The 72,089-nt window shown below is 40.4% G+C and overlaps 4 protein-coding genes across 4 annotated transcripts; 2 read left to right on the forward strand and 2 right to left on the reverse strand.

The window, feature by feature from the left end:
* Positions 1-28,798: 28,798 nt before the first annotated feature.
* Positions 28,799-30,064, forward strand: LOC145047009 (uncharacterized). Its single transcript, XM_078995259.1, has 3 exons — positions 28,799-29,116; positions 29,232-29,468; positions 30,050-30,064. The coding sequence occupies exons 1-3, from the start codon at positions 28,799-28,801 to the stop codon at positions 30,062-30,064; spliced, it is 570 nt and encodes a 189-aa protein (XP_078851385.1).
* Positions 30,065-30,542: 478 nt separating this feature from the next.
* Positions 30,543-31,020, forward strand: LOC145047011 (uncharacterized). Its single transcript, XM_078995260.1, has 2 exons — positions 30,543-30,774; positions 30,839-31,020. Exons 1-2 carry the CDS (start codon positions 30,543-30,545, stop codon positions 31,018-31,020), a joined length of 414 nt encoding a protein of 137 aa, XP_078851386.1.
* A 6,392-nt stretch (positions 31,021-37,412) lies between these two features.
* On the reverse strand, positions 37,413-38,891 carry LOC145048498 (putative transcription factor At5g28040). The gene has a single exon (XM_078997012.1). It carries the CDS (start codon positions 38,809-38,811, stop codon positions 37,612-37,614), a length of 1,200 nt encoding a protein of 399 aa, XP_078853138.1. The 5' UTR covers positions 38,812-38,891; the 3' UTR covers positions 37,413-37,611.
* Positions 38,892-39,247: 356 nt separating this feature from the next.
* On the reverse strand, positions 39,248-41,994 carry TMKL1 (transmembrane kinase-like 1). The gene is made up of 2 exons (XM_078997013.1): positions 40,501-41,994; positions 39,248-40,292 (listed from the first exon to the last, which is right to left on the reverse strand). Exons 1-2 carry the CDS (start codon positions 41,873-41,875, stop codon positions 39,652-39,654), a joined length of 2,016 nt encoding a protein of 671 aa, XP_078853139.1. The 5' UTR covers positions 41,876-41,994; the 3' UTR covers positions 39,248-39,651.
* Positions 41,995-72,089: the final 30,095 nt, after the last annotated feature.

Here is a 72,089-nt window from a genome sequence, read left to right on the forward strand (position 1 = left end):
TGCTCGATTAGTTGACAAGATTGGTTTAGGTCTGATAAAGGGTTAGTTAAAGCTCTAGCAGAGGTAAACATTGGTTGACAGTGGATCGACCCTTTAAATGATAGGTAGGATGGGGAATCCTTTTCAAGCTGTGAGCTGTAAGAAATTAGACGAATCAAAGTGGGGTAGAACCCTTCATGTATTCAGGGTCAGTGGCATGCTAAACTTAGGAAGGGTTGGTAATCTTGAGTAGGAAGGGAAGCAGCTAGATAGTGATACGGTGTTGTAAGTCTGCGGGTGTAGCCGTAGCATTCACTAGCAACTAGATAGTGATAGAGTGTTGTAAGTCTGTGGGTGTAGCCGTAGCATTCACTAGCAGCCAGATAGTGATAGAGTATTGTAAGTTTACGAGTGTAGCCGTAGCATTCACTTGCAGCCAGATAGTGATATAGTGTTGTAAGTCTACGGGTGTAGCCATATCATTCACTAGCAGCTAGATAGTGATAGAGTGGTGTGAGACTGCGGGTGTAGTTGTATCATACAAAGGTTGGTAGATAGCATGAGTGTGTTGTTAGGACGCAAGAGGAACAGTAGTAACCACCAGTAAGGGTGCAGCAGTGAGGATTGGAAATCCACAGATTGGATTTCGGAATTTTCCCAAATGGTTTAGATATGGTTGAGTTAGCGATACAACAGTTGGAACGTCCCTACAGCTACAAGGGCAAGAAAGCAATGGATTGCTTAAGGGTGCTTGATATATAAGGCTACAATAGGTCATGTGGCAATCGCGTTTAGCCGTGGTTGGGAAAATTGTAACACTGTAAATTTCAAAACAAATTTTTCGATTTTCTTATAAAACAAAATTCGATTAATATTCATCAACAACCATATTAATTATCCAATATAAGTCAATACAAAATCCCAAGATCACAATGTAAAAACTCTGAGTGTGTGTGTACGGATCAAGCCGGTGCCTTCCCGCGGTCGTCACTAGTACCTGAAACAATAACATCAAACACTGTAAGCACAAGGCTTAGTGAGTTCCCCAAAATACCACATATACACATATTAGCCACTCGAGGCTATAACTCTGTGGGTCCGTGCACCCAAACTCTGTGAACCCTCAGGTTCTAGCTCTGATAAACATGCACTACATAAATCACATAGAAATAATGTAGTACAACACATAACATACATAGCATACAAATACTCTATCACATAACACTGGTTACCTACTCAAGGCAATATAGTATAGTGAGAAGACTCACCTCGCGTATCTCGGTATCTCACGAATCCTGGAAATCCCTCGTGCTCGATCCTCCGAGCTCTAATCCTCCTATAACATTATATGATTCTAATTAACACTTTATATCTCTAAGGTTGACTATCCATAAGAAGTCAACACAGGTCAACTCTGGTCAACGGTCAACGGTCAACTCTGACCGGACTCGGCGAGTACCATGGCGACTCGGTGAGTCTAGACGTTTTCACCAACCCTATGAAATCCCCTTACCACACGTCGAGTATTTCCCCCCTTTACTCGACGAGTTTCACCTGAATGAATCGCGGGGCCACCCCGACTCAACTCGCCGAGTCTCAAGGACAACTCGGCGAGTCCAAGTTTGACTCCGTCCACTCGTCATCCCTCTCCAACTCACCCTGACTCACTGAGTCTACCCATGACTCGATTGGACCACTCGCTGAGCAGTCCCAAGGCAATCTTCAAGCTACTCGCCGAGTCGGATGAACAGACTCGGTGAGTCCATGCCATGCAACCACTCCAACTTGCTTCTAAGGTCAGATCTGCTTCCATAAACTATAGATCTGGCCTCCCTCGACTGATTCATCACGTAAAGCTCCTATCTTGGTGCCCATAACACACCCCATATCTCATAAATGGAGTTTTTGCCGTAAGGCATGAGGATTCCAATCCAAAGCCTCTATTGATTCCCAAAAAGCTTGGGTAAAGGGACACTCTGGACCTCTAAGGGTCCAGATCTATGGTTCAAACCTCATAAGGGACCAAGAGGACACTAGATCTTGCCATAGAAGGGTTCAACAAACCCTAAATCTAGATAAACAACAACAAGGAAGAAGGTAACTCGGATTTATTACCACAAAAGTGATGCTCTGGACTCCAAACCCACAGAAGTGGCTCCTCTTGCTTTCCCTTGGCTAGCTCTTCTCCTTCCTTGCAACAATGGCACCTCCAAGGTTAATAATGGCCTCCTACTTAGCTCCAAATGCTCACACTCGATTAGGGTTTCACTCAAGGGGCTGGTGAGCACAATTGACGGCCATTAGGCCCTTTAAATAAGTCTCAAACCCGAGAAATTAGGGTTTCATTACACAGCGCTGACTCGCCGAGTCCATATCCTGGACTCGTTGAGTCCAGGCGCGATCCCGCGTCCAGATCCGCGTCCCTACTCGGCGAGTCTGAGCTCCAACTCGACGAGTCCCCCCACAAATCAACAAAAAAATACAATATACAAAATACCTGATAAAATCCGGCTGTTACAACTCTCCCCCACTAGGACTAGACTTTGCCCTCGAAGTCTCGCTCTAAAAACAGCTCCGGATGCTCCTCCTGCATCATACGCTCTGGCTCCCAGGTCATCTCTGATCCCCTCCGGTGTTGCCACTGAACCAACACCAGAGGTACCTCCTTGTTTCTCAAAACCTTGATCTTTCGATCCCGGATGGCCATTGGTCTCTCGGCATAATTCAGGCTTGCATCCACCTGAATATCATCCAATGGAACCACTGCCGATTCATCGGCTATACACTTCCTCAACTGCGACACATGGAAAATGTCGTGAATCTGTCCCAACTCTGCTGGCAACTCTAACCGATAGGCTACCCGGCCTATCCTCACAATCACACGAAATGGACCTATAAATCGGGGCCCCAACTTGCCCCTTTTCCTGAACCGAATCACTCCTTTCCAAGGAGAAACCTTCAAGAGAACGAAGTCACCGACCTGAAATTCAAGCTCGGACCGGCGTCTGTTCGCATAACTCTTTTGTCGGCTCTGGGCGGTCAATAACCTCTGTCTGACCCGTTGTATCTGCTTGGTCGTCTGAATCACGATCTCTGTACTGCCCATCACTCTCTGCCCAACCTCACCCCAACAAATGGGAGTCCGACACCTCCTACCATACAACAGCTCAAAGGGCGGCATACCGATGCTCGAATGATAGCTGTTATTGTAGGAAAACTCTGCCAAGGATAAATACGTATCCCAGCTACCCCTAAAATCCAATACACATGCTCGAAGCATGTCCTCAAGCGTCTGAATCGTCCGCTCACTCTGGCCGTCTGTCTGGGGGTGATATGCGGTACTAAAATGCAGCTTAGTACCCAACTCCTCATGAAATTTCTTCCAGAATCGGGAAGTGAAGCGCACATCACGGTCCGAAACAATCGAGATCGGCACCCCATGCCGAGATACCACTTCTCTCACATAAACCTCTGCCAACTTTTCCACCGAAGAACTCTCACTGATGGCAAGAAAGTGAGCGCTCTTCGTCAACCTATCCACAATCACCCAAATTGCATCAACTCCTCTGGCAGTCCTCGACAATTTGGTGATGAAATCCATAGTGATCTGTTCCCACTTCCACTCGGGAACCTCCAATAGCTGCAACTTGCCATGCGGTCTCTGGTGCTCGGCCTTCACCCTTCGACAGGTCAATCACCTCTCGACAAACCATGCGACGTCCCTCTTCATACAAGGCCACCAATACTCTTTCCTCAAATCCAAATACATTTTTGTAGCCCCGGGATGGATCGAAAATTTCGATCTATGAGCTTCCCCCATCAATGTAGTACGCGTACCGCCCACAAACGGTACCCAAATCCGGCCCTGAAAAGTCATAAGCCCTCGACTATCCGACACAAACTCAGAAACCAAACCAACGGCCCGTTCTCTCTTCTGCATCTCCGGATGCACAGCCTCGGCCTGTGCCCCACGAATGGCGTCCAGAACTGGAGCTATTACGGTCAATCTCAAACATACATTTCGCAGTGGAGTACTCTCCGCCCTGCGACTCAATGCGTCGGCTACCACATTAGCCTTGCCCGGGTGGTACAAGATCTCACAATCATAATCCTTGACCACATCTAACCACCTCCTCTGCGGCATATTTAGGTTAGGATGATCCATCAAGTACTTCAAGCTCTTATGGTCCGTGTATATCATACAACGAACCCCATACAAGTAGTGTCGCCAAATCTTGAGAGCGAACACCACTGCCCCCAACTCTAAATCATGTGTGGGATATCTCGTCTCATGAGGCTTGAATTGCCTCGATGCATATGCTATCACATGTCCTTTCTGTATCATCACCACTCCCAGCCCTAAAATCGATGCATCACAGAATACCACAAAATCTTCCATCCCTTCCAGAAGAGCTAATACCGGAGCTTCGCACAACCTTTGGCGAAGCGTCTCAAAGGAGGTCTGCTGCTCGGGACCCCATAAAAACGTAACACCCTTCCGGGTCAATCTGGTGAGTGGCACTGCAATCTTGGAGAAATCCTTGATAAACCTCCGATAGTACCCTGCCAACCCAAGGAAGCTCCTGATCTCGGAGGGTGACTTTGGCACCCCCCATCTCATCACCGCGTCAACTTTGGCCAGATCGACCAATATCCCTTTCTGATTAACGAGGTTCCCCAGAAATTGGACCTCCCGTAACCAGAAATCGCACTTGGAAAACTTTGCATAAAGTTTCTCCGATCTCAAAACTCCAAGAACTTCCCTCAAATGCTCCTCATGCTGCTCTCTAGATCTCAAATATACCAGAATATCATCGATAAATACAATCACCGACCGATCCAACATCGGCCTACATACCCTGTTCATGAGGTCCATGAACACAGCCGGGGCATTGGTGAGCCCAAAAGGCATCACCACAAACTCATAATGCCCATAACGCGTCCTGAATGCTGTCTTCTGGACATCCTCGTCCCGCACTCTCACCTGATGATAGCCTGACCTCAAATCGATCTTGGAGAACCAAGATGCTCCCTGTAACTGATCGAATAAATCGTCGATCCTCGGCAACGGGTAACGGTTCTTGACCGTCAGCTTATTCAATTCTCGGTAATCAATACACATTCGATGCGAGCCGTCCTTCTTCTTCACAAACAGAATGGGTGCTCCCCACGGCGAGCTACTCGGCCGAATAAACCCCTTCCCCAGCAGCTCCTGAAGTTGCGAGGATAACTCTTGCATCTCTGGTGGTGCAAGACGATAAGGCACCTTAGCGATAGGCGCGGGTCCCGGAACCAAATCGATACTGAACTCCACTTGCCTCACGGGAGGCACACCCGGTAATTCTTCGGGAAAAACATCTGGAAACTCACGCACCACCGAAACTTCATCCACTGAACTCGGTCTCTCGGAGATCACTCGCGTATCCATCACATACGCCACAAAACCCTTACAGCCCTGTTGTAAACACTGCCTCGCCCTAGCGGCCGAACAAAAGGCTGATCCAGAACGTGTACCCTCGCTGTATACCGAAAGAACTCCCCCACTAGGATCTCGTATGGTCACCAGCTGATGCTCGCAGTCGATAACCGCGCCGAATCGGCTCAACCAGTCCATGCCCACTATGACACAGACATCACCCATCGCAATAGGAACCAGATCGATCGGAAACTCAACCCCAAAAATCTCTAACACACATCCCCGGAGGACCTCCGTGGCACAAATCACTCTGTTGGCAGCTATGGAAACCCGCAGAGGCCGACTCAATGCCTCACGACTAACATTGATATGCTGACTAAAGGCCAAAGATACAAAAGACCGACTCGCACCGAGTCAAATAACACTAAAGCAGGCACAGAGTTCACAAGGAAGGTACCTATGCATAACATAATATAAGCATAATATCTCAACACCAAAAATAAATATATAGAAGGAAACGTACCAGCCACAACGTCGGGTGCAGCGCGGTCCTCTTCCGCAGTCAGCTGAAAGGCTCTCCCTCGAGCTCTCGGTGCCTCGGCCTTCACGGGCCGACTCTCTGTAGCTCTGATGGCGGCGGGAGCAGATCCCTGAGATGCTCCGCGCAGTAGCGGACACTCCGCTTTCCGGTGTCCGGTCTGGTTGCAGTGAAAACACACTGCAAACCCCTTAGGGCAGTCCTTTGCCATATGCCCCTCCTTGCCACATTTGTAGCAAGATCCTGCTCGACAGACTCCACTCGAGGCTATAACTCTGTGGGTCCTTGGCCAAAATACCACATATACACATATTAGCCACTCGAGGCTATAACTCTGTGGGTCCGTGCACCCAAACTCTGTGAACCCTCAGGTTCTAGCTCTGATAAACATGCACTACATAAATCACATAGAAATAATGTAGTACAACACATAACATACATAGCATACAAATACTCTATCACATAACACTGGTTACCTACTCAAGGCAATATAGTATAGTGAGAAGACTCACCTCGCGTATCTCGGTATCTCACGAATCCTGGAAATCCCTCGTGCTCGATCCTCCGAGCTCTAATCCTCCTATAACATTATATGATTCTAATTAACACTTTATATCTCTAAGGTTGACTATCCATAAGAAGTCAACACAGGTCAACTCTGGTCAACGGTCAACGGTCAACTCTGACCGGACTCGGCGAGTACCATGGCGACTCGGTGAGTCTAGACGTTTTCACCAACCCTATGAAATCCCCTTACCACACGTCGAGTATTTCCCCCCTTTACTCGACGAGTTTCACCTGAATGAATCGCGGGGCCACCCCGACTCAACTCGCCGAGTCTCAAGGACAACTCGGCGAGTCCAAGTTTGACTCCGTCCACTCGTCATCCCTCTCCAACTCACCCTGACTCACTGAGTCTACCCATGACTCGATTGGACCACTCGCTGAGCAGTCCCAAGGCAATCTTCAAGCTACTCGCCGAGTCGGATGAACAGACTCGGTGAGTCCATGCCATGCAACCACTCCAACTTGCTTCTAAGGTCAGATCTGCTTCCATAAACTATAGATCTGGCCTCCCTCGACTGATTCATCACGTAAAGCTCCTATCTTGGTGCCCATAACACACCCCATATCTCATAAATGGAGTTTTTGCCGTAAGGCATGAGGATTCCAATCCAAAGCCTCTATTGATTCCCAAAAAGCTTGGGTAAAGGGACACTCTGGACCTCTAAGGGTCCAGATCTATGGTTCAAACCTCATAAGGGACCAAGAGGACACTAGATCTTGCCATAGAAGGGTTCAACAAACCCTAAATCTAGATAAACAACAACAAGGAAGAAGGTAACTCGGATTTATTACCACAAAAGTGATGCTCTGGACTCCAAACCCACAGAAGTGGCTCCTCTTGCTTTCCCTTGGCTAGCTCTTCTCCTTCCTTGCAACAATGGCACCTCCAAGGTTAATAATGGCCTCCTACTTAGCTCCAAATGCTCACACTCGATTAGGGTTTCACTCAAGGGGCTGGTGAGCACAATTGACGGCCATTAGGCCCTTTAAATAAGTCTCAAACCCGAGAAATTAGGGTTTCATTACACAGCGCTGACTCGCCGAGTCCATATCCTGGATTCGTCGAGTCCAGGCGCGATCCTGCGTCCAGATCCGCGTCCCTACTCGGCGAGTCTGAGCTCCAACTCGCCGAGTCCCCCCACAAATCAACAAAAAAATACAATATACAAAATACCTGATAAAATCCGGCTGTTACAGTAACACCAGTATTTTGACGTATGGAATTGATTAGTTAGATCAGAAGGCCATTAGGGCAACAGTGACAAGATATCTAGTAGCAGTTAGTTCAGAGAAGGATTCCATTTAGAAGTCATGTGGGGCGGCTACGTAGGGAGTCCTTTGGCTTCGTGATCGAGCTGGAACCCGGTATTTTAGATAATTGGTGATAGAACTGAGACCAGTGAGGTCTCGTTAGATTTTGGAGAGCATCCATGTGGCAGCATACTGCTTCAGGCAGTTCAGTGTTTCAGGCAGTTTAGTATTTTCAGGCAGATCATTGTTTAAGACATTTTTGGGTCTCCAGTGGTAATGGTATTTCGGATTTTCATTGATAGCTTGGGGAGTGTCAAGTCACTCACAACACGATTATCTGAGTTTTGGCCAAGTATAAGTGAATCGCAGGGATAAGTGGATCTGTGAATTCTGTTGTTCTAGTAGGAACCTGGAGTAGTTAGCATGTAAGGAATGGTAAGGAATGATATCGAGGATGAAATCTAATTTAAATGGCTGGAGTAATGGATAGCGTGAAAGGTATGTCCTTCGCAGTGGCAGGGGAAGTGGTTAGTTATGGGGAGTTGCCTTTGGAAAGCCAGAAAACACGCAAGTAAAAAGGGGGTGAGCTCCTAGGATGTTCAGCATAAGTACTCGGGAAGTACCAGATAGATGGTCAGTTGGGTAAGATGTGTTCTCAGGATTGTTGAGGATTAGAGTGCACTCAAGGTTATTAGCTACAAGAACTAGTTTTAGCCGGAATGACCGGGCGAAAGGCCATTGAAGGCGGTTCCCCGAGGGTTGGACAGAGTAGATGAAGTGTGCATCGTGCAGGAAGGTTGTAAGCAGATTGCAGGACGGTTGGCCGTGGCGGATTTCAAGGATGAAGTCTAGTTTAAGTCGGGGAGAGTTGTAACACCCAGAATCAGAAAGACCAAGAAAGGAAAGAAAAGCCCTAAGTCAAAGGAGTCAACTCGTCAAGTCCAAGGAAAAACTCAATGAGTCGGAGCGGGCTCCGCATGGAAGATTAAGTGACTGACTTGACGAGTCGACGAGTGGACTCTGCGAGTCTGGTATGGGTTGGGAAACCCTAATTCCGGGATTTGGTACCCTATTTAAGCATCTCATTCTCTTCCCTAGGGTTCATTTGTGTCCCCTATAGTCCAGAACTCGAAACCTTAGCCACCCAACCTCATTCTTGAGCTAGTTTCTTGCCTTGTGAGTGAATTGAAGCTTGGAGAAGGAAGAAGCACCTTGGTGGTGCAAGAAGGAGATATAGATCCAGAGTTGGAGTAGCATTTCAGACCATTTGGAGGTAAAAAGCTTATGCCTTGAATATTAATCATCTAGATCCCTTTCTAGCATAGATTTTGTCACATTTGGACCATTTCCAAGGGCAATACGAACTTTGATACTTGAGGAAAAAAAGGACTTGAGATCTGAGCATTTCTGAGCTTGGGGAGCTCTAAGGGGGTAGCTTTACCCAACCATAGCCTCATTCCATAACCTAGACCTTCATATTAGCTTGGATTTGGGGTTCTATCTTCATAACACCTTGCATGCACGTAAAGTTAGCAACTTTATATGCAATGCTAGCATTTGGAGTCCAGATCTATAGGTTAGAGGTGTTAGAATGAACTGTAATCAACAGAATAGAGATGTCACAAGGAGGACTCGGCGAATCAGTTCATGGACTCGGCGAGTCGTGTCGTAAACCCAAACCCTTTTGTTTATGAGTTAGACCAGTGAGTGGGGTTAGTGAGGATTCAGTCAGTCTAGACCCATAATGATCATCAAGATCATAGCACTCGACGAGTTCAATGAGGAACTCGGTGAGTCCAAGACAATCTTCTTAGTTATGAAGATGAACTCGATGAGTTGTTCATACAACTCAGCGAGTCAAAGCCTAGGCATTCATGCGATGATGATGAACTTCACGAGTTCAAGGATAAACTCGGCGAGTCGGTTGAAGATGGTCCTGAAGTGTTAGTTGAAGGAGAACTCATCGAGTTATTTCCAGATTCGACGAGCGGAGTCGGGGTTGTTTTGAGATAGAAGAGCATGGACTCGACGAGTTTGTAGAACAACTTGGCGAGTCGGGTCAACTGGAAGGTTGACTTTGACCAGGACTTTGACCAAAGGTGACTTAGTTGACCTCGGGAGGATAGTTTAGGCTAAGTGTTATTATTGGTATTGGTAGCTCAGGGAGCTAGAGGAGCAGCGTTTCAGAGAGTTGTCGGTTAGCAGCCAGATGGTTATTGGCCAAGTTCAGCAGTTCAGGTGAGTTTCCCTTCCAGTAGGAACGGGTCTACGACCACCATGCCAGCCCGTGTAGTTACTAGTAGTTTCCAGACTTCGGTCTGATGCAGTAGTTAGTATGTTTGATGTCTTCATGACTCGGGCAGGATTATGTGTTATGGACTACGGTCAAACGAAATATGCAATATATGTGTTTATGTTATATGTTATGCTTATGTTATGCCATGTTCAGTCAGTTTCGGACTCCGGTCCGATGTAGTTTCCGGACTTTGGTCTGATGCAGAAGGCAAGGACCTGGTTAGTTCCAGACTTCGGTTCGATGCAAAGGGCAAGGTCCTGGTTAGTTCCAGACTTTGGTCTGATGCAGTTTTCGGAATTCGGTCCAAAAGCAGAGGGCAAGCCCCTAGTAGTTCCGAACTTTGGTCTGATGCAGTTTCCGAACTTTGGTCTGATGCAGTGGGCAAGGCCCAGTATGTGCTTATATGTTATTGTATGTATGTGGTAGTTTGGAGGAGCTCACTAAGCTTCGTGCTTACAGTTTCAGTTTTGGTTTCAGGTACTCAGTTTTCAAAAGAGGAGCTCGGGCAGATTGTTGTGCACACACCATCTGTTCAACCTGGGATGTTTATACTCTGATGTAATTTGACAATTGTTATGACATTTTTAGAAACACTCATTATGATTTTTATACGATGTTCGATGACTGTAGTTTTATTATTATATTAAAACAAAAAAAATTTAATGTATTTTTGGGGATGTTTTACACGAAGGGCATGCTAGACTCATACTGAGGGCTCATGAGCATTTCAGATACGAGTTGAGGGCCAAGAATGGAATCAGACTCATACTGAGGGCTTTGTGGTATTCAATCCGAGAACTGATAAGGCCGGGGAGTAAGCCAGACATAAGTTATGGGCCCACGGGGCATGCCAATCTTTTGTTTTGGGCTCAGGGGTAATCCAGTCTGTTAGTTGTGGACTCATTGCATGTTGTTATTATATATGTGCTATTTGTAATGTATCGGTATTTTGGGGGAACTCACTAAGCTTTGGGCTTATTGTTTTGGATTATGTTTCAGGTACCTCATAGGATCGCAGGAAGGAGAAGGTGTGATCGTGCACCTCCTCATGTTTTGTTTCATGATTTTGGGATTTCTCTGATGTTGAACTTGTTTTAAAAACAATTTGTAAACAATGATGGTTTTAGGTTTATTTAAAAGTTTAAAATTTTCATGAATGTTACAAGTTGGTATTATACCCTTGGTTTAAGTGAACTGGAGGAACACTCATGTGAATCCAGTCTCAAGCTAAGGGAAAAGATTTTTAAAATGATTTTTCAAATGGTTTTTTAAAATAATCAAGGAGGGTGCCATGTATACGATCAGCCGGAGCCAGTAAGTAGACCCCAAAACACCACATTTTTATTTGATATTGTGATATGTTAGAACAGCATGCTAGCATTAGGCTAGGGATCTTTAGAATTTTGCATGATAGAATTGACATCATTACAGTAGTTGCTTAAGATATATATAGCCTTCCTCTTGGATGTGAAGATTGAGTGTTTGAGCATGCAAGAGAGTATTAGTAGGGTGTTGTGATGATCCTCTGAGACAAATACGGGTAGGTGTGGATGGTAGTATGGGCCCATACTACTAAAATCACGTGACCCATACATGTAGCAAGGAAGTCACAACCCTTAGGGCTATGTTGGGAGTTGGTTCCCCATTTTAATATGTGTGTTATCTGATATCCTCCTAGATTATTTTTAGTATGGTGACTACGCGTCGAGTTGAGGTAGGATCCGGGTCCAGATCAGGAGTTGGCCGTCAGGGTGAGTCAGCTGCGTTGGATGACAGTAACAGGGAGATACTGCAGGAGGAGGTTGTTGCTCGTTTCCGAGATTAGTTTCCATAGGTGTTTGGGTCTTTCAAGACCGCCATGATTAAGTACTTTGATGAGTGTTATGTTGCTTTGTCTGAGACTGTTGTTGCTGAAGGCACTGAAGCCGTTGAACTGCAGGGGTTGGATCGGGTTGGGATTTTCCGTATCAGCACTTCGACAATACGAAGCCCCCGACTTTCGATAGGGTGCAGGACCCAATCATCGCCATGAGGTGGCTATCTAATGTGGAGGGGTGTTTCTTCACTTGTTTGTGTCCAACTGACCAGAAGGTTAGGTGCACTCTGAACCCTCTCAGGACCGGAACGAAGGATTGGTGGAGGCTTGCTACTAGTTCTTATTCTGCTAAGCAGAGAGCTGCTGTGACTTAGGAGTAGTTGTCTTAGATGTTCCGCTCCCGATATGTGTCACTAGTGAAGCGTGAGAGGTTGGCCCATGAGTACTTGGATTTGAGTACGGGTTCTGAGATGGTGACGGAGATCACCAAGATGTTTACGGAGAGGGCTAAGTTTTTCCTTGAGTTTGCTGCATCGGAGCAGGCTCAGATGAACTATTACTTGAGCATGCTCAAGACACAGAGCAGACAGTTTGTTTCTACTCGAAGCTATGGTACATTGTTGGAGATGCGGGAGGCCGCTAGATGGCGTGAGATTGAGATTGATCTGCAGACTAGGGAGCAAAGTTCGACCCCGGTGCAGTCGTAGGCTGCGCCAAAGCGGTTTAAGACCATTGATGTCAGATCTGGGGGCCAGAAGGGCTACACTTGTGGGAAGTGAGGCAAGGCGCATGAGGGTGCTTTCCGATCATCATCCGGGCGACATATTTATGGCCGGCAAGGCCATATGGAGAGGGATTTCTGCAAGTAGGCTCCAACACTCAGTTCCAAGATTTGATATCATTATGAACAGGTTGGCCATGTGAAGGCCAACTGCCCATCATTTGCTGCTAGACCGGCGCTGGCTCCAGCACTCGCTACCATGAGAATCATTTACGGGAGTCAGGACAGGACGGTGCCCCCGAGGGCTCGAGGTCATGCTCTCTAGCTTACTGCAGAGGAGGCCAAAGCAGCACCAGATTTTGTGACTGGTATGTTTCTATCCCTTATTCTGTTGATTATGTTTTGTGTTATGCTTATGTTTGTACCTCTTTTAGGTACATTCCTAGTGAACTCTTTGCCTTCTCTAGTGTTTTTCGACTCGGGTGCGAGTCTTTCTTTTGTATCTCGATCGTTCAGTAGGGAGTTTGATATGCCCATTGTGGAGTTAGAGTGTCCGTTGTGAGTCTCCATTGCCAACGAACATGGGAATTCCGCATCATCGGTATATCAGGGATGTATTATGGAGATCTTTGGGGTGCCTTATCCGATCGATTTGATCCCTATCCCCATGGGGATATCTACGTGATTGTGGGTATGAATTGGATGAGCTGTTTCGGTACTATGATTTATTGTGAGGGCCAATGCATGGTCGTTCGAACCCCAAGTGGGGGAGAACTGGTTATCTATGGAGAGGGCACCAGGATGGGTTCAGGGTTTTGTTCTGCAGCCAGGGCTCGATAGTTAATTGAGCACGGTTGTGTGGGTTATTTGGCTTATGTGGAAGATACACATGTTTGGGATCAGGTTTCAGTTTCATAAGTCCCGTTTGTTAGGGAGTTTGCCGATGTATTTCTGGAGGAGTTGCCCGGTGTGCCTCCTAAGAGGCAGTTCAAGTTCAGAATTGACCTCGCTCCAGGTGCGGCCTATATTTCCAAGGCGTCATACCGCTTGGCACTGCCTGTGATGTTGAATTTGTCATCTCAGCTGCTAGGCAAGCAGTTCATCAGACCGAGTAGTTCTCCCTGGGGAGCACCGATTTTATTCGTCAAGAAGAAGGATGGTTCACACCGGATGTGTAATGATTACTAGGATTTGAACAAGCTAAAGGTGAATAATCGTTATCCATTTATGTTGATTGATGATCTTTTTGATCAGTTGCAAGGTGCATCTTGGTTCTCCAAGATAGAACTGATGTTCGGGTACCATCAGGTCAGGGTGAGAGAGGAGGATGTGGAGAAGACCACGTTCTGGACTCGTTATAGGCATTACAAATTCGTGGTGATGCCATTTGGGCTCACCAATGCCACTGCGGTATTTATGAATATGATGAATCAAGTATGCCGGCCGATGCTCGATCATTCAGTTATTGTGCTTGTAGATGATATATTGGTGTATTCCAAGACTAGATAGCTGCATGAGAAGCATCTATGCGAGCTTCTGGTGGTTTTAAGGAAAGAACAACTTTATGCTAAGTTCTTGAAGTGCGAATCTTGGTTACGAGAGGTTCATTTCCTTGGACACCTCGTTAACCAGGACGGGATATTGGTCGATCTGGCCAAGATCGAGGTGGTGATGCAGTGGTAGATTTTGAAATCTCCCTCGGATATCAGGAGTTTCTTGGGCTTGGCAAGGTACGCCAGAGATTCATTCAGGATTTCTCCTAGATTGCAGTACCCTTCACTCATCTGACGAGGAAGCGGTGGATTTTCGGTGGGGCCCTGAGCCGTAGTCATCATTTGAGAACCTTCGGCGGAGATTACGTGAGGCCCCGGTTTTGACCCTCCCAGAAGGAATTGATGATTTCGTGGTTTTCTGTGATGCTTCCATCATTGGTTTGGGTCGGTCCTCATACAAAGAGCATGGGTGATAGCATATGCTTCATGATAGATAAAGTCGCACGAGGCGAGGTATCCCACACATGATCTGGAGTTGAGGACAGTGGTTTTTGCCCTCAAGGTTTGGAGGCATTATCTTTATGGAGTTCGTTGTACTATCTACACGGATCACAAGAGCTTGAGGCACATTATGGATCATACGAACATGAACATGAGGCAACATAGGTGGCTAAACGTAGTCAAGGATTATAACTGCGAGATCCTTTACCATTCGGATAAAGCGAATGGGGTGGCGGATGCTTTGAGCCGCAATTCGGATACATCTTCAGATGTGGTATTGTGTATGAGGATATTAGTGGATTCCTCATTTTTAGGATTGATTAGGAAGGCTCGGGCCGAGGGTGTTCGGGAAGAGAACTAAAATATTGAGAGGATCAGTGGTGAGATCACCAGATTTGTTCCGGATAGTCATGGATTGTTAACCCGTTGTGGTCGAGTATGGGTTCCTATATATGGTGGAGTCTGGTAGATTGTGTTGGAGGAGGCTTGTAAATATCGCTTTTTCTATCCATATGGGGGCCACCAAGATGTATCGGGATCTGAGATTAAGCTATTGGTGGCCGTGTATGAAGAAGGATATCGTCTGGTATGTGGAGAGGTGCTTGACCTGTAGAATGGTCAAGGTCGAGCATCAAAGGCCGCATGGCAAGCTACAACCTCTAGAGGTTCCATGTGGAAATGATAGCAGATTTCGATGGACTTCATCACCAAATTGTCGAGGATGGAAAAGGGTTTTGATGCTATTTGGTTCATCGTGGATCGAGTGACCAAGAGTGACCATTTCCTGGTGATTCGGAAGAGTTCTTCAGCCGAGAAGTTGGCCGATGTATATATTCGTAAGATCATTGCTTGCCATGGGGTTCCGGTCTCCATTGTTTCATACCATGATGTTCGGTTCACCTCCCATTTTTAGTAGAAGTTCCATTAGGAACTGGGCACGAGGTTACACTTCAGCACAACTTATCATCCACAGACCGACGGCTAGAACGAGCGGACGATACAGACCCTTGAGGATATGTTGTGGGCCTATGTCATTGATTTTGGCGGGAGTTGGGACTCCTACCTACCTCTTGCAGAGTTATCCTACAACAACAGTTTTCACTCCAGCATTGGTGCTTCGTCTTTTGAGCTTTTGTATGGTCGGAGATATTGTACCCCGGTATGTTGGGGCGAGGTTGGTCATAGAGTTATGGGGCAGACTGTGGTGGTCCTTCAGATGATGGAGATGATTCAGCAGATTAGGCAGAGATGGCAGACTGCTTAGAGTCAACAAAAGAGCTAAGTCGACCGATGCTGATCCGAGTTGGAGTTTTAGGTTGGCAACATGGTGTTACTGAAGGTCTCACCTTGGAAAGGTGTGATTCACTTCAGGAAGAGGGAGAAATTGGGTCCCTAATATATTGGGCCATTTCGGATTATTACCAGGGTTGGCAAGGTCGCCTATATATTGGATCTACCGGAGGAGCTTTAATAGCACTTTCCATGTTTTGTAGCTACAAAAGTGCGTACTGGATGAGGATGCAGTGGTGTCTTTGGATGATATTTAGGTTGATAAGCGCTTGAACTATGTTGAGAGACCAATGGTTATTCTGGAGAGGAAGGTAAAGGTTTTGCGCAGCAAGGAAATACCTTTGGTAAAGGTACGATGGTAGCATCGGCGGGGCTCCGAGTGGACCTAGGAGCCGGAGGCTGAGATGCGGGAACATTACCTAGATTTTTTTCTCTGTAGCAAAATTCGAGGACAAAGTCTAGTTCAAGTGGGGGAGATTTGTAACATCCCAGGTTTCAGGTATTTTTCAAATCCTTCCTTTTGTTTTACATTAAGTCATTTTGGTCCTTGGATTTAAAGTTAAAGCGCTAGTGGCAAAATGGTAATTTTGGGAGCAGGAGTTGTATGCTGGGCGTACATGTGAGTACGCTGGGCATACTTATGTCCGAGTGAAACCCTAATTTTTAGGGTTTGTAGGGTATTTAAGCACCTTTATGGATCATTTAGCCTCATCCTTTCAGCCTCCAAGCCCTTGAGTCGTTTTTGGTTTCCTAACTCCATAGGAGAGTGTTTTGAGCTTAAAGTGTGTTCTTTGTGTGCTTAAGGAAGAAGGAGTTTCATCAAGGAGATTAGAAGTTGAAGCACGCTTATGGATCTTGGATCATCACATTCTTGGGAAGCTCCAGAAGGTAAAAAGTTGCTACCTTTATGCTTTGTTTGCTTGGATCTCATTTTGGTAGCTTTATGATGTTCTTCTTTTCCCAAAAGTCCCATTGTTATGCATGTTTGGTTTTGGACATTTTGGGCTGTCCTTTCAGACCCTAAGAAGGATTCTAAGTTAGAAAAATGAGGTCCCATTAGCTAGTTTGGTTCCATGCTTCTTGTAGAAGGTCTTAATGGATTAAGACCATGTATTAGGGACTTGTTGGATGTCTAAAGTCATAAAGTTGGAGACTTTATGACTATGGGGTGCATTTAGACCATGGATATTAAGATTGGACTTAAGTTCTTAAGCCATTAAGCACTTGTTAGAGTTTTGGGCTCTACGAGGGTACGCCCCGCGTAGGAGGGAGTACACCCCACGTACTCGGTCAAATTCCTCGTAATGCATTCAATGCGAGGTTGTTTACGTTGAGCGTACCTCCGGAGTATTCCCCACATACTTGTATGGTTCAGTCATTTTCAAGTTAACTCAGCTAGGTTTACTCAACAGGTTTATGGATTTTGACCAGTTGACTTTGAGTTGACCAATTTTGACTTTTAAGGGTATTTTGGGTATTATTAGGTTTTGATGGAATTGGTCACTTGGTGGTTGTAGGCATTTGAGTTGAGAGCTGAGATTTGGAGTCAGGCCTTATCAGTTCTCTGCTACTTGTGAGGTGAGTTTTCCTCACTATGCTTTCAGGGTGAAGGCACCAAGGCCGGCCCATTGGTTTGATAATCTGATATTGTTGGTATGTTGAGTATGGGATAGATATGCATGTTAGTTTTAATATGCTAGTCTGGTAGATCTGTAGGACTACCTGTAATAATGTCTATTTATTTGTATATGATATTATTTGTTATATGTCAACAAATTGTGTGGGTTGGGTTGAGGTTAATCTGCTTCGTGTTGTAGCTAACAACCCCTCGAGCATACCAGTTATGAGCTGAGGGCCAAGGAGGGCATGCCAAACTCATACTGAGGGCTCATGAGCATTCTAGATAGGAGTTGACGGTCGGGAAGGGCATGCCCAACTTGTACTGAGGGCTTAGTGGTATTCAATTCGAGAACTGATCAGGCCGGGGAGCAAGCCAGACGTAAGTTGTGGGCCCAAGGGGCAACTCAGACTTATGTTGTGGGCTTAGGGGTAATCCAGTCTTTTAGTTATGGACCTATTGCATGTTGTTAGTATATTTGTGTTATTTGTTATGTATCAGTATTTTAGGGGAACTCACTAAGCTTTGGGCTTACAGTTTTGGACTATGTTTCATGTACCTCAGAGGATCGCAGGAAAGCGAAGGCGTGATTGTAAACCTCCTCATGTTTTGTTTCATGATTTTGGGATTTCTCTAATGTTGAACTTGTTTTAAAAACAATTTGTAAACAATGATGGTTTTTGGGATTATTTAAAAGTTTAAAATTTTCATGAATTTTATGAATGTTACATGTATTTTACAAGATAATTAATTTTCGGATTAACAAGAGTGTGACACGTTTCGTGCACTGGCACACCCCTTTCTCCCTATGGCTTGCCACCAAATGATGTGGTGGTTGTCGAGGCCAACAAAATTAATAACCCTAAATATTATACACTAAAATAGTGTATAGTAGTAAAGGGATCGTATCCATGGAGATTGATTCAATTTTATAACTCTATGAAAATCCATTTGCAAAAATACTTGTAAAATGACAATAAAAATAAAAATGGGGGTTTTGGTCTTTTGAAATACTTGAAATAAAACTAGAATTAAACTAATATTTAAATAGACAATTCAACAAAAACAGGAGTTTGTTGTAAAGTCAATAAGAGAAAGATGGTTGACTTAAGGTTTCCTCACTTGAACAATTGGTGAACATATCATTAGAATCGAATGGTGCAATACTTGTTTTAAATCTTTAATTTGGCTATAGTAATCCAAGAAGCTTGATATTACCTAGATTTTTTTAGTTGTTAAAATCGTTAAAGATTTTCATAACAATTTCTTTAGTTAAAGTCACAATTTACATCAAGCATGTAATTAGTCAAAGTCAACTAGCATTAAGAACCAAAAAGTCACCAAATCCAAGAAGAGTCAAATGCTTTCACTTCCATGTTGGAGAAAATGTTTTTGTGATTGTGTGAAATGAAAAATAACACAAGAAACACTTGTTTCTTTCTAATTTGAGGATCCTTTACTTAATCAAGAAATTAGCCAACTAATCACTACAAATACATTTAAACTCATGAATAAAAACATACAAGAATATAAAACACTCTCATAAATACTCAAGAACAAGTTCATGGAGTTCTTCAACATTCAACCAACATTATAATGATTTGACCAAATTCTACCAAGATTAGTTTAGCATAACATGGCTAAACTCAAGAAAACAAAGTAAGAGTAGATTGTACCAAAAATCTAGCAAGAATCAAGAGCAAAAAGATGATGTTTTTGATGTATTCTTGGCCTTCAAATTGCTCCAAAATATCCCGAGACTCCTTCAAATTTTGAAGGTGTAGAAGTATGAAAAAGATGCACACCAACCCTCATCAAATAGCTTTCAAAATGGAATTCCTAAAATTCCCCTGCAGCATCGTGCGCAACTTCGCATCCCTACGTACTTAGGTTGTACAGGTGGTACCTGATTGTGGGCTTCTTTGAGTTTTGGGCCTCCACAGCTTAGTCCACTGGCCCAGTTTGAGCCCGATCAACTTTTATCTCATTTTTCTTCAATTTATCTTCATTTTAAGCCAAATTCGGCTTCTCTAAATGATCCATAGCTCACGTAATTGCCCGATCAATAATCTCCGCACGCTTGAATATTCTTCCGTTTCTTGCAAAATTAAATTTCATTTCCTCCAAGCCTTCAAATAATCAACAAGCCCACTCCATGCATCATCTCCATATCTATCAAGCCCATAACCCTTGTTGTCTTCTAATTCCAATCGCCTCCCAAAGATCCTGATCCGCTAGTCTCCTTAAAATCTGCAATTACGCTCACGAAACTAGATAGTACCCAAAATAGTCATAAAATAACAAAAAGGAAAATATGTGTGGAAATTAACTAAATTATCAATGAAATATACTAAAATAAACTATAAAAAGAAGTAAATAAAATGAAACTATCATGATGACACGTGGCCCCAATACGCCCAATGTAAGTTGAGTACGGACATCGTAATTTGAGTACGCCTAGCATAATGGGCCTCCTGGTAGCCTATAAATAGAAGGCAATTTTCACTCTTTTCTTCACACCTTTTTCATTCCTATATCTCCCAAAACCTCCCAAGGTCCCTAGGCCTTGTTCTAGTACTTCCTAAGGGTTAGTAGCAAATCCCCAGAGCTTCATAAATCCCCAAGAAATAAAGATTTCAATTTAGAAGTTATACCTGCGCAAAGTTTAGTTTTCCGCTAAACCACTTGTAAGTTGAGTTATGCTTACCATGCTTTAAGTATAACTTATGTTTAAGTTCAATATCATTATTAGGAACCTATAAAAAAGATTTATCAGTGATTCCAAGTCGTTATACTGATTAATCTACTTGAGGGGATGATGACAATGCTAGATTTAGTGAGGTGTTTAAAGTGGGCTATCAAAACAGTATACTTTGTATACCAAACAAACCTTACCTCCGATATGATCTTACATGGTTTTCCCTTATCAGCTATAGATCAGTAGACTTTGAATTAATGATGAATCTAGACTAATAATTAGTCTCAAGGAATATTAGACTAAGACTTAGTGATAATGATACTAGGTTACGTCAAAGGAAAAGAAAATTGTTGGAAGTGAAGCATTGTCCGAGTTTCAAGTCATCATTTTAAAAAGTGAGTGCATAGTTACTTTTATCTTACACATAGATATGAAGTATTTAAGATAATTATATGTTATATGTGATTATTATCCGTGTTCATGATATCTATGCTAGATGAACGATTTATATATGTTTTACTCGATTTGAACTATATATGTATTTTTAAACCTATAAATATATTTGGTAAAGATGGGTGGATGAAAGATGATATAAATGATGAGATATGAAAGATGATGAGAGATGATGAGTGATGAAAGATGAAATATATGATGAGATTCCTTGAATTTAAAAATGATATCATCTAGTAGAGTATAGATGACAACCACAGGCTATTCTAGACAGTCCAGTAGAACGCTATCAGACTCACAACCTGTAGGTGTTTGTGAGCCATGTGTTCATCAGATGTAACCTAAAACCCCATTAACATGTATTGTGGGTGGACTCCCTAAAATAATATTATCAATAAAGAAGATGATTCGATGGACTTAGTGCCTAATAGATAAACACTAGCAGCTATGGACTTAGTGCCTAATAGATGAACATTGGTAGTTATGGACTTAGTGCCTAATAGATAAACACTAGCAACTATGGACTTAGTGCATAATAGATAAACCATGGAAGCTACAGACTTAGTTCTTATTAGATAAACCCTAGCAGCGATGGACTTCGTGCCTATTTATTAGGACAAATCCTTAGGAATAAATATAGAAGAAAACCTACTGACAAGTATCGTGGAGGAATCCTTGAACTAGTACTATCAGGATAAATGATCCTTAGGGTAGATCCTTAAGAATAGAGAAGATAATGGGGATGGGAAATTCGGTTACTTGTTTGATGATTAAACATATTAAATATATTATTATGGGTTGAAAACCCTATGTGCCCACCTGGATCCCAAGCTTGACCCACTCAGTTTCTTGCATTAGAGGTAGTGACACGAGAGCACAAGCGTGATGATTAGATGAGAGATTTATGGATTATAGGCCAATAGAATGATAAGTGTTTGTAAGGCATGTATTATTTTCGTTTATGCTTATGTATTGTATTGACAATGACATCCCAACATTTTTAATATAAATAAAATATATTTCTTTGGAAATGTTGTGGTAATATTATTATCATGTTTTTGGGAACAAATTCCGTAATATTATTCTTCAAAATGGATAATCTGATTTTAAATAAGCATAAACAAATTCGTCTTTTGTGGCCTTGAAATTGGGGATGTCACACCCACCCACCCAAAACACATATCTGACCCACCTTATATCACCATCGGACTCTACTTACCTTTCCCATTTATACCTCCCGACAACAACAACAATGCCTCCTTACCCACATTGTTGTCGCCGTCGAACCAAAACCACCACCGGTCTTCACTCCAGCCGTCCACAGTTGTCGTCGGTCGCCTCTACCTCCTAAAATCACCTCCCCTCCCCCCCCCCCCCATTCGTGATAGCCTTCGCCGCTACAGGTGGCTACCTTCCCTCCTTATCTCACCAAAAAGCGCATACCCCCCCCCCCCATTCAAAACTCACCCTTCGCCATAACCACCTCGTTCCTCCCTCCTAGCCCCATCTTGCCGGAAATCGCTAATCGCCACCACAACCCTCCTCCGTACCATCTCCGACCATAACACCACCCTATCTCACCGACAACCAATTTCGGCCACCCTCAGCTCCTTTCACCAATAGTTAACAGCCGACGCCGCCACCTTCTTCAACACTCACTGAAAAATCGAAAAAGATCAAGGTAGATCATTCTTCACCAAATACTTCCGTAAATGTCGATCTGTAATTTTCGAGACCAAATTTCATTGTTAGAATAGCTTGCTCCGTTGCCGGCTACCAGCCATCATCTGTCGTCGCCACTCCGTTTGACGAAAAATTTCATAATTTTTGTTTCTCACCGTAGATTCAAAAGACTCAACATTTCGGGTTAAATTCCAGCTTGGGGTGCGGTTTTTAAAGTTTCAAATTTCGACACTCGAATTTGGTACATTCTTTTTAAGTTCATTACATTCAATTTATCGGGTTTTGCTAGACATATGTTATGAATTAGATTGCCTTGCATTTAATTGCTTAGAATTGGATTGCTTTGACTTGGTTGAATTGAATTAAATTGTGCCGAATAGCAAATTTGGAGTGATTATCCAGTGTATTTAGAATTTAATTGATTGGATTGGTGTGAGGCAAGTGTGAGGGATAATCATTGTTAAGATTTTGGTCTTTGCTAGGTTTAATTAACAGGTACAATGGGAAAGAACAAAACCGTTCACGCTTCTTATGCTTCCTCCTATGATGCTCAATCATGAAAATCATTCAAAAAAAGTCGCAAATGAGCATATAGACTGTGATGTTGACCCTACCCTTACTAGTGCACAAATCAAACAATTCAGGACTAACCTCCATAAACATGCAGTCAGGGCCACCAATTTCTACCATAGGAAGTCAATGATAAACCTTGACATTAACTATTTCTTGCAAGATATGTTATTAAACATGGGTTGGAGTGATTACCAAGATCTTTCTGTGCACACATACAAGCAACCTATGCTCAAATTCCTCTCCACTTATGCACGGGACGACGCGATGGGGGTACTCGCCTTTCGACTCCAGGGTCAGCAACACCAACTCACATATGACACCATCATGGGCACATACGACTCCCATAATATTGACATCTATAGTAAAGAATGAACTAATTTAAAGTGCTTGCCAAAAAGTTAGAGTTTTGGACCTGAATCACCGATCTTTCAAACTTTAATTCAAGTTGACAGAAATATCCTTACATCATCCATCCTTATTGGAGAATCGCACATTGGATTCTTTCAACTTCAATCTTCGGTCGCCATGAGCCAAGACAAATGAACAAAATCGAGCTATATTTCCTTTACTGCATGTCGCACATCTATTGGTTTTGTCCCGGTTTTGCCACTTTCTTCTTGGACAAATATGACATTGTCCGCAAGAGGACATTGGAGAGATACCCATTGGGGGTCTTATTACCCTAATTGGTTTGGGCATAGGACTTCAATTTCATGAGTTCAATTATGTGCCAGCGGATTACTCCCCCGTCTACCTCCTCGACTGTATAACCCTTGTCCGGATAGAATTGTTGCTCCCTGTAAGAAATGGCACTCTCGTTTGGATTAATCATGCCAAAGATCCAGTCTATATCTTACACATTCCAACATCTCAACCTTTACCACCGATGACCCTGAGACCTAGGTTCCTGTTAGGGGAGCTATGCACAGAGGAGCATGTTGATCATGGAGGTGATGATGATGATAACGGTGATGATGATGATGATGATGACATACAGATGGATGACGCTAGTGATGATGACAAATCCTTTGAGGTCGAGGACCATTATGACCACCCCGTCCAACAACTGTCACAACACTTTCAAGTTCAGTCCTCGGGAGCACAGTTCCAACCACCACCTCAGTACCAGTAGTTTCCGTAGTAGCACGAGCCGAGACCCAAGATTTATCTTGATATCTACAGTCAACTTTTTGCATTACATTTGTAGGGAAACCATAATGAAGGAAACATTCAGCGCATCGAGGAGCAGCAGACTCGCACCAACAGCTAAATGGAGGATCTCAGGCGCCATTTCCAGCCTGAGGGCAGTTACCGTCCTCATGGACCTCCACCACCTTGATCCCGGTATGGTCCTTCCTTACTATCACCCTAAGCATTAAGTACAGTGTTTCATTTTAAGCTTAGGGTGAGATATTCTTAGTTCTTTATTTTTTTGGAATTAGGTTTTATATAGTAGCATTTAGAGTAATTCAATTAGGTCATTCATAAAAATTTTAAAAATATTGCATATTTTGTTTGGTTCTTTTCTAATTTTCATACTTTCTAGTTGCATTCTAGCTTAGGTCTTCATTCAATTTTGTTCTCTCTTTTCTTCTCATACCTACAGGTACCCATAGCATTGAATCATAGATTGTTACTGGGTCTTGATATGGAATTCCTTGTATTGGACAAATGGGATATGTTTTGAGCATCACGGAACACTTTGAGACTACTTGTGTGGGGATCCAATACAAGTAGCTTAACTTGATCTAGATGCGGATGGAAGTGGTTAGTCTGGACGATGTGCGTAAGCAAATATTATCCCGATAAGGTATTTGAATACATTAAAGAATCACATCTTGGTTTTGGGAGGAATACCCCTTAGTACTCCCGAGTTTTCCCAAACCTTGTTACTTAGATTATCACCACCTTTGTAAGATAGGTAAATTTTTCTATGGGTCTAGAATAAATAGTTAGATAGGTTTTCTTCATCTCATTGTACATTGATGAACTTTTATATGGGTCCCTCAATTCACATTTTTGGGACCAATTTTTTCAGTAACACCAATTTTTTGAGTCATATCCCACCCTTTTAGTAAATCTTGATACATTGTCAATGATTATTAGGTGTTAATGTTAGCCTCTATCTATTACTCCTTTGTTACATTATTGGAGTCCTATGTTATATGGTGAAATTCCTTAGACCTTCTAAGAAGAAAGACAAGAAGAAAACATACAAAAAAATGAAGAAAAATTGAAAAGAAAAGACAAAAGGAGACAATAAAGGAAGATTCAAGAAATGCAACAAAGAAAAATTCAAAGAGAAAAGAAACAAAAACAAACAAGAAAAATGAAGAAAAAGAGCAACACAAAAAGAAAAAAAATCAAAGTTCGAGCATTCTCTCCTAAAAAATCAAAGAGACAGAGGGAGAGAGAGAGAGAGAGAGAGAGAGAGAGAGAGAGAATGAGAGAAATAAGAAGACAGAAGATTGAGAAGCTAAGAGTTTGAAGACCGAATAACAGAAGTTCAAGAATGAAGATTTAGAATGTAAAGGATAGTACCAGGGAGAAACCCCCGAAACTGGATGTTTGCCCGGAGGCCATGCTACAAAACCCTATTTCGTTATGATACACTTAAGGGATTTTTGACTCGGTCAGCAATCAGACTGTTTGATGGGCCTCCAAAATTGATGATTCGGTCAGCAATAGCTGACCCATTGGCTGACTCGGTCCCCCACAAAAACACGACTGACCAAAGAAAAGGCCCTTATCTTTTCGTTTCTGCCCCAGCGCCCTAAAACAAAATCACGTCCTATTCCTCAGTGACTCCTCCTGCTACAAAACCCTATTCTGTTATGATACAGTTAGGGGATGTTTGACTCGGTCAGCAATCAGACTGTTTGATGGGCCTCCAAAATTGATGATTCGGTCAGCAATAGCTGACCCATTGGCTGACTCGGTCCCCCACAAAAACACGACTGACCAAAGAAAAGGCCCTTATCTTGTTGTTTCTGCCCCTGCGCCCTAAAATAAAATCATGTCCTATTCCTCAGCGACTCCTCCTGCTTCGATGCATTCTCAGCAAGGACTCCTTCAATTCCCAAAATTGACAGCAACATCTACAGCATCATCAACAACAACATCAACTGCAACAACGACAGCAGCAGGTTCTCTTCTTCTTCTTCTCTTTTTTTATCACAAGGCATCTCATCGCATCTTTTTTTATCATCGACAACAGCATCTCATCGCATCTTTTTTTCTTCTGATGTATGAAATCCCTTTTGAAGTTTGATTCTAAATGAACCTGCCACACATGATAATCTTTAAAAACTTTATTACAAAAGGGTACTTTGATCGAAGGACAGTGATGTTCATGTTCCATTACTTAAGGAAAAGAACAATGAGCAAACATTACTATGAGCATAATATGCAAATGTCGGCAGTTTACACATGCCAAGATATGGAGATACTACTACTTCCAAATCTATTAGACTGTTTTGAGCTTAGAAATTTTTTAATCCCAAGTTTTCCCAACCACAATATTCACATTGATGAAATAAGTGATCTTTACCCAACATGGAACTATCACTTCTTATAATTTGTCAAAAATATGTTACAATGAAATTTTAAATCTGAAATTTGTTTGTATTTTAAATCTAAAATTTGTTCGTATGAAAGTTGAAATTTGAATATATATATATATATATATATATATATATATATATATATATATATATATATATATATATATATATATATATATATATATATATATATAGCACCCCAATTCCAGGTATGAATTTAAATAAAGAATAAGTGGCCTTATGTCCTACTCGGCGAGTTGGTTGCCCTACTCGTCGAGTAGCAGCGGGAATAGAACGCGTGTTTAGTGACCTACTCGGCGAGTCCACTAAGGGAATCGGCGAGTAGGAGTTGGCAGATGAAACCCTAAATTTTGGGGGTTTTGCACCCTATTTAAAGGATCATTGGCCTCCACCAGCCTCCCCTTACTGCTTCTTGTCCCTCTCAAACCCTAAATCGTGTGTGTGTGTTCCTTGGTGTGTTCAAGCTTGGAGGAGTAACCTTGGAGAAGGAAGCACTTGAGGTAGCAAGGAAAAGCAAGGCCAAGAACTCGTGGGAAGCTAAGGGATTCCTCAGATTATCACTCTCTGGAAGGTATTAGGTTGTTCCTTAAGCTCATTTCTCTTTTAACCTTTCTTGGATGTGTGTTATGAAGGGCTCTCCATGTTTAAGCTAAGATCTGAAGTTGTAACTTCAGATCTAGACTCCCCTTGACCTCTAGATTCATAAAGTTCCTAGCTTGATCAAGGATGAGACTCTCCCAAGGTGTAAAACTCCATTAAGAGCTTAGATTGATCATTTAGAGCCTTTAGAGCCTTGCATATGCGTAAAGTTTGCAACTTTACGTGATAAACATGCCTTAGGAGCTTGGATCTGTAATCGGGGACCTTGCCATGGCTTAAAAAGCATCTGCATAGATTAAGAACTGCAAGGACTCGGAGAGTTGAATGAGAAACTCGGCGAGTCCATTGAAGATGGCCATGAACTCGGCGAGTTGGATGAACAACTCGGCGAGTTCGTTGAAGATTGCCTTGAACTCGGCGAGTTGTTAGAAGACTCGGCGAGTTGGCTAGGGTTTCTTCCAAATCTTGGCCACGGATGAACTCGACGAGTTAAAAAGGGAACCTCGACAAGCCAATCAAGGATTTCACGACTTCACGAATTCAGGAAGAACTCGGCGAGTCGGTGATCTGCACTCGACGAGTCGAGTCAACATAGTCTGTTGACTCTGACTGTGGACTTTGAATTGGACCAAGGGTTGACCAGTTGAATTCTGTTGGTTTCTGGTAATTGGGAGATTTATGATAGGTGGTGGAGTTCGTGTTGGACCCAGGAGTTGAGCTTTCTTATTTCCGACGACAGTTGCGAGGTGAGTTATCCTCACTATACTAAGGGATCTAAGGCACCAAGGCAAGGTCCCCGATTACAGATCCCATTGGATATGATATCCTCGTAGTTGTATTATGTCGAGTATGAGTTAGTTATACATGCTAGTTGAGACGCTAGAGGGTAGGTCTGTAGGACTACCTATGATACTGATTGATTGCATGTATGTGCATTATCTGTTACATGTTGATATGTTATGTGGGATGGGTTGAGGTTGTACTGCTCCGTGCGGTAGCCAACAAACCCTAGAGTATTCCAGATATGAGTTGAGGGCCCGGTAGGTATTCCAGACTCATATTGAGGACTTGGGAGCATTCCAGATACGAGCTGAGGTCCCGGTAGGCATTCCAGACTCGTACTGAGGGCTCGGTGGCAATCCAGATGTGAGCTGAGGGCCCGGTAGGCATTCCAGACTCACACTGTGGGCCCAGGGGTATTCCAATCTGTAAATTTGTGGACCCGTTATGTGCTATTCTGCTCAGTTTCTTATGATATGTGATGGTGTGACATGGTTATGTGGACTGTATGTGTATCGGTATTTTGGGGGTATCTCACTAAGCTCTCGGGCTTACAGTTTCAGTTTATTGTTTCAGGTACATCAGGGGATCGCGGCAAGTCGAAGGCATGATCGTACAACTCCTCCTATTATGTTATGTTTATGGGAAAACTCTGATATAAATGTATTTTGAAAACAAAGTTGTAATGTTTTGATGAATTCGACATGTTTTGAAAGTTTAAATTTGGCTTGAATTTTTGGGTGTTACAATATATATATATATATATATATATATATATATATATATATATATATATATATATATATATATATATATATATATGAAAGCTGAAATTTTAAACTTATTAGAAATATCAATCTTTTGTATGAAAGCTTAAATGCGAAGTTGTATTGTCTTGACTTATGTTGTACATGTGTGTGTGTGTGTTTTACTCTATATATAACATGACAGATAAAAGAACTAGAGATAGTTGGAAGTCAGAGAGTGTGGACAAAACTTTTTTGGAGGCATGTATACACGAATTAACCACTATTGGTCAGGAGGGTAGTGGCCTAAAAGGAAGCTCATGGATTGTAGTCGCGGAGAAATTAAAAAGTGAGCATAATTTTGTTGTCGAAAGAAAACAAATGAAAAACCGATACAACTACTTAAAAGCAAAGAATACCTTATGGTTGAAACTGAAAAATAAAACCGGAAATCTTTATAATCCTTTAACGAACTCTTTCAACATGACTGATGAAGAATGGGAAGCAGAGGCCATGGTATATATATATATATATATATATATATATATATATATATATATATATATATATATATATATTAAATTAGATAATTTTTTACTAGTTTGATAATAATTATTAATTTTCCAAACAGCTAAACAAGTATGTAGATAAGCTGAGAAATGCACCCTTACCTTGCCCTGATCTTTGTATCCAACTGTTTGATGCGGCGACCTCGATCGGCGCTCACAGTTGGGGTCCATCTTTGATACAACCTCATCCTTCTGAAGTGTTTAGTACACATGATTTTGAGGATACTGAGATGGAGGAGCCAACACCTCATATTGATACCCCAACCTCAACAATACCCAAACCTACTAGTGCTTCACCTGCAAGTGAAGAATACTCTGGACGGACAAAAAACAAGGGGGGGGGGGGGGGGGGGGGAACGAAATGGTCCCAAAGAAACCACACTTGATGATGAGTTGAAAGAAGTTGGCAAAGAAATTATCAAGGCTGCACAGGCATTCACGCAAGAAAATAATCTTGACAATGATATGGATGATTGTATGGCGAAGTTGGCAAGGTTGGAGTGGGGAGAATATGATCCAAAATACACAACTGCTCTTATATTATTTGCTGAAAGTGCGGGTAACAGGAAAATTTGGTTGCGCCTCAACTTGTCTACTTGTGAGTCGTGGGTAACAAATACGGGAAAAAAGTTTGGATTAATTGTTTGACTTTAGTATATTACGGTTCATTGTTTGACTTTTAGTATATATTATAGTTCATGTGATGGATTTTTATGTTTAGAGTTGTTATGTGTTAAGGATTTTTTTTGTTAGATTTTTTATGTGTTATGGATTTTTGTTGTTGGATTTATATGTTATGGAATGTTAAGTGTTTTGCATTTATATGTTATGGTTTGTTATGTTATTGATTTTTATATAATTTGTGTTTAACATTTCACAGGTCATATATGGATAAATAAGGTCAATTTTTATATTTCCTTGTATTCTCATGGTACTGGATGATGTTGGTCCGAAAAAGGCAACGAATAATAAAAAGAATAAGCGCTAGCGAACCGGTAGAAAATGGCCATACGTACACACAGGATTTGATACGTGGAGATCCTATACAATGTTACGATATGATGCGTCTTTCACAGGATGCATTTGTATTATTATGCAATCATTTTACACAAAGAAATGGGTTGCAACGTAGTAGGAGAATAAGTGTTGAAGAGAAGTTGGCTATATTTTTACATGTTATAGGACATAATGAACGGTTTCGAGCAGTTAAAGGAAGATTTCACCACTCAACACAAACAATTTATCAATGTTTTCATGAGGTCCTGCATGCAATGATGTGTTTTGCAAGAGAAATTATAGTACCAACATCATCTAATCCAACAAGAAATACCTCAGAACGACATAGACGACTAATAAATATATTTCCCGGAGCAATGGCTGCATTAGATGGAACGCTTGTAGATGCAGTTGTGCCCGTTGATCAACAAACTCGTTATAGGGGAAGAGGAAAAGGTGAATGTTATCAAAATGAAATAGGAATATGTGATTTTGATATGATATTCACCTTTGTATGGGCTGGATGGGAGGGTATAGCACATGATTCTAAAGTTTTGAAAGAAGTTGCATTTGATCTGACTTTGAATTTCCATTCCCTCCACCAGGTTTGTAATTTTGCTATAAGATTAATTATCTGTATTATTTATATAATAAGTTTTTCAATCATCTACAGATAAGTATTACCTTTGTGATGCTTCATACACCAACACCCGTGGATTTATGGCCCCCTACCGCAATACTAGGTATTGGTTAGCTGATTTTCGAAGAAACAGAGCTTTAAATAAGGAAGAAAGGTTCAATCATGCTCATGCACAACTTAGAAATATCATTGAACGTGCTTATGGTGTATTCTAATTTTAAAACAAATGGCTCCTTATCCTTTTCCAGTACAAAGAGACATAGTCATTCTTTGTGTTGAGATCCATAATTTTATAAGGAAATACAATATCGAAGATAAATTATTTACGAACTTTGAACAAAACACTACGGTTACTCCTGACGTGGAAGGTGGAGGAAGTGAGGGCTAAAACATACATGGTATAGAATGGGGTACAGAAGCAGCTGACTATATGACTACTTTGCGTGACCAAATTGCTAATCGGTTACTTTCAAATGGTTCACGTTAAGTGATGTACTTTTATTATTATTATGTATGACAATTTATATTTGGATTTTGTATTAAACTTTATATTTGGATTTTAAATGATGTATGTTTAATTTTGTTTTTAGTTTGTATTTTTATAATTATTTTATCTAGCACAAGGGACAACACAAGGGTAATATGGTCATTATTTTCATTCATCACAATCAGTCGGATAAATAATCAAACAACATAAACTCAGTCAGATGTGGACCCAGTTAGCTCTAACCTAATCAGCAACTATCAAACCACCCCTTAGTCTGACCAATGTAGGAATCATCGTGTATCAATATGCGCATTTCCTTTATGCATTATAGTATGCATTGTTGTATAGTGCCCCCGTTGGGCGCATCGCACTGTTTCCTTTGTCTTGTACACTCTACTGGCTGCCACTAGGGGTGCAAACGAGCCAAGCTACTTGGGATCGGATCGTTAAAATCTCGACTCGAAATCGATTTTAAACGAGCCCGAGCCGAGCTCGAGATTAATATTAAGCTCGTTTATTAAACGAGCTCGAGCTCGAACCTATGTCATTAAGCTCGATTAGGCTCGCGAGCCTAAACGAACCTTTATATAATATAATTTATTATTATTTATATATATTAAAATAAAAATATATTAGAGGAATTACGGATTTAGGGTATTAGTAAACGAGCTTCTTAACGAGCTCGATCCGAGCTTAAGCTTATTTAGGCACATCAGATAAAAAACAAGTCGACCCCGAGCCTGAGCAGAGCTTAGATAATTCTTTACGAGCTCGAGCCGGGCTCAGTACAAGAAAGCTCGAATCGAGCCGAGCTCAAGCTCAAGCCTCATATAACGTAAACGAGCCCGAGCCGAGCCTGGCCAGGCTCGGGCTCGGCTCGGCTCGTTTTCACCCCTAGCTGCCACCTTCAAACGGTATCTATTCGCCCTTCAAGTTGTTCAAGAATATGGCTTATAGCTCTAAAGTGGGGAACATTTGGAAGATGCGTAGGGTCCATACACGAGTGATTCTGACCATGTTGACTGATGTACCAAGTTCTATGGTATCTTTCTTTTTCCTTTTTAGCTTAGCTCATCTCGAGTTCATTTTAGTCTTGTTCTTACTTGAGGGCAAGTAAGGTCTAAGCTTGGGTGATTTGATAGTTTATTTTATTTCCGTTTTTATAGGTTCTTTTAGTTTTTTAGCCTTTTTTATCATTGTATATTCTATCTCATTCTATATCTTGGATCGTATCGAGTACTTTCTATTTTGCGTGAGGTGTTTTGCAGGCTTTTGGAGTCTCAATGTGGTTATATTTTAGCTTAGGGATAGGCTTGGTGGGCTTGAGAAAGGTTATTGGGCTTTATGGATCCATCAAAGAAGAATTGGGCTTAAAATGTTGAAGACCTGGATGAAGTGAGCTTATAAAGACTCTTGTTATCAGGCTTGGGCTATCCATTTGAAGCTTGAAGATGAATGGTTAAATTTGAATCAAGTGAGGTGTATAGGGGACCAAAGGAATCTTGAGTAGTGGGATGGAGTAGTGGAGAAAAAGAGTCAATAGTGTTTCAACCCCATTTGCGAGGGTGGGGTCTTAGTCGTGCAAACTTGCGAGGGTACCCGTGCAACTGCACACTTTGGGGAATTTTGGTCATTTTGCTTATCATTTACCTTGGGGGAGGGGGTAGGTTTGGCAGCCACACTTCAATTTTTCCACCATTGGAGCACCTTGTAGGTGTTTTTGGAGTTTTAGAGCTAAATTCTTCCCATCCTTCTAGTAATTGCTAGTTTCTTGATGCAAAAACTCTTTAGTGATTGTTTTCTTGTTGCCATGAGTGGCTAATCTCTTTATTTTTGTTGACTTGGACTAAAACCTTTGGATATTTATGAGTTTTGAAGGATTCATGTTTAATTGTCATTTATCTTATGTTATTGATCCTTAGTTCATAATTCCTATGCTTGTTTAATACTTTGATCAAGAGCTTGGTATTTGAATGAGCAATTGTTGGTTTATTTCTTTGATTTAACATTGAATCGTTGAATTTGCATGGAACAATGGCTTTATGATGGTAGAAATTATGTCTAGCTTATGGATCATGACTCATTTATGGATGTGTAAGCATTGACATCCTCTAGGAATTGAGGATTCCTTCATTCTTAATCCTAATCAATTTTCTTGGGTTCAATTACTTCAAAATTGAATCATTAATTTTGATTAAGAATGTGTATTGTGGGCTTCCCCAACCTCCATACTATATTTGAGGAATCTTGGCATATCATTCATGATTGCTATAACCAATTTGGGTTGAATGATAAGCTTACATATTGAATCCTAATGTTAAACACACAAATGTTCATTGTGTTGAATTGCATTGGCTGACCAATTCTCTCCAATATTTGAGCATTTCGTCATCTTGCTTAATTGCAAATATTTTACTTCTTCAAGTCTTTTAGTTTTCAAACAATCACACCCCCCCCCCCCTAGTTTAATTGTAGTTAGGTAGTTTTATTACACTGGTTCTATTGGATTGCATTGGTGATTGAATACAATCATTTCGCCGATGATCGATACCCCTTTGTACCATTATATTACGTATTATTTGCAAGCAAATAGTGTAATTTGCTTGGTGGACTTGACATCCCACCAAAATCTCATTTACTTGTTGACATGTTAACATGGAGGGAACGCAAAATAATCGGTTTGTGGAGAAAAAACATGATTTAAGTAGAAATCAGTTTATGTATAATCAAAGTTGATTAGAGCCAAACCGAATGGTTGGAATCAAAGTAATTGTTGAATCGTTGGAACTAGTTTGGATTTGGTTTGGGTGGAATCGGTTGCAATTTGGTTTGTGTAAATAGTCGTTGGAAGGCTATTTTATGATTTATTTATTTTTGCTAAACTGGCATACAGTTGTTGGTTACCGTTTTATGGTGAAAATAACATTTTAGCCCCTTCTTTGTTAGTATAAATAGGTCATGGAGTTTCCTTGATGGGATCCTTGTTGTTGCATTGTGGAATTACACATTTGATCCAAGGTTCAAACCTTGACATGTCAAATAGTATTAGTGTTTCTTGATTTACCTGCCGCAGATAGGCCTAGGGATGGGTTTGGCAAGGGTGGTAAAGATAGTGAGGTTTTGCTTACTTTTCTTTGCAAGCAATGACATCCGAATAACATTGGAGATTTATCAACCAACTTAATAGTAGTAAAAATTTGTGCTATAAAACGAAACCCAAACCAAGTCAACCATTGTTGACCATATACCTAAACCGTTTTCAAAGCCGGTCCGAATCAGTTTCAGAATTCATTACGTGTACCCCTACTCAACATAGAGTGACCATACATTAAATTTTCCTGTCAAGTGACTAGAATAATACATAAACATTAAGTGTAATCATCTACTATTATTTAGCAAAAAAAAAAAAAAAAAACATAATTGGTAACCTAAAATGACAATCAAATAATACTTTGTTATACTACCAATCATTTAATCCTTGAAAACCCTTCAAAAGAAATAACTGAGATTTGACTACACAATAGAATCAACCCATGGCGGAGGAAAAAAATAAATGTACAACTTGTTTTATAAAATGAAGCTGCTGAAAACATGATATGTTTTTAATATTTATTTATTATAAAGATAAAGATAAATGAGGGAGAGAGGGGATAAAAAGTAAAGGGAAGCAATTGCATTGCATGAGAACAGGAAATGAAGGGGCGGCAGAACAGGGCAGGGAGCCAATAGATTGAATAAAAGTTGGGGAACCAGTTGCATGAAACCCCAGTGGGGTAGCTGTCGTTTTGCAGACTCATCTCATCTCATCTCCCATAACTTAAACACATCGTATAAAAATCAGCCATACATAATCTATTAAAAAAAAAAAAAAAAATCAAACCAATAATTAAATTTACAAAATTATTTTTAAAATAACAAAATTAATAGGATCAGAAACAGTGTTATCATAATTGTTATGTTGCAATAAAACTCCATATGGAATGGTCCGCATGTAGTGTCGTGCATACAATCACAGGTGGGCCTTGAACAGACTTAAAATAATAAAATATCTCTTTATATTACAAATAATAAATAGTCACTCACACATTATATTTTTTTCGTTTTTTATTTGACGTAAAACGATTGAATCATATTCACAAAATTAATTATCAACAAACATACTTAAATTTGCATTAAAGATTATGATTTTGGCCATTTATGATTATTAAATAAAGGGTAATTATAAAGATTAGGACAAGTGAGTAAAGTTTGAAGATTTGGTTCTCAAATTTTGAGAGATTTGTTTAATTATATCTGGACAATTTTACACAGAGAGATTGCAATTTGCAGTTGCAGGCAACAACACAAGTGAAACAATGAAGTGTAAAAACGTCTGCAAAAGAAAAGCCCAAGTGCCCATTAAACCCCATAAACTGTCAGAAACTTTTTAGTGAATAAAGAAGGAAGACATTAGATTCCATTTCCCAATCCTCTCTCTCTTCTATATATTTATATTTATATAAATTAATATGTATATATAAATATAAATGTTTAGGTTGCAGCATGCAGAAACGTATTGGTGCACACTTACTCACCTATCCCTCTCTTATCTCTTCTGTTCCCAAGCCCATACAATACACCCCCTCTTTCTCTCTGCTACTCCATCTCTTTCTGACTATATACATTAACACTTCACCTTCACATTTTCCAATCACCATAAACAAACTACTTTCTGAACTCTTTTCTTCTTCATCTTCTAAACTGTTATCTTTTGGTTCCATTCATCACATTCACACTTCTTCTTTTTTCATCAAGGTCAAATCTTTTATTCCTTTTATTTTATGGGTTTTGCTTGAAATACTGAATTCTGCATAACCCATGTTTTCCTTTTCTGATTTTTTTGATTTCAACAGGTGAGAGAATATGGAAGGTGGAAATGGTGAATCGAATAATGGAGAACTTAAAAGTACTATCAAGTCATTTCCATGTCAATTTTGTTCAAGAAAGTTTTATAGTTCTCAAGCTTTAGGGGGGCATCAAAATGCTCACAAGAAAGAGAGGACAGCAGCAAGAAAGGCTAAAAGGGCAGCTAATGTCCAATGCAATTACTCTGCTTCTTTGCTTCCACAGCCTCCATTACTATTTGCTCCCTCAAATCAGATTGGGATTCTTAATCCATCTCTTTATATTACTGCTCATGCAGCTAATATTTGTCAGTTTCAAAGTCAACAGTTTGGATCTGATAATCTTATGTACTACAGAGCCAACTACATTAATCAGAATCCTTATTATCAGTTTGATCAAGAAGATGAACATCAGCAAAGTTTCTTGAATTCACCAGAAAAGATGTTTGTGATGAATGAGAGTAATAAGGATAAAGATGGTCAAAAGCTTGATCTTTCACTCCATTTATGATATGAATTGAGTGTAAGTTTCCTAGATAGGAAAGAACTAAGAAGATGATGTGATGGTTGATTTTATGTTGTAGAAAGAGAACAGGGCAAAAAATGAAGAAGCTTTTTTTTAGATCTTTTCCACTTTTGGCAAGTTTTGGGATTTCAGTTTTCTTGGAATAAGGAAAGAGAGGAAATGCCATATATGGTGGCTTTTGGGGGGAAACAAATATGTAGTTAGAGATAGTGTTATGAGGAAACATGTTTGCTTTTTGGAGAATAATTTGAGACATTTCATTTTATCATGTTACATATAGTACAATGTCAATTAGCATAGATGTTGGACACTTTGGGAAAGTGACAAAAAACATAAATTCTTTGTTTTTCATGTTTTTTTCTAGCACTTTGACTTCATAATATATATTTAAGTTATTGTGTGACTGTATACGCACACAATCACTTATAAAATGGTATATGAAAAACATGTGTTTTACTTTTACAGCATGTACATTGGATAATTGCTACTGAAAATTTGGGTAGTGAGTGACCATTTCAGGTCTATTTTCACATAATTGAAACACATGAGTTCTGATCTAAAAACATGACTGTAATTGTAAAAGATCAATGTCAGTGTTCAGTTGACTTAGGTCACATATGCCCCTAAACAGTTTAGAAGGTTTTCTCATGCCAACTCTGTGTTCAATCTCCTTTACTTTGTTGTTTTCTATTGATTTCATAACACAAGAACTAAAAGGCTAAACATTTAAACTAACATTATTTAACAACAAAGATTATAAGGTAAGAAGATAGACACTAAACATATAAGAATAGCCGAGTTGAGTAGGCACCCTCTTTATATGATCATGAAACTAATTAACTTAAAAACAAGAAAATAAATATGAACTCTAAAAAGCACTCACTGGTAGGTATTTAAAAGGTTCAGACTCTCATGAACTCCCCATTGACCTAAGCTCCTCCAACCTTGACTTTATCTGGTCCTGCATCAATTCTAATCTCTTTGAATAAACCTCCAATTCTAATATATGTTGCTTCCTCCATTTGTCATCAGTCATATCCCCAATGGGGAAATTCATTGACCCACCAAAATGATTCATGTTCATCCCTCCTAATTCGATCCCCCTTAAACTTGCACGAGCCCCATTAGGAGAATTGTTAACCAATTCCTTGAACAATGGCAATAAACAACTCTTCACGGTTTCTTCAACCAGATTAGAGACTGCAGGATTCTGAGGATTTGAAGCTCCCGCCCCCACAGCTTGGCCATAATGTTGCTGCTGATTGGAATTCTCTTCGATTTTAACTGCAGTCGTCTTTGATCGCTTTCTTGGTCTTGGCACCTTCTTCTCAGAGCTATTTGGATCAGCAATGTCGTTAGCATTATTCTCATTCAAATTGAATATGAGGTTAGTATTATGAGGTTCATCATCATCAATTCCTCCACCATCAGCAGTGACGGGGATGGAGACGGGAGTAGCTGCGGCCCCATTCCAGATCTTGCACGACAGGTCAAAAGTAGCCTGGTCGTGAGGGCTTTTGAATACGTACTCTTTGCCGATACTGATCTTACCGAGAACATTCCTATACTTCTTTTTCAATCTTCTAAGCTTCTCAACCAATTGATTTTTGTTGAAATCCAGCTGCAATTTACCTTTGATCTGGTCATAAAATGCCGCCGTATCGTGATGGTGGTGAGACGAATTATTAGTCCCTCGTTGAGTAGTGTAATCAAGGAACCCCTGCAAGAGCTCAATTTCATCCTCATCGGTCCATAGACGCTGAAACAACCGTCGGGAATCGTCTAAAGGCATAGGCTTTTTCACTTCCACAATGGCGTCCGATCGAACAATCGAAGTCGTGGTAGTTGTAGCTGTTGTAGGAGTAGCGTCAACAGTTGTGGGGACGTTCGGAATACCAGCGACAGCGATCGTGACTTCTCCGGCAGCTGACGACATAGAATCGTCTTCTTCTTCGTCATCCTCTTCATCGTCGATCATGTCAACATCGTCCTCGTCAACGTGTTGATTCGGTAAAGTATGGTCTTCTTCTTCGCTTTCGTCATCATCTTCTTCGTCGAGATCTTCTTCGCCGTACACGGCGGTGATATGATCTTCCTCGTCGGATCCCATCGCGATCAGTGGTGGTGGTCGTCGTCTTTGAGTACTTGGGTTCGGGTGGGTGGTACAGGGTAGCCTAACTAGGGTTCGGTAGCCTAACAAAGAGGCTCAGGTGGTTGGTGACTTGTGTGGGCTGTGGTGAACCGGTACGGAGCACCCAAATTAGTGGGCCACGTTTCCAGTTCGGGCCATACAATCGGCCCATATTTTAATTGGGACTAGTTTAAACTTTAATATTATCAGTTTTTTGTTTTTGTTTTCCTTTAAAACGAAAATTGTCACCATTTCTTCCCAATTCTTTTCTCTTATTTCTTTTTCTTATTTTGCTCTCTAAAGTGAGAACAAAAAGTTACCGAATTAAATTTTATTACTTAAAGTAAATATCTTTCTCTATGTTCATTAATCTATCAAGTCATAAACAAACACAAGTCAACTTATACTCCATCCATTTAATACTAAAATTCTACGAGCTTAATAAATATATCCGGTGCAAATTACAATAAAACCCATTTTTCGAGAATACAATCGAGCAAAGACTAAAATGACTACCATAACCCTGGTCACCAGGGCGAAGAAAGTCTTCTTACAGTCATTTTAAATTTCTTTAATAATACAAATCATAAAGCTACTCCTTTTAACCAAGTATTGCTACATTCTTGATGCATACAACTATCACAAATATCAAATAAACTAAACTTAAAGCTATCTAATAAAACAAAAACCCCATTGCACCAATACGCCAAAAACCATCTTTGTTTAAATAATCTTATCATCACATTTTGCATTCAGACTGCTTACATCTATCGAACCCATAAATAGATCAAGAAACAACCTTTCGAACCCATAAACAGATCAAAAAGGCGTACCAATCTCACTTCTGGTTTCAGCCGGACTATACAAAGCCGAGCGGTTTCTCGGTCTATTCTCCTCAAGCTGCTTCACCACTTCATCCATTGATGGTCTAACCGATGCAACCGGTGCACAACACCCCATGGCTAACTTCAACGCCTGAACCACACCATCTTCCATTGGACTCCTGATCCCTTTCAAAACCTCAATATCAAAAACCTCCATTGTTGTCTCCTCCAAAACCGCCACCTTCACCACCGCCGGCAAATCAACAAACCCATCCCGCCCGCCACTCTTCCCGGGCTTCTTCCCCAACAAAATCTCCAACAACAAAATCCCAAAAGCATAAACATCCGTTCTTGAATTGCAATTTTTCATCTTTTGAAGCTCCGGAGCCTTGTAGCCATCGCTTTTAGCCGATGCGATGATTTCATCGGCTACAGCCGGGACCATGAGCTTGTGGAGCCCGAAATCCGTGAGCCGAGCCACGAAAAAATCATCCACCAATACGTTTCTTGACCTCACGTTGCCATGTGTAACGGGTGTCTCGATGGTCGAGTGCAGATGTGCGAGCCCTTTGGCTATTGCTAACGCGATCTTGTGTCTCCGAGCCCAGTTCAACACCGGCTTCCCAGGCCGTGATTCTGGAGAAAACAATAACATACTTACATTTTGTTACCAATAATAACAATATGTATAGTCACACTACTTAGCATTTAAATATTATCGTTTATGCAATTATCACCCTATATACGCATCATAAAGCACATTATTGAACGCAAACTAGTTGTTATATCATGAATGATCTAAATAACAAACATATTAAAATTGTAAGGGTTAGGATATGCTTACCATGTAAGAGCTCATGAAGAGTCCTATTTGAAAGATAATCATAAATCAATAACTTCTCCCCTCTCTTTCCTTGATAAAAAGCTCTCAAGGGAATCAAATTATCATGCCTGATTCTTCCCAACTGCTTAATCGCAGGTAAACATAAACCACCATCTTTACAACTTCCTTCCCTCAATAACCTCAAAGCAATCGTCCCACCATCTGCTAGTTTTGCCTTATAGATCGTGCCATAGCTTGTCTTCTCCATAACTTGACCTGTAGCATTCAATACATCTTCCAATGTCAAATGCTCACCACCCTGAAATAAAATCAATTTGCCTTCACCACTACCATCGCCATTTTCATCATCTTCACCATCATCGTATTCTTCATCTTCTTCATCGAAACTCTTCTTTTTCCTCCCCTGTGAATAGCCAATCAACAGTGAAGCAAAAACAACCATACCAGTCATTAAACCAATCACAAGTCCAGCAACTGCACCGGAACTTAAACCTCCAGAGGTCTGTTTACATCTCTTTAATGGAGGACCACATAAGTTAGCATCGTTTCCTTCGAATGAATCCACCCCAAATTTTAATTGACCAAAATTAGGCAAAACCCCAGAGAAATTATTGTAGGACAGATTTAACTTCTCTAAACTTAAAATAGCTAACTCATCTGGGATTTTACCAGAAAAATTATTACTGCTAAGATCAAGCTCTCGAAGCCCTTTAAACCCAGGTATAAATCCTGGAAAAACTCCTGAAAATTTATTCTGCCCAACATCAAAATACAGTAAAGTGCTGCAAGTGGCATTTGGTAATGCGGGTTCTGGGATTGACCCGGATAATAAATTACCATGAAGCCGAAGAGAAATGAGTCGATCACAGAGGTTCCAGATGGACGCAGGAACCGACCCGGTTAACAAATTATTGCCTAGATCAATGTCTGATAATGAAGAACTGTACCCTATTTCAAGAGGGATTGAACCCGAAATGGAGTTAACGGACAGGTACAGACTCTGAAGAGTCGAAAGTTCCCCGAGTTCCGGCGGAAGTGTGCCAGAGAGGTTCGCCGATGGTAGTTGAAGGGAACGAAGATGGAGAGATGGGTCTTTCGAGAGCGAAATATTCGACCATTGAGGTGATGAGATATCTGTACATGTTAATGGAGATCCATCGGTGAAAACCCATTTCAGTCCTCGCCATTGACAGAGCGGAACGGAAGTATTCCACGAATTCAGCAACAAATTCTCCGTTTCTCCTTGGATTGACGGTTTGATTCTTTTGAGAAGCAAGTCTACATCTGTTGAAATGGCTAGAGTAAAAAGGAAGAAGAAGGAGAAGATTGGAGACATGAAAAGGGATGAAACTGAAACTGAAACTGAAACCGCCATGGATGGAAGCTTGGTGGAGAGAGAAAGAGGTTTTAGAGAAAGAGAAAGTGTTTAGAGTGTAGAGTGTTTGTGGGAATATGTGAATTGTTGTAGGGAAAGCTGACGGAGTGTTGACTGGTAGTGATTTTGTTCCCACTTTAACATATTTGAAAACGTTAAGCATGATATTATGTTTCTTTGATGCTCCACCGTTGGATGATGATCCGACAGTGGAAAACAGGAGGATGTAAACCTGAAAAGTAGCTAATTCTTTAAGCGAATCACGACTTCATTTAATCCATCATTTTGGAGGCCGTTATAATCGGGCTGTAAATGGAACATAACATTACAACATCAATAAAAGTTGTGTTTAATTGTCGCGGAGAAATAAAATGGAGCATTTTTTGTGAAATAGGAAATAACTATTTTATCAAATTTTTAGTGGCCAACAAACCAAAAATATTTCATATAAAAATAGCAATATCTGTTTTTTTTTTCTTCCCACAAGATCATATAACAATATTTGTTTTATTTTTATTTCCACAATATCATATTTCAAAGGTATACATTTGGATCAAGTTTTAAATTTATTATAAATTTGATCTGTTTTTTCTATAAATTAAACCCTTAATTAGTTTTTTTTAGGGTTTTTAACTTTCTTTACAAGTTTTTAAAAACTTTTTTACAACTTTTTGTTTATTTTCTTAAACATTTTTTATAAAAATTATTTATAACATTTTAAACTTGTTTTAAAACTTAAAAAAAAAATTGTACATTTTCATATAACTTTTTTACTTATCTTCTTTTACATCTTTTTTTAACCTAAGTAATTCTAATGTTGTAAAAAAAATATTTAAAATAATTTTATAAACAACTGTAAAAAGGATTAAAAAATGTAAAAATTGTAAGAAGTTGTAAAAAATAAAAAAGAAGTTTAAAATTTTGTAAAACGAGTCTTAAATAAAATATAAGGAAATTTTGTAAAAAATAATAATTAATTTCCAGATGAATTTATAAAAAACAAATGGGCCATATTGTAACAAAATTGAAATTGTAAACCAATTTTGTAAAAAGGTTAAAACTTATACTAAAAGTTTGAAATTGAAATACGAGCTGTAACACTTTATACATATGTAAATGGAAAAATGACTCTTGAGAGTCATTAACTTTTGCGTTTGTACTCATTTGGTCCCTTTTTTGTATTCAATATACCATCAAACTTGTTGTTTGTGTTCATCATAACCCTTTTGACCGGCTTTTGACATGTGATAGCCGGTCAAAGGGTTATGGTGAACACAAACAACAAGTTCGATGATATATTGAATACAAAAAAAAAGGGACCAAATAAGAACAAACTCAACAGTTGGTTACCTTCCTGAGTTATTTTCCCCGAAAAGTTAAATGAAATTAAAGTTGCGAATTATCAAAGACTGCAACCTTCTTTGGCTATAACGTATATGAAGAGCATTTCAGAGGGATAACTTCGTTAAAACATGGTATATGCTATACTTACTGTGGTTAGTTGTCAACACCTCTCTTCAAAAGGATATGATTATATATGAGAGGTATATTTATTAGCATGAACGTTTACCTCAAGGTATATTATGGTGATGTGTCTGCAAAACCAGCATGATATTGTACATATTGATGTTGTATCTCATCCCATGAATTCGATCTTAAAGCTAATTAAACTAAAAAATCATAGACTTGTGATTCCACTCGTTTGTAGACTTGTCTAGAATCCATGATACGATAAATCATTCAATTGGAAATGTAAATGTAGTCATGAAATGTGCCTGCTTAGTCAAGATTCCCCTAATAAATATTCAAGTGCATTACAAAGTTGTACATGTATGAATAGTGTTCTTCCGTGGGCTATGTTTTGAAGAGAAGCAATAATGAATCTCATAAAATCATCAATATCAATAGGAGATGACGTGGGATTTGCGGTAAATAAGTAAAGGGAAAATGACTCAGGAGGGTAACCAACTGTTGAGTTTGTTCTCATTTGGTCTCTTTCCTTTTTTTGTACTCAATATATCATCGAACTTGTTGTTTGTGTTCACCATAACCCTTTGACCAGCTATCACAGGTCAAAAGGGTTATGGTGAACACAAACAACAAGTTAGATGGTATATTGAATACAAAAAAAAAAAAAAAAGACCAAATGAGTACAAACACAAAAGTTAATTACCCTCAAGAGTCATTTTTCCTATGTAAATAGAAAATAAAAATAAAGAACAAATGAAATTAGTTACATTTTTGTATAATATTTTATTATGAGATTTGAAGTTATGTTAAAAAAAAATAAAGTAGGAACTCAAATTATAAAGAAGTTTATTCTATTACTTATGGTAACACAATCAACATTTATAATACATATTCTTACTATTTATACTTACAAAAGAAGATGAAATGTGTGTTATGTTATGAATATATTTATAGTGGTGCATAATTATATTTATAAAATCCATAATAATATTTGTCATAATGCTCACTAGTGATGGAGAGGTATGAGAGAATATAGGGAATCCAAAACCCATTCACTAAGTAATATTTCATTACACTTACCCTTGAACGACGATTGTATCATATCTCGTTAAACCCTTAATAGGTAAAACATCATGAGAAAAAACTTTTATTAAGAAAAAAAAAAGTACATGATTAATAATAGACAGTGGAAATAATTGTCTTATTAAAAACACTGCTAAGAAAATCCAGTGAGAAAAACTTAACTAAGGAAAAAAATACAATATATATTCAACTCCTCATGATGGACACATCACTTGATTTCCTTGACGCGCATACCAATATTTTATACCATATTTTCAAATTTAGATGTAGGAAGTGTTTTAGTGAATAAATCGGTCAAGTTGTTAGTTGATTGAATTTTCTGGATGTAGATCACACACTCCTTTTGAAGATCATGAGTGAAAAAGAAATTTGGTGATATATGGTTGGTTATGTCTCTTTTAATAAACCTTCCTTGAAATGTGTGATACAAGCCACATTATTTTCATATAGTATGTTTGGAGCATCCTTGTTAGAACCGGCTCACCTAATCCATACCTGCGATCACACATACATCCCTCATCGAAATAGGAATAAGGTCAGTCGGAAATCATACACTAAGAATCTCCATCACATAGTCACGGTAAACATCTGAAGTTGAAACCGTGCAGTCATCGGCGATGGCGGCCTCCAGAGGTCGCTCCAATGATCCAAGGGTAATACGAAAATCCATACTAAACGATGATGACACAAAAGATTGACTCGCACCCAAGTCAGAAAACACTAACGCAGATATTAAATTCACTAGGAATTAACCTACAGAAGCATGAATATAAGCATACACGTAATATAAATTAATAGAAATATAAATGAACACATACCAGTAACAACGTCAGGTGCCACCCAAGCCTTCTCTGCTATCATTTGGAAAGCTTGCCCTTGGGGCCTTGGCCTTCCCCTGGAGGCCGTCAGTGATGCATGGGTCGCAGGAGATGGAGTTTGTACTAATCTCGAGGCAAGCAATGTACAATCAGCCTTCACATGGCCCGTCTGATTGCAACTAAAGCAACCACGAAACCCTTCGGACAATCATTCACAAAATGTCCCTCATTGACACACATATAACAAACCGACCCCTCCCGACAAGGCCCCTCATGACCCTTACCGCACTTGCTACAAGTACAACCTTTTCTAACCTCCTGACCTCGAATCAGTGGGTTTGAACCACTTAGTTTTCGATCGTGACTGCACTAGATCAGGCCTCTTCTCCTTCTTGTAGTTCTCCACCTCAATCTCCCTCCTTTTGGCATTAGACTATAGCTCAACGAATGTACGGTACTGAGAGTTCGTCATGAACTCTCTGATATACTTATTGAGCATACTCAAGTACCGGGTCATCCGCACCTACTCCAACGAAGCATACTCTATGCAAAACAAGGATCTCTCATGGAACATCCTGGTGATCTCGGTTACTAACTATGTAGTCTTTCTGAGCGACAGGTACTCCTGAGACAACCTCTCTTTCTTCGTAGATGGAACATACTCATCATGGAACATCCTAAAAAACTGCTCTCTAGTCACTACAACCTACTCCATAGGAGAATAACCAATAGTCACAAACTTCCACCAATCATGTGCTCCTAAGTGAAGAAGGTTAAGCGCAAATCGGACCTTCAGATCATATGCATACAAACAGGTATAGAAGCATCCCTCTGTAGTGGTGTTAATCATGATGACGAATGTGGAATATGAAATGATTTAGTGAAGCATGTAATAATTATGAACACGAAGAGCACAAGAGTAAATAAATCCGAGTTTAAGCTCTCATTAGTTGAGAAAGCGTACAAGTGGGTTTGCAATATTTCTCTATCTAAACTAAATCTCACAAGTTCTTCTTTACATAAAATGAGTGTCACTCACTTCCTTACAAAAGAAAAGACAACTCATTACACACAAACAAAAGGGTAAGCATACAATAGAAAACCTGGATTTGTGGGCCTCATCCATCAAAATCTGCCGCACTCCACCCCAGTACGGCACCCATACCCTCTCGTGTAGGGTCAGCAGCCCGTGACTGTCATAATCAAACGAATGGTGTCACCACCGTCATCCTCAAGCAAATATCTCTGATCGGGGCTGCCTTGCAACTGAGCGCGTCATCTACAACGTTGGCTTTCCCCTGGTGATAAAGGATCTCACAATCATAATACTTTACCACATCCAGCCATTGACGCTGCCTCATGTTTAAATTCGATTGATCCATGAGGTACCTCAAACTCTTGTGATCCGTGTGAACGGTACATCAGACCCATAGAGGTAGTGTCACTAAATCTTGAGGGCGAAGACAACCACCCCCAACTACAAATCATGTGTCGGGTAATTCGCCTCGTGAGGCTTCAGCTGCCTCGAGGCGTAGGCAATGACATGCCCTCTTTGCATCAATACTGCGCCCAATCCTGAAATGGACGCATCGCAGTATAATACAAAATCCTCCACTCCCTCTGGCAGAGCTAGAATTGGCATCTCACATAATATCTGCCTCAAAGTCTCAAACGTTGCCTGCTGCTCAAGCCCCCAACGAAATACAACAACTTTCTTCGTCAGTTGGGTCAAGGGCACGTCTATCTTGGAGAGTCCTAAATGAACCTCCGGTAATAGGCTGCTAATCCCAGGAAACTTCGAATCTCAGATGGAGATATCAGAACCTCTCAACTCATCACGACATCCACCTTAGCCGGTTCAACCAAAATCCCGTTCTGGTTGACAAGGTGCCCAAGAAACTTGTAACACCCTGAGTTAAGAAAAGAAAAGTTCAGGGTGCTTAGTGTAAATATGGAAGACCGACTCGGCGAGTCAATGGGTAGACTCGGCGATTCGGGTCGTGAATCTGGTCATGTGTTAAGTGACCAACTCGGCGAGTCGAAGGAGTGACTCGGCGAGTTAGTGTTGGGTGGAGAGAACCCTAATTTTCGGGGTTGTGCCCTATATAAAGTACATTATAACCCACCCTCAGCCTCTTTGTTACCTTCCAATACCCAGAAAACCCTAAAATCGTGTATAACCTCCATTGATGAAGAATTAGAGCTTGGGAAGAGAAATTGAGAAGAATAAGGTTGAAGATCAAGAGGCTAGCATCTGGATATCATTGTAGATCAGGGATCTACTCCTCCTTTGGATCATTTCTAAGGTAAAAATCTGTTACCTTGAGTTTCCTTCTTCTAGATTCGTTCTTGGTTGCTATTTTGGGGATTATGGCTTGCGTGGAATCAATTTCGAGTTTAGAAGCTAGATCTAAAGTTGAAACTTCAGATGCAAGCTTGTAATGATCCTATTTGTTGTAAAGGTGTTATCCTAGAGTGGTTGGTGAAGTCCCTTTGCCTTAAGCCTTAGCTCTAGAGTATTTTGGGCTTATTTCCCCATGGTTTCACGTAAAGTTTGCACCTTTACATGTGGGGAAGGTTGTAGGAGGTTGGATCTATGGATTGGAGTCACCGCATGGCTTGAAAGCTTCTGTATGGAATGAGGATTGAAGAGACTCGACGGGTCACATGGGTGAACTCGGAGAGTAGTATGAACATATGCTTGGACTCGACGAGTTGGAAGAACAACTCAGCGAGTCTGTTGAAGATTGCCTTGGACTCGGCGAGTTTGGTCGCGAAGTCCTAACCTTTTTGGTTGAGCTGTGAATCGGTGAGTCGAGGGACAACTCAGTGAGTTGAGCAGGAAGTGACTCAGAGTTTTTGGGACTCGGTGAGTCTTGGGGCGACTCGGCGAGTTGGGTCGCGATATGGGAGTTTTCAGAGCATAGGGACTCGACGAGTCAGTGGGTTGACTTGGCAAGTAGAGTCAGTCAGGCAGGTTGACTTTGACTGAGGACTTTGACTTTGACCAAGAGTTGACCAATTGACTTTCAGGGGTAATTTGGTAATTATTGGTATTTATTGAGTTCAGTCTTTTGGTATTATCAGTGGTGGAGTTCGTGTCGGAGGTTGGAGCAACGTGAAATTATCTTTTCAGTCAACAGTTGTGAGGTGAGTTCTCCTCACTATATCGATGGGGTCTAAGGCACCAAGGCCGGCCCTTTATTTGATTGTAATACAGGTATTGTTGTTATGTTATTTCTTTGTTATGTTTGCATCTTGGTAGTTACGATGGTATATGTTAGAGATCTGGTTAAGGTCGATATCTTGGTACATAGGATAATGCTATATTAGTGACCGGTTAGGTCGGTATCTTGTTTAGAGTATGCTATGTATGTGATCTGCTAGATCGGTTGATTGATGATTAATTGTTATGTGGTTATATGTTTATGTGCACATGGTTGGTTGACTGAGGTTGGGTTGAGGCGGGTCCTGCTTTGTATTGTAGGCCAACATACCCAGGGCAGACTGGATATTCTGAAGGCCTAGCGAGCGGTCTGGATAGGCTGTAGGCCCCAAGAGGGCGGACCAGATGTGTCGAGGCTCGGAGAGTGGATCAGGTCGACTGAAGTCCCGGTGCGGGCGAACCAGTCATACTGTAGACTCATAGAGTGGACCAGATGGATTGAAGGCCCGGTGCGGGCGGACCAATCACACTATAGATTCGACGTATATGGCTAGACTCGGAGGGTGGATGAGGTGGACTGAAGGCCCGGTACAGCGGACCAATCACACAGTATACCCGAAGTGCATGGTTGTTCTGTTCAGTTATGATATGTTATGCGTATGGTATATGTGGTTGGTATTTTGGGGGTATCTCACTAAGCTTTCGGGCTTACAGTTGTGGTTTAAATGTTTTAGGTACTTCAGGAGACCGTGGCAAGGCGAAGACGTGATCGTAACGCTCCTCATGTTCTTGTTTTATGATATGGTTATGGGAATACTCTGATAATAAATGTATTGAAAACCTTTTTGTAATAACTTAATGAAATTGGGTGGTTTTTGAAAAGTTTAAATTGGCTTGAATTTTTAGAGTGTTACAAAACTGCACCTCGCGTAACCAGAACTCGCACTTGGAGAACTTGGCATACAAGCTCTCCCTCCGTAGGGTATCCAACACCTCCCGCAAGTGCTCCTCATGTTGCTTCGGTATCTTAGAATAAACCAAGATGTCGTCAATGAAAAGTATCATAGACCGATCCAGCATCGGTCTACATATGCGGTTCATGAGGTCCATGAACATGGCAGGGGCATTGGTGAGCCCGAAGGGCATCACCACGAACTTGTAGTGGCCATAGCGAGTCCGAAAAGCAGTCTTCTGTACGTCCTCGTATCTGGCCCTCATCTAATGGTAGCCTGACCGCAAATCTATCTTGTAAAACCAAGATGCCCCCTGAAGCTATTCGAAAAGATCATCAACCCTCAGGAGTGGGTAATGGTTCTTCACCGTTACCTTGTTTAGCTCCCGGTAGTCTATACACATCTGATACGACCCGTCCTTTTTTTTCACAAACAGAATCGGGGCTCCCCAGGGTGAACTGCTCAGTCTAATGAATCCATTATCTAACAGCTCCTGCAGTTGTGTAAACAACTCCTGCATCTTAGGAGGAGCCAACCGATATGGTGCCTTGGCTATCGGAGCCTTACTAAGGATCAAATCAATCCTGAGCTCTACCTGTCTCTCTGGTGGTATCCCAGGTAGATCCTCTGTGAATACATTCGCGTACTCACGCACCACTGGCAGATCACTCACATTCTCCTTACCCGCCTCCCGAGTATCCATAACATAGGCAACATACACTGATGCAGGTAGCACTTAGCCTTAGTTGTTGAGCAAAGGATTGGTCCTCGTTGTGGTCTCTCGCCTTGAATCACTAATTCTCCCCCTCTTGGGGTCATAACCCAAACCAACTTATGTGCGTAGTCGATCACTGCCCCATTGGGACTTAACCAATCCATGCCTATAATAACCTTATTCCCACGTAGCGGAATGGGAACCAAGTCTACCAAGTAGCACTCCTAATACAGCCTCAGAACACAATCTTAAAAAATCTATGAAGCTCGCACTGATCGGTCGTCGGCAATCTCGACCTCTAGAGGGCAATCCAATATACCTGAAGACTCAGGGAACCTCTTGCTAAGGGTATCCCCCGAGTTAAACAACACATGTATTGGGATGTTGTTCACATGGAACGATCCTAAACCATACATGAAACATATACATAAATATCATAAACAACATACAATAAGAGCTAGGGAGAAGAAAACATACTCGTCACCACATCGGGTGCGGCGTGTGCCTCCTCGGTGGTCAAATGAAAGGCTCGACTCCTCACTACTGGAGCCTCTGTCTTTCCCTTTCGGTCATTAGTAATCCGCAGGGTTGTTGGGGCTGGCATCGCTACTGGCGTTGTTGTCGCTGTCAATCTCGGGCAATCAGCCTTTTTATGGCCCTTCTGATTGCAGTTAAAGCAAATCAGGTATGGTGTCTGGAAGGTAGTGGCAGGGGAAGTACAATCCCTGCTAAAGTATCCAAGTTTGCCGCACTTGTAGCGGCCCGATGATCCTAACCTACAGGCCCCCTTATAGGTCTTGTCGCACTTACCGTAGCGGCCTCGGGCCTGCTGACCCTTGAACCTAGTGTCGGAACCCTTAGGCTTCTTCCCTGAAGCGTCGGTGATATGCCCATCTCCTGCCTTCCTCTTCCTGAGGTGCTCTATATCAATCTCCTTCTCCCTCGCCCTCGCGATCATATCATCCAAGGTTGGACATGCCGAGTAGCTGACATGTTTCCGGATGTCATCCCTCAACAAATCATGATAGCGGGTCTTCTGCATTTCCTCATCTCCTGCATACTGAGGCACCAATAAGGCCCTCTCTCGGAACTTGGCGGTAATCTCCGCCACCGTCTCTGTCGTCTTCCTCATATCAAGAACCTCCCTAGCTAGTTGTTGAAGCTCCACAACTATTGTAAACTTAGCTCTGAACTGGGCCACAAATTCTGACCAAGTCATAGCCTCAATGGTTGAGGCTCCCATGGAATTTACCAACTGAATCCCACCAATTCTGGCCCCGACACTCAAACACCCTGCAACATAACGAACCTTCAACCCCTCCAGGCAGAAGCTAGTCAACTGAGCAAACTCCATGTATGCGATCCATCTCCTGACAGCAATGGGGTCCTTCACCCCATGGAAGTCTGACGTACCACAACCCCTGAAGTCCTTGAAGGAAGGACAGTGTGCACGATTCTGACTGGTTGGATGCCATGTCACTCCTAAACGCCCTGAGGCGATCCTCCATTAGCTTTATGATCCATTCCTTGATCGATGCAAAGATAACTGGGGTCACCTCAAGAATACCTCTCGTGATCTCTGATGCGATGAACTCGCGTAGTCTCTCATCCACTGGCTCGGAACCCGAACCTGATCCTAATCCTGACCCAGATCCCGATCCTCTTGCTCTGTGATGCGTAATCAACACCATTCTGAAACAAAATACATAAATGTTAAGGGCACACATAATATTGAGAGACGTTCCCTACTTTACAAGTTCCCTGGTTCTATCTCGGCCCTCTTTGACTCGAGTACGGATCCTCTGCTTTCAGTAGTACAGGCCCATACTACCTTCCACATCTATCCATACTCTCCTCAAAGATTGCTTCAACTTCACCAAGTCCCTTCCATTGCTATTGCACCATTTGCTATTCTCTTCCTAGACTTACCCTAGGGTAAATCTCCATCCCACTCTCTGTCATTAGTTGCATTAGAAGTTCCTGCCACCTTTATCTAACTATCTTGCGAATACCATTACATATTGTAACGACCTGAAATTTCTTCCGTTAATGTTATTAGTTTTCCGTCACTCGAAAAATTAATTGTTGTAACGATATTTCGATTTTAAGGACATAGAATAAAATGAAATAAAAATAAAAAGAGTAAATTGATATTTAAAAGATTTAATTAAAATTAAAAAGAAAGGACTAATAAGTATTGGAGTTTATAAAATAGATCTAATATATATATATATATATATATATATATATATATATATATATATATATATATATATATATATATATATATAAGGATTTGAAGGTTTAAATTAATACAAATAATTGTGGAGGGTAACTAGTGAATAAGGAAAAGAAGTATAAGGACCGATGTTGTAATTTCACATTTAAACAATCACTACATACGATTTTCCTTTCTTCCAACTATTGTTACATAATATTGGGCTAGGAAGGACTTGTGTATAGAACCCCAAGGACGAAAACAATAAATATGATATAAAAACCCCATGAATATGATCGATGGTTCTTATATGCGTTCACGTTATTAACGATATGTCCGTTTTCCCAAGCCTATGTACATTTCTTGTACCCTCTCCAATTCTCTTGGGCTGTTGCGCAATCAACAAGACCGTTTTAAATTTATTTGTGAGTTGTTGAAGCATCGACGAGAGGAGATGAAAAGAAAATAAAAGACGAACGCGAAGGAGATCACAAGACGAGAGAAAGAGACGGGACTAAATTGAAGGAAAGCTTGACGGATTTGGTGGAGTCTAGAGGCGGTGAAGTCGACACACACTTGGTGAGATTCTTGATTTTTTTCTTCTTACCTACGAGTTTTTGATTCTTTTTCAAGGGTTATGGACGAAAAAGATGAAGCATTTTCGTGTTTCTGTATGTGTACGGTTTGGACATCTTTTATCCCATTATTTTCCATGAGTGCGAGGTTTATTTTTCTTGTTGTCCTTGGGCTGCGATGAACCTTCCTTTAGGTTCTCTAAACAGCCCCAACACACCATGTCGTGTTTGCTTAACGACAACTTCCATCATCTAGTTTCAAAGTTCATAAAATGTTTGGTTTTCTGTCTCCCTTTTATGTTCTGTATGCAAATTAAGGTCTGGAGTATACAACATATATGCCATCTTATATGCACCTAAAGGTCACCTAAGAATAAACCAATGGTTGGACATAAATACCCTTGCTAGAAGAATTGTCAAAAGGAGTACTAAAATGGCTAGTATAGTGTATACACGTGGGAGAAAAGGAATGGATGGTAAAGAAACCAACAAAACACCATTGTTAATTATGAATATGTGAATGTCGGTTTGAGTTTCATCAAAATTTAATATGGGTACAATTGATTGACTAGAAGTTGGTGCAAAATGTTCTAAAGAATGCAAATCGGGAAGACAACAATATAACCCGTTCTTGCAAGCTCTTCAGGGAAAAATGAGAGCATAATTGGAAATTGACTCTAGTTTCCAGAATATCTGGAATCAACTCAATCGGAGTTACGGATTCTATTTTGTTCTAAAAAACTGAACGGAGGCCGGACTGGGAAATTATAAATATAATAATATAAAAGTTAGAATAAAGTTGTATTTTCGAAACATATACTTTATTTTTTAATTGAATGTTATGTGTGGTGTTTATTTGGGGCTTTGAGAACTTCAAATAAGTTCAAGACTTGGAATAGAAGGAAGATTTCATCAAGACTAAAGGTGAGTTCATAATTTTAACTCACTAAGGTTGCATGATTGAAACGTGCAATCTGTAGATGGTGATTTGATTCACTTTAGGATGACCATGTCCTTACTTGTGCTTAATGATGATATGATATTTATGATGCTAATATATGCTTTGTGCTAATACCATGTTATGACCTAATTTCTATGTTGCTTACACTTTGATGAACTTGATGTATATAGCATGCTACCTTGAGTTGCTTAAAATATGATGTATGGATGTGTGTTGATGTGTTGGTTATGAATACATTACATGTTTAATACACATTTATATGGTATGCATTACATGCTTTGCTTACTGTATAAATGACATTGTGGGGTTATGCGTAGTGGGTTTCGGGTAGTTTGATGACCTTTGCCTAAAACCTTATCCGGATCGTTAAGGGTGCCTACTAGGTTGAAAGAGTACTTATAGGAAGAGCTATATCCACATCGGTTGTTAGTTTCCTATATTTCTAGATGACCATGTGACACATGGTTTGCGGGCACTTCGGTGTTCGTGGGCTGGAGTGATGTTGGTCCCTCGTTCTCGGCCATCACAAACATCACGTGGGAATCGGGTGATGTATCGGTAGAATTGACACCGTTTATACTGATCCTGAACGACACCGCGGGGTACTTGTACCCTGCAAAGTCAGAGTAGCGAAAGTAGGGTCACGGGGTTGGTGTTTCAGGTGGATGTCATGAGCCACTTAGAGCATTCATCTGGCTGTGCACACAAGTAGTGAACGGGGTGTTTCTCTTGGGTTAGGTAGCACTAAGGGACACTTTTCTATCAAGCGGTTGGATAGATATAATAAAAGGTTGATCATGTAACAAAAGGTTGGTTGCATATTAAAAGTTTAAATATGTAAAAAAAGGTTGGTTGCATCTTAAAAGGTTGAATATATATAACCAACATTGGTTGTATATTAAAAGGTTGAATATGTAACAAAAGGTTGGTTACTAATAAAAGGTTGAAGAAGTAAAGGTTATCTATATATGAAAGGTGATTGTTTACATGCTATTCGTTTGTTTATATGATATTTGGTTGATCATATTTGTTATGTGGTAGAATTATGGTTAAACATATATGCATGTATGTGGTTGAATATGTGCTTGAATAATTATGATATGCGGTTGTTTTCTAAGTGATATTTTTCTATCATTTTTATGTTTCATCATAAAGTGAATGATTGACCCATTTGGGGTTTGTATGCTTTATGTGCAACCTTATGAACTCACTCAGCAGGGGCTAACACTTGTATGTTTTCTCTTTTGTGCCTTATGATTGGTGCAGGCAGTTTAGAAGATTAGCCTTGGTGAGAGGGGTTCTTATGGGTAGTAGTTTTATAGTAACAATACCACTCTTGGACACGTTTTTTTATTATTTACTTTAAAGTATTTTTGTTTACAATTTAGATGGTTTGGAATTATGTTGAATTTTTTGAGGTAACGTTGTGGTTTTGAAAATATTTTGAATTAAAAACTAAGTCTTCCACTAACGTATTCTGATAAATAAATGTTTTAAAAAGAAAAAAAATTATGGTGAAAATCACGATGTTACAAGTTGGTATCAGAGCCATGCTGTGAGTGAGCTAAATACAGAGGACAATGTTCAGACTCACAGTGTAGACTAGCTCAGTTAGGTGCTCTAGGATTCTTAAGGGGGAAGGGTGTGTGTTGAGAGTTATGTGTTATTTTTTGTATGCCTTTAGGACATTTACTTCTCTTTGATATCAAAGCATCCTCTCTTATTTCTCGCGGATCCTATAATCGTTAATATCTCTCGATGTTGGGGGGAAATGCTTGTGACCAACAAGATTAGTTATCCCATAGCGTTGATTGTTCGAATAGTGTTTCGCGTATTGAGGAATCGGAAGATCATCTTGCAGTGAAGATTGGACTGCATGTATTCGACAAGCTTTGCAAGTTGTTTGTTTATCGTTGGTCGATGGTAGAACAGGAAGAGATGTTTTTATCGTAGTCTATTGACTCTTGCGGGTTATGGAATTCATGAAGCAAAATAGGTGTACCGATCTTTAACCTAAACCAGTGACACAGATAACTTCGTGGTGATGCCAGAAGCAAGTATATATAGGTGTGAACGTTAGTATTGGGCCCGTACTATCATAAGCACATTATATATATATATATATATATATATATATATATATATATATATATATATATTTGGGGTTGGAGGAACCACGAAGAAACCCGAGGACCTTGTGATCAGTACTCATAGTTAGAATGGATGTATGTTTGGTAGACCTTTTTGTGTCATTGTTCTCTTTTGTGCTCATTTTGATGTACTTTAGAGTATGTTGACTTCGACGTTAGATAGTAATGCAACTGTATGAAATCTAGCATTTGTGTAGTAAGATGTTTGACGTGTGTGAAATCGTTGCAGATGACCACATTTTCCTTATGATGTCTTCCTTTTGGAATCTAGTTGTTCAATGTTGTTTTCAGTATGGTTTGGTTTTCCGCCAACTGGACTGAAATTCTCTGAGTTGAAGTGCATATGTGTATTCTTCTTGTTAAGAGAGGGTATGTCTTACAAGAAATTTTCTATGGTGTATTCTTTCTCCTACAATTCCTATGATGATAGCACTCAAGTTCCTAGCACGGTGATGTGAGGTCTTCTTGAATCGTTCGATTCAGAGCTCAAGGAAGATGATAAGTCTCTTTGATATGGAGCTTGCTAAGGAATGTAGCGATGTTTTTCCCTGATGAGATGTCGAGTGTATAAACACCACGTTAGGTAGAGATCTCGTTTGAATACAATTTTTGTATGACTCCAAAGCCAAAGAATCTTTTAAATTGATTCATTCGGTAATGAAAGAAATTGTGACGTAGCTTCATGATTTGCTTGAGTGTGAATTATTCAACCAAGTTCCTCGTTTTATGGAGTGCTGGTCCAACTAATTAAGCAAAAGACGATACATGTGGTTGGGTATCAATTGTCTAAGATTGGACACAATCAAGATGAAGGCAAATAGGAATCTACATCCTACTATGGTTAGGGGTGAGAAGATGCAGCGAGGGGAAGAGATCATGTATGCTCCCCAATGGAAAAAGAGTAATACTGAAAGACTCTCCTTGGGTGAAAATTATTTATTTTAGCAATTGCAGAAAGGTTAAGAGCCAAATGTCTTGTTGATAGACAAGTTGTGAGTCGACTAATTGGTGCATGAACTATGAAAGCTGGTGGATAATTGGTTAGAGAGACAAAGAAGTTGTGGAAGAAATGACTCAAACTCATCAAAGCCTAATGTAAGAAAGATACGGGCCAGAAGTGACCCAAGTGGTATTTGTTATCCTGAGTTGTTCGTATTAATATCTGATTCCGAGGACAGAATGTTTTTAAGGAGGGGGAATTATAACGACCTGAAAATGCTTCCGTTAATGTTATTAGTTTTCCGTCACTCGAAAAATTAATTGTTGTAACGATATTTCGATTTTAAGGACATAGAATAAAATGAAATAAAAATAAAAAGAGTAAATTGATATTTAAAAGATTTAATTAAAATTTTTAAAAAAAAGGACTAATAAGTATTGGAGTATATAAAATAGATCTAATATATATATATATATATATATATATATATATATATATATATATATATATATATATATATATATATATATATATATATATATAAAGATTTGAAGGTTTAAATTAATGCAAATAATTGTGCAGGGTAACTAGTGAATAAGGAAAAGAAGTATAAGGACCGATGTTGTAATTTCACATTTAAACAATCACTACATACGAAAATCTTCCTACTATTGTTACATAAATAGGATATATTGGGCTAGGAATGACTTGTGTATAGAACCCCAATGACTAAAACAGTAAATATGATATAAAAACCCCATGAATATAATCGATGGTTCTTTTATGCTTTCACGTCATTAAGGATCTGTCCGTTTTTCCCAAGCCTATGTACGTTTCTTGTGCCCTCTCCAATTCTCTCGGGCTGTTACGCAATCAACAAGAGCGTCTTCAATTTATTTGTGGGTTGCTGAAGCATCGACGAGAGGAGAGGAAAAGAAAATAAAAGACGAACGTGAAGGAGATCACAGGACGAGAGAAAGAGACGGGACTAAATTGAAGGAAAGCTTGACGGATTTAGTGGAGCCTAGAGGCGGTGAAGTCGACACACACCGGGTGAGATTTTTGATTTTTTGTCTTCTTGCCTACGAGTGTTTGATTCTTTTGCAAGGGTTATGGACGAAAAAGATGAAGCGTTTTTGTGAGTGTGTATGTGTGCGGTTTGGACATCTTTTATCCCAATCTTTTCCATGAGTGTGAGGGACTTTTTTTTCTTGCTATCCTTGGACTACTATGAACCATCCTTTAGGTTCTCTAAACAGCCCCAACACACCATATCGTCTTTGCTTAAGGACAACTTCCATCATCTAGTTTCAAAGTTCATAAAATGTTCGGTTTTCTATCTCCCTTTTATGTTATGTATGCGAATTAAGGTCTGAAGTATATAACATATATGCCATCTTATATGCACCTAAATGTCACCTAAGAATAAACCAATGGTTGGACATAAATACCCTTGCTAGAAGAAGTGTCAAAAGGAGTACTAAAATGGCTAGTATAGTGTATACATGTGGGAGAAAGGGAATGGATGGTAAAGAAACCAACAAAATACCATTGTTAATTTTGAATATGTGAATGTCGGTTTGAGTTTCATCAAAATTTAATATGGGTATAATTGATTGACTAGATGTTGGTGCAAAATGTTCTAAAGAATGCAAATCGGGAAGACAACAATCTAACCCATTCTTGCAAGCTCTTCTGCGAAAAATGAGAGCAGAATTGGATAGAGCGTGTGAGACAAGGAATTGTTGGAAATTGAGTCTAGTTTCTAGAATATATGGAATCAACGCAATCGGAGTTACGAATTCTATTTTGTTCTAAAAAATTGAACGGGGGCCGGACTGGGAAATTATAAATATAATAATATAAAAGTTAGAATAAAGTTGTATTTTCGAAACATATACTTTATTTTTTAATTGAATGTTATGTGTGGTGTTTATGTGGGGCTTTGAGAACTTCAAATAAGTTCAAGACTTGGAATAGAAGGAAGATTTCATCAAGACTAAAGGTGAGTTCATAATTTTAACATAAGGTTGCATGATTGAAACGTGCAATCTGTACATGGTGATTTGATTCACTTTAGGATGACCATGTCCTTACTTGTGCTTAATGATGATATGATATTTATGATGCTAATATATGCTTTGTGCTAATACCATGTTATGACCTAATTTCTATGTTGCTTACACTTTGATGAACTTGATGTATATAGCATGCTACCTTGAGTTGCTTAAAATATGATGTATGGATGTGTGTTGATGTGTTGGTTATGAATACATTACATGTTTAATACACATTTATATGGTATGCATTACATGCTTTGCTTACTGTATAAATGACATTGTGGGGTTATGCGTAGTGGGTTTCGGGTAGTTTGATGACCTTTGCCTAAAACCTTATCCGGATCGTTAAGGGTGCCTACTAGGTTGAAAGAGTACTTATAGGAAGAGCTATATCCACATCGGTTGTTAGTTTCCTATATTTCTAGATGACCATGTGACACATGGTTTGCGGGCACTTCGGTGTTCGTGGGCTGGAGTGATGTTGGTCCCTCGTTCTCGGCCATCACAAACATCACGTGGGAATCGGGTGATGTATCGGTAGAATTGACACCGTTTATACTGATCATGAACGACACCGCGGGGTACTTGAACCCTGCAAAGTCGGAGTAGCGAAAGTGGGGTCACGGGGTTGGTGTTTCGGGTGGAAGTTATGAGCCACTTAGAGCATTCATCTGGCCGTGCACACAAGTAGTGAACGGGGTGTTTTTTTTGGGTTAGGTAGCACTAAGGGACACTTTTCTATCAATCGGTTGGATAGATATAATAAAAGGTTGATCATGTAACAAAAGGTTGGTTGCATATTAAAAGTTTAAATATGTAACAAAAGGTTGGTTGCATCTTAAAAGGTTGAATATATATAACAAACATTGGTTGTATATTAAAAGGTTGAATATGTAACAAAAGGTTGGTTACTAATAAAAGGTTGAAGAAGTAAAGGTTATCTATATATGAAAGGTGATTGTTTACATGCTATTCGTTTGTTTATATGATATTTGGTTGATCATATTTGTTATGTGGTAGAATTATGGTTAAACATATATATGCATGTATGTGGTTGAATATGTGCTTGAATAATTATGATATGCGGTTGTTTTCTAAGTGATATTTGTCTATAATTTTTATGCTTCATCATAAAGTGAATGATGGACCCATTTGGGGTTTGTATGCTTTATGTGCAACCTTATGAACTCACTCAGCAGGGGCTGACACTTGTATGTTTTCTCTTTTGTTCCTTATGATTGGTGCAGGCAGTTTAGAAGATTAGCCTTGGTGAGAGGGGTTCTTATGGGTAGTAGTTTTATAGTAACGATACCACTCTTGGACACGTTTTTGATTATTTACGTTAAAGTATTTTTGTTTACAATTTAGATGGTTTGGAATTATGTTGAATTTTTTGAGGTAACGTTGTGGTTTTGAAAATATTTTGAATTAAAAACTAAGTCTTCCACTAACGTATTCTGTTAAATAAATGTTTTAAAAAGAAAAAAAATATGGTGGAAATCACGACGTTACACATATCACTAAGACCAGATAATTCTTTAAATGAAAGGTTCTGCCCTACAACGGTTGGACTCAAACAAGAGCTGTGAAATAGGGCTAAACCTAGCATTCTGAAATTATTCGGTCCCCGCAATATGTAACGTGATGTATTCGTTCATTAGTTAGCTAAAGATAGATAGAACTCCTATTAGCATGAAGCAAGCAACATTCGGGCATTGAGTAACCCAAACCAACCATATTCTATCCAAGATATCATGCAATTCAACAAGCATATACAACAGGCATATCAGACATCTTCCTAGATCCTTAGCCCTATTCTAGCATGCAGTTCTCATACACATACAATATGCATAAAAGGCATCCTTCCTAGATCCTTAACCCTAATCTAGCATGTAGTTGTCATAACAATATCATATCATAAAATGTATGGCTATCTTAGGGAAAACTTATTTGAGCTCGGCCTGTTGCACTCATCACACACCTTGTTCTTTTCAAAGTTCCTTTCCCTTTTACAAAAACGATTTTCTTTGAAAATTCTCATACCAAGTCCTTAGTTTGATTCTAGACACACCCGAGAGTATACCCGAATCCCTCAAACCAAGGTTTTGATACAAACTTGTAACATCCCAAAATAAAGTCGTTTACTGAAAAACATCATCGATAACATATAAGTTCGTAAACCCATAATTAAAAGTCATAAAAACGTTAATAATAATAACATATCATAGTACAATCCCAGAACATCATAGTGCGGAAATCATGTGTGTGATGCGCTGCTACCATGTCGGCTCCTTCCCCTTTGATGAAGAGGTAGAAGAAAACAAATCTGAAAACTGTAAGCACAAAGCTTAATGAGTTCCCCCATCATATCACATACCATACATAACATATATTTCATAACATAGCCGGGTACTAACTACCCCTTCGGTACTATCGACCGATACCTTGCCAAGCATATCAGGGTGGTGGCATCCCCTTCGGTCCTATCGATCGGTATCTTGACTAGCATATCAGGGTGCTGGCCTACCCCTTCGGTCCTTTCGACCAGTATCCGGGGACTATTTTACCCCTACCACTACCACATAATATCATAACACATATGTCATAAACTGTCTAACATAACTGGGTACTAATTACCCCTTCGGTCCTTTTGACCGGTATTGGGGTCTAACCTACCCCTCCACTCACATATCACATAACATCATAGCATACTAGTGATGGGTTTTGAGCATATTAACACTCCTATGGTGTACATGCAACCCTATAAACCTTGGATCTATGTTTTACTATGATACATGCAAATTTGATTTTCCAAGGTTCATAACCTATCTAGCATACATGGGGAACTTTTAAACATAAAAGCTAGTAAGAGATACATACCTTTTGTTGCTGGAATTCCTTTGAGATCCTTGTGAGCCTAGCACCCCAAATATGATGCCTCAAATGCTTCACACAACACTAAATACACTTGGAATAACTTAGAGAGAAATGCAACACACTTAGAAATCGGCTATGCCCTCTTGTTCTTCTTAGTGACCGATTTTGGTAGCTAACATATCCTTTTTATAATGTGTCACAAGTAGGGTTACACCATGTAAACCCTAAATGACACGACTTTCCATTTCTTAGATCCATGGGTTCAAAACAACAATGGAGCATCCATGGAGCATCTCATGGGTTTTAGTCCAACTCAATACACCGTGGACTACAAGCCCACTATTAAAGAAATGGATGATTACACAATTAGCCCACATATTTAATTAGTTTCCTTTTGATCACAAAATTTATTCTTGATCGATACTAATTATATAATATGATTAATATATTAGAACTTATAATATATTAATAAACCATAAGTGTCCTTTCTTTCATTTTAGTCGACCCAAGTGCATGATGCCATGCAACCCAAATGGACCATGCTAAACCGGGTCAAGTACATACCATAAATAGTTATGGATTTAGACACGTTATCCAAAAAGTATCACATAATCATAACAGTTAACAATATACCATATAATTATCACAAAGACAATTATCTCTACTCTAATTCTTACTAGTGGGCCGACCTTGGTGCCTTCGACCCACTTCTACTGGAAGGTAACTCACCTCAGTGTCGTGAAGTGTCTGAATTGTCCTTGCTGTTGGGATCTACTCCTATCAAATCCTACATGTAATCATCTTCCTTAGTTACCATTTCATGGTCAACTTAGGTAAAAGTCAAAGTCAAGGTCAACTTTCAGTCAACTCGCCGAGTTGGTACACCAACTCGTTGAGTTCCCTGATACAGAGTCGGGACCCTTTGCAATAGACTCGGCGAGTTCATCCTTTGACTCGTCGAGCCCATCTTCATGCTAGTTGGGATGTTTAGTCCTTGACTCGTCGAGTTCCTCATGAACTTGTCGAGTTCATCTTCATGCAAGGTGATGCTCTAAGAGTTGGACTCGCCGAGTCCATCTTCATATTCTTTGGATATAGCCTTGAACTCACCGAGTTAGTTCATACACTCACTGAGTCCCATGATTTCCAGGTCCTCAATGAGTCCAACTGACTGCGTGCTCTTCTGACTCAACTCATGGTCCATTATCATAAGAGTTTTCGTGGGAAACTCGACTTGACTCGCTGAGTCACATGAGTGACTCACCGAGTCCCTCTATATCCAAAACTATACACTTGATTTCAGTGGGTCTTGATGTGTTCAAAACATAGATCTGACCTCCTAGAGTCCATAATGCATGTAAAGTTCCAAACTTGACGTCCATACATGGGATTTTTGGCTCAAAAGACCGTAAAATGGAGTCTACAAGATGCATGGGGTGCTTATGGCCATAAAGTTGGCTCCTTTATGCCATAAGAACTCTCTACGGTTCTAGATCTGAAGTCATATGCCTTTATAACCACAAAATCCCGAGTATCACTCTATAAAAGCTTAGAAAATGTGGAAATCAACCATAATTAGAGATCTAAGAGATGGATGGTCAAGGTTGGAACTTTTTACCTCCAATGAGCTGGAAATTGGACACAACCTCTATATCTACTAGCTTCCACTTGAACCTCCAAGCTCCTTCTTCCTTATCAAGCTTCACAACCACCACAAACACACAAAAATGCCTCAAGAACACTCAAACAAGGTTAGGGTTTCCATTTAGGGCCTTTTTGGACTAAGAGGGACAATGGAGGCTACGTCGGGGCAAGATAAAGCGTTTAAATAGGGTGTAAACCCTAAATATTATGGTTTCATCCAGACAGGCCTACTCGTCGAGTCGGGGAATCCGACTGGGCGAGTAGGTTCTCCTTCTTGCGTCCAATTTTAATCTCTACTCCACAAGTTGGGGACTCCAACTCGCCAAGTCCCAAAAGAAAAGTGCATAATTTTATAATTAAATTACGTACCAGGAACCGGGTTGTAACATCCATAAAATTCGTGCCAATTTAAAACTTTTTAATTCATACAAAACCATTCACTTATTACAATTTGTTTTCAAAATAGTTTAGACATCAGAGTTCCCAGAAATCATAATCAACAATCGAGGAAGTGTACGATCACGCCATCGCCTTCTCACGGTCATCCGTTGAACCTGAAATAATAAAGTGAAACTGTAAGCCCGAAAGCTTAGTGAGTTACCCCAAAATACCAACCTCAAAAATACCATGACCATATCATATCAACAAATACAGAACAACCATGCATATCGAGTTTGCAGTGTGACTGGTCAGTCCGCATCCGGCCTTCAGTCCACCTGATCCACTCCCTGAGTCTACAGTATGACTGGACCGCCCACACTGGTCCTTCAGTCTGTCTAGTCCACTCTCTGAGCCTTAACACGTCCGGACTTCCCTCTCAGGGCTTCAGCCTATCTGAGCCACTCGTTGGGCCTTCGGCGTGACTATGTGCCCTCCCGGGTCCACAGTCTATCCGGTCCGCCTTGGGTATGTTGGCCAACAGCACAAAGCAGGACCCGCCTCAACCCAACCCCAAACAAACAGCCATGTGCACATATAATAGATAATCATATAACAGTCCATAGAAAAACAAACCGATCTAGCAGATCATATAGCATAACAACATCCTAACCAGGATACTGACCTAATCGGTCACTAACAGTATACCATCCTAACTACCAGGACGCAGATCTAACAAGTCAATAAACATATCAGAGAAAACCAATATATAATCCAAGAAAGGGTCGGCCTTGGTGCCTTAGACCCTGTTGATATAGTGAGGATAACTCACCTCGCAACGCTGATCTAACTGAAGAAACGAACTCCCAAACCGCTATTTCACTTGAAATTCCAAACTATCACACAATAAATACCAAGTCATTACACAACATACAAACTTGGCAAAAGGGTCCACTCAATTCATAATGTCCATTCCCTTTTTTTGGGCCAAGGCCCAATTCCAAGTCCATAACCTTGATAGACTTTATACAAGGCCCATTTTTTGGCCCAATTTACTAAATTGGAACCAACTTCCTTATTGGGCTTAACCCCATGATCCACTATCACCAAAACTGCCCCAATACAATCTACTCAGAAATTCCAAAAAGGCCCAAACCTTACCACTCCAAAAAGTAGCCTAAACCCAAAGCCCAAATTACTAAAAGTCCACAGAAGACGTATTTTGGGCGTACCCCAATGCTACGCGGGGCGTATGCGAGTCTCATATTGACTGGAAAATGGGCCATTGACTTAGTATGTTGGGTGTATAGAACCTTACATTGGGCGTACGCAAGGTTTTACCAAGACCTTAATAAGTGCTTAATGGGTTAAGCGCTTAAGCCCAAACTCCAAATCCAGTGACCAAATGTGCCTAGGACTCATAAATTCTCGAACTTGATCACTTTGGACGTCCAAAAAGCTCTTAATCCATTAAGACCCTTCTACATCATGCATGGGAGATCTTAAGCCATCAGGACCTCATTATTATCACTTGAGACCTCTTCAAGGTCCAGAAAGGACAACTTATCCCGCCGAAAATGCATCATGCACCATATTGGGGTTTTTGGGACAAGAAATGGTTCCATAATGCTAGAAAGGCAAGATCTATGACCTACAAGCATAAAGTTTCAAGCTTTTTACCTCCTAGAGCTTCTAGGGCACAACACAACCTCATATCTACCAGCCAATCTCCTTCTTCAACTATTTTTTGCAATGGCTTCACCTTCAAGAGCTCAAAATACCCACCAAATCACTCTCTCACAAAAGAACTTGTGTTTGGGAACGTTTCTAGAAGAAGGAGGCTGAGATGGAGGAGAGAAAAAGAGACATAAGGACGTTTATATAGCTCCAAACCCGAGATATTAGGGTTTTCATCCTTTATGAGTACGCCCAACATACACAAGTGTACACCCAACGTACTGGGGTGCACCCTAGTACGCTCAGCGTACCCTTATGTACGCGCAACGTACTCCTCCTGGTCCCAAAATTACAAATTAGCCCTTAGGCTCTTCATGGCTTTACCCTTCCATCCCTAGGGACTACAAATGAAAAAACTTGGGATGTTACAACTCTCCCCCATTTAAATTCGATTTCATCCTCGAAATCACTCTTTACTATCCTTGGAACCCGACACCCTGAAGGGCACTTCCGCAACCATAACCTCCGACGACTTTTGAAGGAGACTAAACCCAAAGGGGATCTTTTCATTCCAAAGAAGATGATTTTACAATCCCATGCAGCACATAATCCTTCACCACCTAAAACCTGCAATCTAGAAACTTGGATTGGATCTGACCCCCTGGCCGACCACTCGAACTATCCATTGCTAGCTCTCTTTCCATTACTGCTAGCAGACTATTCCACCCTGAGACATGAAGTTCCTACCCGAAATAGAACCATGGGTCATATCCTGCTGAATCCCTGCCCCTGTGACTCACCGTTGGCCTGCACCAGGTATCTTGGCCTACTGCCTAGAGTAGGACCGCCTTAGCCCGATCAAGCACAACATTCCATCTAATAGATCATCAGAGAAAGATGTCCACTTAATACCTACGATAATTTACCATGCCAATCCTTTCCATCCACCACCTCTATAGAAAACACTCCTGCAATCGATTACCAACAACAACATACCTACCACTACCGACCCACCAGTACGACACTCATAACTATCCCATACCACCCTACGGGTGGGAATACCAATATGCTGAGTCCAATTGATCTTAGTGTCCATTCATCCTCGGGATGGAATACCCTAGATTAGAATACCAATATGTCGAATTGATTCAATCATCAAGTTGAAACTCTTAGGGTTTGTTGGCCTGCCGCCTCTACCCTACCGCTCCTCTCGAGCCTCCGTGCCTACGACTTTCAGTCGGTCCACACCGGGTATCTTGGCCTACTGCATAGAGCTGGACCGCCTCAACTCTACCTACATATAATGTGTCATCATAGACGATCAAGAGAAAGATCTAACCCAAACGCACCCTTACACATGACCAAATCAACAAAATCTCTATGCCCACGAACTATGATTGTAATACCCTTACATGGTCCTCCGTATATGTCTGGATTGCCTCTAATCCCACATCACGAGTCTGGTATGCCCACTCTGGCCCTAAGCTCATGACTGGAATGCTCCCGATAACTTATCGACACTGCTGTCAGGTAACGCCTGTAGATCCAGGCTAGTCAATTTAGAAATAATAGGGGTCGAAAACAACTTTTTGACAAAAGATTATTTAGAATAAATAATCTTAACCAAGTTTTAGAATATGTCTCAAGGGTTCCGTACATATAAAGAGCACCGAAATCCGAGTTATAACGAAGAAGTTATGGCCCATCGAAGTTTTACGGCAAAACCGACACGACACCGGGAATCGTAAATAGTAAATTTACGATGGAGTGACTTTTAACCTTATCAATCTAAATGAAAGTTTTATTATATGTTAAACCGAGAACATACAAAAAAAATGCCAAAATCTGACTTCGTATAAGGAAGTTATGAATTTTCTAAGATTTGGCTTAGCAGTGCACGACCTGAAACTCGGTTTTTAGTTTGACCGGTTTTTGGCTTACACGACCTAAATGAGAGTTGAAAATCTCATTAATAGGAACTCAACGGTAAAAAGACAGACGAAAACGGAGTCCGTATGAAGGAGTTACGAATTTTTCGCGGTCATTTAACAGTCTAAACACCTCCTACTATTAAATTTGCAATCGGTCGAGACTTAGCCGACGGAGTCTAAATGAAAGTTTTAGATCTTGATTTTACCTATGTGTTGAAGAAAATAACGTCGAAAATGGAGCTCGTATGCGAGAGTTATGATTTTTCTAAGTTTGAAGGCTGATACGTGATAGGGGTGACGTGGCACCACCAGAAGGCTACCACATGCCCCAACTCGGCGAGTAGGTCCTCCTACTCGGCAAGTCCATCAATTCGGGTTCCCTCACTTCCTCACACCTTCAAACCCTTCTTTCTCTCTCTAGTTTCTCTCTTTAAAGCCCCCAACCCCCCTAAAAGCCTAGGTAAACCCCCTAGCACCCGAAGGAAGCCCCAAGGCTCACAAAGTCCTGAGAAAAGAGCCTTTTGGCTCGGGAACGCTGCTCCGGCGAAGCCCGGTTTTCGAGAAAACCCGTTGTAAGTGAGCTATGCCTACCCTATCTTTAGTATAGCTTATGTTTCAATATGGTAATGTTATTAGGACCTTATAAGGAGTATTTGGGCTATTATTATGGGTTATATAAGTATTGTTTAACGCTTATATAATAGTAATAATAGCTAGACTATTAAATTAGTCTCGTAAAACGTTATACTAAACTCTAGTGGTAATAATACTAGGTTTCGTCAAGGGATAATTGTTTTAAGAGTAACGAAGTGTTGTCCAAGTGCTGACTCACCACCTTACCAGGTGAGTGCATAGTTACTTTCATCTTACACATAGATATGAAGTATTTAATATAAATTTTGTGCTATGTGTGCATATTGTCTGAATACTTGCTGTCTATGCTAGGTGAGAGATTTTTATACATGTTTTAAATGTTTTAAAATGTATACGTATTTATATATATACTAAATATGTTGGGTAAAACATGGGTAGATGAAGGACGAGGGGTGAAAGCTGAAATAGAGGAATATTAGTGGTATGGACCTAGTGCCCTATAGGTGAACATTGGCAGCAATGGACCTAGTACCCTATAGATGAGCACTGGCAGCTATGCCAAAACCTGTAGATGTTGTTGATCTACGATAAACATCCTAGCAGTTGCGCTCTAAGGATAATATCAGCAGTTGCGCCTAATAGAGAACATTATAACCTTGGCAGTAGCATTTAAAGAACATTACCGACAGAAGCGCCTCGTAGAGAATGTCACAATTTTGGCAGCTGCGCCTAAGTGATAAAACTAGCAGCTGTGCTTGATAGCTGTGTCATTGACAACGATGGACTTCTTACCTATTCCTTAGGAAAATCCTTAGGAATGAATGAACGAGGAATAGTTGTTTCTTAGGGTAGATCCTTAAGATTAAAGAAGATAATGGGGATAGTTAATTGGGTTAATTGTTTGATGATTAAACATAATAATTATATTATTGTGGGTTGAAAACCCTATGTACTCACCATGTTTCCCAACTTGACCCACTCAGTTTATTTATATCACAGGTGTCGATTTGAAGTCACATTACACTGAGATATTAAGTTGATATAGATCACTAGTGATAACGAATGTAAGTTCTATTTATGATTATGTTTATGTATTGACGATGACATCCCAATGTTTTAAATGAATAAAAATACAGTTCTTCGGAAATGCTTTGATAACGAATTTATCATGTTTCACTGGGAACAAATTCCGCACATTTTTATTAAAAAAAGGTACTCTGATTTTTATAAAGCATAAACAAAATCGGTCTTTTCTGGCCGTGAAAATGGGGATGTCACAGTTGGTATCATAGCATTAGTTTAAGCGAACTAGGAATATGGATTTATTTCTAGACTTAAACTTAGAATGCTAAGCAATGATTGTGAGGAGTGTGTCTAATAAAAATTTAGGTAATACACTTGAATAGACACAAGCACTAGCTTACTTAGGAAAATGCCTAACATGCTTTTATGTGCTAAATGATTTATGATGCTAAATATGATCGGACCTATGGTCTGTTGCTGACTGGATCTGGAAATTTTATGTGCTCAGATATCTAAATGTTTAATTACGGTATTAATACTGACATGTAAGTTTTTGGAGTAATAGGGAGATTTCCACGTCGATCGTAAATAAAATCTTTTCTATCTTAATTCTCGTCGTTTCGCCCCAAACGTTTGATTTGGTGTATAGAACGAAATGGCAAGAACCCGAAGTGGAGTTGGGAACGCGAATGGAAACGGGAATCAACCACCGGTAATTAAGGAAATACCCGTAGTGATAGCCGCTCCTGAGCCAATGACAATGGTCGCGGTGCAAGCGATGATCCAGGTGATGTTGGATCGCCAAATGGAGGAAACAAAACATTTGCTCCAACAGAATCGCGAGGAAGCTACCATACCAATCGTAGAGCCCGAGCTAAATGATGGACAGTCTGAGGAGGGAAATTACAGCAGGTCTGTGGGCCAAGCTGATCCGCCAACGATTAGGAGAAACGATCAGGGTGATGGAGTTGAGAGAAACGGATGCAAGTACAAGGATTTTCTGACTTGCAAGCCATCGACCTTCACTGGGAAGGAAGATCCGATCGGAGTCATGGATTGGATCTCAGAAATGGAGTTAACTTTTATGACATGCGGTTGCAGAGGCAAGTTACAGACTACCTTTGCAGTACGTCATTTTTTAGGAGGACCAGTGCGCTAGTGGAACACTCTGGGGAAGACTTTAAGCCCCAATGAGCCCCTGCAAATAACATGGGCAAATTTGTTGGTACAATTCAAACGCAAGTACTGCTCAGCTCAAAACTTTCTTAAGCTAGAAAACCAATTCCTGACCTTCAAGAAGGGAAGCATGTCGATTGATGAATACACCAACAACTTCACCGAGAAAATGGAGTTTGCCTTGCATCTTCTCCCAGATGAGTTGACGAAAATCAACAAGTATGCTAAGGGACTTCCATGGGAGTATGCAGTGTCAGTACGTCGGGCACCTACTTTGGAGGCAGCTATCTGGGCTGCAAAGTCGGTTGAGGAGATGATCAAGGGAAGAGCCTCCAACGAAAAGAGGAAGTTAGAGGGGTCTGCAAAGCCCGATGAGAGAAGCAAGACAAGTACAAGGAATTTTAGAGGAGGAGTGTGACATCCCCAAAATCTCGGCCAGAAAAGACCGATTTCATTTATGCTTTTTAAAATAATTTCAGAGTAAATCATTTTGATTTAAAAGTGTTGCGGAATTTGTTCCCAAAACAAAACATGATAAAATAATATTTATCAAAGCATTTCATCAAGAGATGCATTTTCATTATATAATTAAAACTCGGGGTGTCATGTTCCGATACAGACCATAAAGCATAAACGATAACATTACAAGTCATTCAACAAATATATACATATACAAACTTGTAAACAAAACAACTCGATGATTCATCAATCGTACGCCCTTGCGCCACTTCCTGTAATACAAATAAAACTGAGTGGGTCAGGCTTGGGAGCCCGGTGAGCATATAGGGTTTTCAACCCACAATAAATAAATTATATTTAATTTCACCAACCAATCACTATCCCGATTACCCATTCCCGTTATCCTCACTTTACGTCCCTAAAACAACATCTATCTCAAGGGACCTAATCTAGGATTTTCATCGGGATGGACATTACTGCTAAGGGGTTTCCTTAACAATAGATATCCTAAAGGCAACCATGAGGGGGATAGAGTACACCGGTGAACACATCGTTCACAACACCTACAGGTTATGAACCTGCTAGCGTTCCACGAGACTGTCTAGAAGGATTCTGTGGTCGTTATCCATACTCCGCTGAATAACTAGGTCAACAACAACAACAACATCGAGGCCTCTCATCTGTTTATTACACACCAACTATCTACCCATGTTCTACCCAACATATTAGTAGATAAAAATATATATTTTTATGCATAGTTTAAAACCTGTATAGCATTTTCATCCAATACATATTTCACATAACAGATGAGGCATACCCACATAACACGTATTTCATAGAAAACAATTCAGATCTATGAGATTGAAAAGAGTGAATATACATTCACGCACATAACAACAAAATTATACACATAACACGTATTTCGTATAAAATACTTCATAATTATGCGTTAGAAGAAATTAACTACACACTCACTTGATCAGAAGATGATCGGACAACACTACGGCTTGCAAAAGTATAATCGTCAGCAGATCTGGAAGATCTCTACAAAAATCAAACTTCTCGTGGACAGAGCTTCGGCTCGGAAACCGCACTTCTCGGGATCTTTGGGATCTCGGGACTTGCTTCAGGACTCGGGAATATTACTGGGGCTTCGGGGTGGCTTCGGGGGTAAAAACGCAGAGCTTCGGCACGAAACGGAGGAGAAATGAGCAATTATGCCCGGACCCCTCACATCCTATTTATAGGAGGCTGGAACCTCCTCGTACGCGGGGCGTACGCCTGTACGCGGGGCGTACAGGGCTCCGAAGTCGTCACTGCATGTGTCATCCGAAGTGTCGAAACTT

This window comes from Lactuca saligna, chromosome 5 (assembly GCF_052625555.1).
Source record: "Lactuca saligna cultivar CGN05327 chromosome 5, ASM5262555v1, whole genome shotgun sequence".
NCBI classification, from domain to species: Eukaryota; Viridiplantae; Streptophyta; class Magnoliopsida; order Asterales; family Asteraceae; genus Lactuca; species Lactuca saligna.

What these genes read in the sequence shown, in the direction of transcription:
- LOC145047009 (XM_078995259.1), top strand. Translation starts at nt 28,799, where the DNA reads ATGACAGATAAAAGAACTAGAGATAGTTGGAAGTCAGAGAGTGTGGAC. An exon ending in AATGGGAAGCAGAGGCCATG is followed by an intron (nt 29,117 to 29,231) that starts GTATATATATAT and finishes TTTTCCAAACAG; the next exon opens with CTAAACAAGTATGTAGATAA.
- LOC145047011 (XM_078995260.1), top strand. Translation starts at nt 30,543, where the DNA reads ATGGCTGCATTAGATGGAACGCTTGTAGATGCAGTTGTGCCCGTTGAT. An exon ending in CCATTCCCTCCACCAGGTTT is followed by an intron (nt 30,775 to 30,838) that starts GTAATTTTGCTA and finishes AATCATCTACAG; the next exon opens with ATAAGTATTACCTTTGTGAT.
- LOC145048498 (XM_078997012.1), bottom strand. Translation starts at nt 38,811, where the DNA reads ATGGGATCCGACGAGGAAGATCATATCACCGCCGTGTACGGCGAAGAA.
- TMKL1 (XM_078997013.1), bottom strand. Translation starts at nt 41,875, where the DNA reads ATGGCGGTTTCAGTTTCAGTTTCAGTTTCATCCCTTTTCATGTCTCCA. An exon ending in TCTTCATGAGCTCTTACATG is followed by an intron (nt 40,293 to 40,500) that starts GTAAGCATATCC and finishes TGTTTTCTCCAG; the next exon opens with AATCACGGCCTGGGAAGCCG.